The 60,333-nt window shown below is 47.1% G+C and overlaps 2 protein-coding genes and 2 pseudogenes across 7 annotated transcripts; 1 reads left to right on the forward strand and 3 right to left on the reverse strand.

Moving 5' to 3' along the window:
* Window positions 1-5,870: 5,870 nt before the first annotated feature.
* On the reverse strand, window positions 5,871-42,359 carry Ggt5 (gamma-glutamyltransferase 5). 5 transcript variants are annotated; one of them, XM_076866729.1, is made up of 13 exons: window positions 41,939-42,147; window positions 41,557-41,720; window positions 14,721-14,851; window positions 14,377-14,472; window positions 13,692-13,887; window positions 12,926-13,083; window positions 12,316-12,462; window positions 10,954-11,090; window positions 10,451-10,641; window positions 9,913-10,052; window positions 9,691-9,809; window positions 9,460-9,570; window positions 5,871-7,132 (listed from the first exon to the last, which is right to left on the reverse strand). In XM_076866729.1, exons 3-13 carry the CDS (start codon window positions 14,821-14,823, stop codon window positions 6,986-6,988), a joined length of 1,545 nt encoding a protein of 514 aa, XP_076722844.1. In that variant the 5' UTR covers window positions 14,824-14,851; window positions 41,557-41,720; window positions 41,939-42,147; the 3' UTR covers window positions 5,871-6,985. The 5 variants fall into 5 exon arrangements, with proteins under 5 accessions (XP_076722844.1, XP_076722687.1, XP_076722622.1 ...); XM_076866572.1 differs by lacking the exon at window positions 41,557-41,720 and having other exon boundaries at window positions 41,939-42,359; XM_076866507.1 differs by having other exon boundaries at window positions 9,946-10,052; window positions 41,557-42,359.
* Window positions 18,486-18,817, reverse strand: LOC143408130 (small ubiquitin-related modifier 3 pseudogene; annotated as a pseudogene).
* LOC143412029 (heterogeneous nuclear ribonucleoprotein A1-like 2) lies at window positions 26,229-36,269 on the forward strand (annotated as a pseudogene).
* Window positions 42,360-45,541: 3,182 nt separating the features above from the next.
* On the reverse strand, window positions 45,542-57,170 carry Ggt1 (gamma-glutamyltransferase 1). 2 transcript variants are annotated; one of them, XM_076867502.1, is made up of 12 exons: window positions 57,010-57,170; window positions 56,105-56,235; window positions 55,864-55,950; window positions 51,999-52,191; window positions 51,438-51,595; window positions 50,334-50,483; window positions 49,709-49,845; window positions 46,797-46,984; window positions 46,435-46,562; window positions 46,221-46,333; window positions 46,031-46,144; window positions 45,542-45,688 (listed from the first exon to the last, which is right to left on the reverse strand). In XM_076867502.1, the coding sequence occupies exons 1-12, from the start codon at window positions 57,168-57,170 to the stop codon at window positions 45,542-45,544; spliced, it is 1,707 nt and encodes a 568-aa protein (XP_076723617.1). The 2 variants fall into 2 exon arrangements, with proteins under 2 accessions (XP_076723617.1, XP_076723626.1); XM_076867511.1 differs by lacking the exons at window positions 49,709-49,845; window positions 50,334-50,483; window positions 51,438-51,595; ... (2 more) ...; window positions 56,105-56,235; window positions 57,010-57,170 and having other exon boundaries at window positions 46,031-46,174; window positions 46,278-46,333; window positions 46,797-46,972.
* Between the last annotated feature and the right edge of the window lie 3,163 nt (window positions 57,171-60,333).

A 60,333-nucleotide genomic window follows, 5' to 3' on the forward strand; every position in this document is an offset into this window, starting at 1 on the left:
TGCAGTGGTGCACCCCTGTAATCCCAGCGGCATGGGAGGGATCAGGTTTTACTTGGAAGCTACATAGAAAAACCCAGCTAGGGTTATTCAGGGGTAGTTGTGGTGGCTGAGAGTCAAAACAGCTGCAGTTGTGTCAAGCTGTATCCATGCAATCATGACAATATTTGGAGACACTGCCGTTTTGGTGTTGACTTCCTTTGTGTGACAAAGGAAGAGCCAGCTGGAAGAGTCCCTGGAAGGGCTGGGAATGCACACTAGCCAGCACAGCTGGTGGTCCAAGTAGGCTGTGAGCAGACAGATGTTGGGCAAGTCTCTCAGGGCAGGCTGAGCAGGGAGGAAGAAAGCCGGCTTTCTCCAGGGGCCTCAGGAGCCAAGGAGGGCAGCACACTACCTCTGGTCAGGGTGAATGAGTCCAGTTTCTTTTTCTTTCTTCCTCTTTTATCCTTTTGCTTTTTTTTGGGGGGGGGGCGTACTGGGGATTGAACCCATGGGCATTTAACCACTGAGGCACATCCCAAGCCATTTTTATATTTTATTTAGAGACAGAGTCTCCCTGAGTTGCTTAGGGCCTTGCTAAATTGCTGAGGCTGGCTTTGAATCTGCGATCCTCCTGCCTCAGCCTCCCGAGCCACTGGGATTACAGGCATGCCTCAATGCACCCAGCCACTTTGTTTTTGTTTTTAGATTGGGTTTCTCTATGTTGCCCAATCTCATCTAGAACTCCAGAGAATCAGGGATTAAGTGCCCAGGGGTACTTAACCACCAAGTTACATCCCCAGCTTTTTTTTTGGGTTTTTCTTAAGCAATCCTCCTCCTCAGCCTTCCAAGTAGCTGGGACAAGGGCACACCACTGTACCCATCCATTAGTCTATTTTCTGTTGCCAATAATACAATACCACGGACTGGGTGAGTTATAAAGGAAAGATATTATTTGCCTTACAGTTCTGGAGGTTCAAGATGATTGACCTTTTTGCTGGCAGAGTTCCAGGGTGACACAGGGCATCACATGATGAGAGTCAGGGGGCATGAGTGTCTCTGTGTATCTGTACTCTCTCCCCCACGCCTCTTTTTTTTTCTCTCTCTCTTTCTTCTGTGCTGCAGGTTGAATTTTAGGCCTTGCACATGCTAGGCAAGTTAGTCTACCACTGAGCTATACCCCAGCGGTCCAATCTCCCTCTTCTTATAAAAGAAGCAGGATTCAATTATGGAGGCTCCATCCTAATAAATTTATCTTATGCTATGATCACATCCTAAAGGTCTCACCTCTAAATATAGCCAGATTGTTTCCACCTCTTAATATTTCACAAAGGGGATTAATGTCATTACAGGAAGAACTGGCAAACAGGGGTCAGGAGATGGAGCCAGGGCCAAGCCACACGGATAGAAAGGAGAAGAAAGACTCATTGAGAAAATGGAGGAGGACGGAGAGGGGGCCACGAGAGAGCTTCCAGCTGCCCCAGGGATGACTTCTGGTCTGGCGTGTTGAGTCAGAGGGCTCTGTGGGTCCCAGATGCTCTGGAAATAGGCGGGTGCTCCGTTGGATGTAGTTTCAGTGCTTCAGAAAACTGGGCCAGATCTGGGGCAGGAATCCATCAGCTCGTAAATAGTGACTGAGCTGCTTCTGCCTGGGTGACAATCCTAGGGGATGGCCAAGGGTCCAGGGAGTGTACCCTCCACTGCCCTGTAGGTGAGTTAGGAAAGGCACCAGGGACTTGGGTTGCACACTAAAGGACTCCCCTCTCCACTCTCGACATGCAGGGGTAAGTTACCATGTTCTGTGGGCACCACTGGGAAGCACTGATTAGAGGGACTTGCAAGGCCTTCCAAGGCCAGTTCTGGCAGCCTCCTTGGACTCTGGGGCCAGGTGCAGATCTGGGAGTGCAAAGCCAAGCTCCTACCATGCAATGGCTGAGGGTTGTGCCCAGCAGCCTCCCTGGTTTTCTTGGGCCTGCTGGATCTGGAACAGATGGATGCTACCAGCAGTTCTCAAGGGACACCACCTAGACCTAAGCCAATGGCTACTTCCCATCCCTGCCCCTCCCCTGACTGTAAAGATTGTCCAGGAAGGGGACCCTGTTTAGGCTGATGAGAATTGGCCCCGAGACTTTTATTAAACCATGTGAAAATCATCAGAACCCAAACAGAGTTACTTCTGTCAAACCCTAACAATAAATACAGTAGGGTGGTGACCAGGGAGGGGATTTTACACATGCATGCCTGATAAGAAGAACTGTCACAAAAGTCTCTGCCACAACCACAGCCTTGCACAAAGGCCACCACAACCTTACACAGAAATATTTCTGCCCAACAACCGTCAACCCCAACTTGGGCTGACACCACCCTCATTTTTGGTCCTTGTAGCCAAGGATGATTATTTCAAAACAAGTTACGCAACCCTCCTAATTTGCCTTTCAAAACTCCCCCACACCTCTACCTCCTTGAATATACCAAAGCAGGTTCCCTTCACTGTTCTCTGCTTCTCCCCAAATAAACTCATTATCTTGGAAGACTCTCTGGGTTTGTTATTTTAGGACAATGGCTTTCCTGAACCATCAAGGGAATGGTTATGTGTTATGGTTTGGGTCTTAAATGTCTCCCAAAGGATGTGTGCTGAAGACTTGGGGGCTGGCCTATGGCACTACTGGGAGGAGGCGGAAACTTTAGTAGGCAGATCTTAGTGGAAAGAAGTTTAGTCATTGAGAGGTGTGCCCTTGAAAGTGATATTAGGACCTTGGCTCCTTCCTCTCTCTCTTGCTTCCTGGGTGCCATGAAGTACGCAGCTTTGCTCTACCACATGCTGCCATAATGATGTTCTACCTCACCAAAGGCCCAAAGGCAACAGAGCCAGGTGACCAGGAAACCTCTGAAACCATCAGCTGAAATTAACCTTTCATCCTTATCAATTGAATGTCTCAGGAATTTTGTCACAGTGCTGGAGAGCTGACTAACCCATCTACTTATGTGCTAAAGCCCCTGAGACAGTGGCTGGGGAGCCCATCCATAGTGAGGCCACCACATGAGAGTCTTGAGGGTCTGGGGTCAGACTCAGATCCTGCCACTTCTGAGGCACTTAAGGGACTTTCCTCTTCTATCTAAACTTTGGACCCCTGAACTAGACCTGCCTTTTCCAAAGGCCACCTACCCACTCTTCCCAAAGCAAGACTGACAGCAGATACCATTCCCCCAACAGTCATAGTGACAGTGGCAGAACTGCCCCCATGGTCATCTCAAACTAAGACGTTCTTTGCCCCCAGACCTTTCCCCTAATCTGTAAGTCACCCCTACCTCTAGCCACCCCGTCAAGCCCAGATGAGGAGTCTGTCCCATCTAGGTCTCTCTCACATATGTAGCCCTCCGATAAGGCCATGTTCTGAGCCTCAAAACCCATGAATGATATTTATTTGTTTGTTTATTTATTTATTGCAGTACTGGGAATTGAACCTGGGGCTCTACCTCTAAGAGAAATCCTCAACTCTTTAATTTTTTTTTTTTTGAGTGGGGATACTGGGGTTTTAACCCAGGGGAGCTTTCCCACTGAGCTGCATCCCCAGCCCTTTTTATGTTCTAATTTTGAAACAGAGTCTCATGAAGTTGCTTAGGGTCTCACTCAAACTGCCGAGGCTGGCCTCAAACTTGTGATCCTTCTGTCTCAGCCTCCTAAATTGCTGGGATTATAGGCATGTGCCACTGTATCCCACTTCTTTGAAAATTTTGTTTTGAGACAGGGGTTTTGCTAAGTTGTTCAGCCTGGCCTCTAACTTGCAATCCTCCTGCCTCTGCCTTCTGTGTTACTGGGATTATAGAAATATGCCACCATACCTGGCCCATGAATGATATCTTTTATAAAAATTATTTTGTAGATGTGATTAAATTAAGGATTTTGGAATAGGAAGATTATAAGAATAGGCCCTTTATTCCCACCAGAGTCCTTACTAGCTTTCTGAGGCTCATTCTCCACCCAGACCCTCCCTCATCAGAGAGAGATTTGACATAGATATACAGAGAAGGCCAAGTGGCCACAGAAGAAGAGACTGCAATGATATGGTCTCTAGGGAAAGGCAAAAAAAATGGCAAGAAACAGATTCTTCCCCAGAGCCTCTAGAGAGAGTGCAACCTGCCCACACCTTGATTTTAAGTCCAATGATACTGATTTTGGACTCCTGGCCTGTAAGAGAATAAATTGTATCATATGTATGTTTGTATTGCAGTACTGTGAACGAACTTTGACATGTTCTACTGCCGAGCCACATTCCCAACCCATTTTTTTTTTTTTAAAGAAAGAGTGAGAGAGAGAGGGAGAGAGAGAGAGAATTTTTTAACATTTATTTTTTTTTTTTTTTAGTACTTGGCGGACACAACATCTTTGTTTGTACGTGGTGCTGAGGATCGAACCCGGGCCGCACGCATGCCAGGCAAGCACGCTACCGCTTGAGCCAATCCCCAGCCCCATCCAACCCATTTTTTTTAACATTTATTTTTTAGGTGTAGATGGAGACGACACAATACCTTTATTTTTTATGTGGTGCTGAAGATCGAACTCGGGTCCCGCCCATGCTAGGCGAGCGCTCTACTGCTGAGCCACAATCCTAGCCCTCCCAACCCATTTTTTAAATTTATCGTTTTTATTTATTTTTATCTATCCATTGATTGATTGATTGATTGATACAGGGTCTAGCTAAGTTGCCCAGGCTGGTCTTGAACTTATGATCTTCCTGCCTCTGCCTCTCAAAGTTGCTGGAATTACAGGCAGGTCATGCCACACCTGACTACTTAGTTTTATTGTTTTAAGCCAGGAATTTGTGGTATTTTTTTATAGCCACTGTGAGAAACTAAAAGACTACCTTTTTCCTGCTTGACTGACTGTAGTGGGGAATGGGAGGTTCTACCATGTGGTATAGCATGTTCCTTGGCTCTGACAAGTAGAGGTACACCCCTTCAATGGTCTGAATGTTTATGTCCTCCCCAAAATTAGTATGTTTAAACTTAATCACCAGTGTGATGATATTAGAAGATACCTTGAGAAGTGATTGATTATGTCATGAGGATGGAACCTCATAAATGGGATTATGGTCATCCCTCTGTGCCCAGTGGATTTTGCATCTGCAGATTCAACCAACTATGGACTCAATTAACCACAGATCAAAAATATTCACAAAGGGGCATGGGCACGTATCTCAGTAGTAGATGGTTTGCCTAATGCAGACAAAATCCCTGTTTTTGAGTTTCAGCATTGAAAATAAATTTTTTAAAAACTGCACATGTAGACTTTTTTCCTTTCCTTTTTTTTACATTATTTCCTAAACAACACAGTATATCAACTACTTACATAGCATTGACACTGCATGGGTTGATTGTTGTTGTTTTGAGGTACTGGGATTAAACCCAGGCCCTCACACATGCTAAGAATGCACTCTACCACTGAACTACACCCAAGCACCCCCCGAACCCCACCCTGGTCTCACTAAATTGTCTAGACAGGCCTTGAATTTGTGATCCTCCTGTCTCAGCCTCCTAAGTAGTAGGATTATAGGTGCTGCACACAATTTGTTATTAGGTATTATAAGTAATCTGGAGATGATTTATAGTGTTTGGGTGGATGTGCATAGGTTATGCGCAAAGACTATGCTATTTTATAAAAGGAACTTGAGCACTCATGGATTTTGGTATCCTTGGAAGGGCTTGGAACCAATTCTCCACAGATAATGAGGGATGACTCCAGTGCCTTATAAAAGAGAGCTATCTATCCTCTTCTACCATGTGAGGAAACAACCAGAAGGTACCATCTATGAAGGGGTGGACCTTCACCAGACACCAAACCTGCCGGCACCTTCATCTCAGATTTCCCAGCCTCCAGAAACATGAGTGATAAGTTCTGTAAAACACCAGAAGCTACTTACTTTATTGTATTTTTTCATAGCAACCTGAATGGATTAAAACCAACCACAGCAGCACTTTTGGAGTGACAAACACCCACCAATGTTTCCAGGAACCAGTGTGGTGGGAGACACCCAGGTCCATCTAAGGTGGCCCCCGGGGCAGGCAGCCCACCCTGGCAGCTGGCAAAGCCACTCACAGCAGTTGGGGATTCACTGGTTTGCACAGGCAGTTCTCAACCGGGGTGACGTGGCACTGTTTCAAGTTTGAGTTGTCATCTCTTGGTGTATGTGGTGGTGGGTGTTAGTGTATTAGGCAGGCAGAGGCTAGGAATGCTGCTCCCCCTAACACAAAGAATCATTCTATCCCACATGTCAGTGTTGCCAAGGATGAGAAAACCTGGTGTCAAGAATATGGGTATTGGGGCTGCTGGGGGTCTCAGGTCTTGCTTTGCACATCCTTTTCTTGACATGGAGGACAAGATCCAGAGAAGGGCCAAGGCTGTTTAGGAGTTGGCTGGAGCAAGGGCTTCAGGCCATGTCCTTGTCTTCCCACCAATAGGTAGAACCGGGACTAGCCGAACATCTGAGTGCCCAAAAATGCTGTGACTGGAGCAGAGTAGGGGTGCCTCTGTCCAGGGGTGGCCTGGGTGAGGCCCAGCCCACCACTCTGTGGTGGTGCATTATGGAGGACCACAGAAGCTTGCTGTGTGCATGCACCCCACTGGGTGTTATCTGAGGGTCCCCTCCCCTGCTCAGAACCACTGAACTGGGTTACCATCTGGTTCCTCTTTAATCTTGGACTGGTGGATACACAGATTGGGAAGGTGGGCAAGAGGCCAGGGGAGTGCTAGAGAAGCCAAGGCATGGCCACCAGGGGCTGTGGGGGAAGGGTTAGAACAAGGCTCAGCCCCCACAGTCATCCATCTGCCAGGAATCAGTGTGGTGCAAGACACCCAGGTCCATCTAGGGCAGGCAGCCCACCCTGGCAGCTTTGCCTCTTTCAGTTCCAGTTTGACCTTTCCGTCAGGGGTCTAGATCCTGCCAAAATGCTTTGTCCCATGGACTTGTCCAGCCGAGGCAGAAGTCTGGCTCTGAGCTAAGCTGTCTCCTCAGTAGCCTGCAGCCTCTCCACTTTTCCTCTGGTCCGATACAGCATACACACAGGTCCCCTCCTGAGACACAGCCTGGACCACATTCAGGAAAAACAGCCTCTGGGTCTTGTTCTGGCCACGGTCTTGTAGCCCTTTCTGCACCTCCTGGAGAAGAAAGAAGATAGGTTCACAGGGAGGTTGGCTGAATCCACCTCCAGAGGGGAGAGGCTGGACAGGAAATAGGAAAACAGACCAAGAAGGAGGGACAGGAAAAGGGGAAAGCAGTGGAGGGGGTGGGTGCTGGTCACAGGCCATAGAGCCTGTGGCTTTACTCAATAGCCTGAAGAGATCAGAAGGACTTAGAGGGGCAGGTCTGCCTCTGGGGACTGTGCAATGGGGAAATTACTCAGGCCCAATGGACCCTGAGATGCATTTTGGTCCTGGGCTTGAGGATACCAGGGCCTCAGAATGCAAATCTGAGGAGTTCTGGAGGCTCCTGATGGAGGAGGTGGCGCCCCAGGTAGAAGCATGAGTGATCTAGTAGTGGGAGATACTCAGGGCCTGGGCCCCAAGAACTCACCCTCAGGACCCTGAATCTGTGGACTTTCAGGCTGTTAGAGACCAAGACAGGCCCTTAACCCTGAGGTACTGTTTTCCAAGATACTAAGTACTATACCCTAGAGTAGCACCTACCCATATTTATCAGTTCATAAATCCTAAACTTGAGCCTCTGTGGCCTCATGTTTCCAGGCACCATTTTGGACTAAGAACCTTGCCCATCAGGGCCCATGATTCCAGAGACATCCAGGTACAAAGATGTCTGCAGTTCTCAGAATGAGGACTTCCAATGCTGCGCTACCTGAGCCACTGGCATGGAAGAGTCTTTGGAGTCCTGGACTCTTAGTTCTAAGTTTCTCTGTGCCTGACCTATGAATTGCCAATGTCCTTTGACTTATAGGCCAAGACCCTCACTGCTAGATTTTCAGTCCTTAGAGGCCCCATTTCTCAGAATCTAGTGGCCAAACTTCAAGACCCTTTTTGCCTTTGTCTTTGGACTTTGGCCATGAAAGTCCTTGGCCACTCACAGTCTCCACCCCAGGGTTTAATCTGCATGTCTGGCACTCTGACTTCCCAAGGGAGCTGAGGATCTTGGCTTCATGGGCCACTGAATTCCATTAATCCCAGTTCCCAGTCTCTGACATTTGCAGAGTGCCTAAAAAATGATGGTCACAGAGTAAGGGCCTTTAGTCAAGATCAAGGAGGAAGAAATTAAGAGGATATGCCCTGGTTACTGGATCTTCCAGACTTAAGTTTTCTAGACCCTGATGCTCCAAGAGAGTACTCAAGGTCATTGGAGGACCCTACACAGGGAAGGGAAGCCTCAAACTCCAAGAGTTTCAGCCCAATAGGCTGAGGTCCTTAATCTCATGGTCTGAACACCGAAGTTCTCTGCCACTATAGGTGCTTCTCCACAAGTTAGGGTTATATCTATTGCAAGTTGAAAATATCCCAAGTGGGAAATGTATCTTATACACCTAACCTTCCAACCATCATACCTTATCCTAGCCATACTTAACATGCTCAGAACACTTACTTCAGCCTACAGTTGGGCTAAATCATCTAGCACAAAGCTTATTTCCTCATAAAGTGTTGACTCTCTCATATAATTTATTGAATACTACATTGAAAATGAAAAATAGAAAAGTTGTATGGGAACTTACCACTAATGTACAATTAGGGAACCTTGAAGTTCGATTTCTACTGAATGCATATGACATTTGAACAATTAGAAAGTTGAACAATCCTTAACCCAAGCCATCATGAGTCGGGGATCTTTTGTATATACCCACCTTGAACTAATGGCCCCAGTATACAATCCTCATAATTCTAAGGGTCTTGCAAGGCAGCCTTGAGACAGAGAGGCTGCTTTGAGAACCTCAAATGCCAGCCAGTTGAACTGACCCTATACCTAAATTTTGCAGGTTCAAAAAGCTGCTACCCTTTTAAACGGTTCCCAGCAGCCCTGAGATGCTCCAAGGAAGCTAACTGTCCATCTGGGGAGGGAAGGGCTAGCCAGCCTAGAGAATTCAGCCCCTGGACCTGTACCATGTTCTTTGCTGGAGTAATCAAAAAAAATGTTTGTAAGAACTAACACCAACACAACCCCCAGTGTTCTAGAAAAAAAAATCACTCTGTAGAGTGTGAAAGGTCATAGCCAGGAAAACTAGCTTCCAAAAATGGTATAAAAGACCAGGAACCAAGAGGTTGAGGCTGTCAGCTTGGGAGAAACATAGGCAACACCCTGCTCTCTGTCTTGGAGGTCACAAGATAGGACAAGTACCTTACCCACTGAGGTTCTCAACTCAGTAGCCAAAGGCCCCCAAAGGTGAACAATGTCTGGCCTGAGACACACAGAAGCTGAGTTCCTCCCAGAGGTCACTGAGCAGCATGGACTTGGGTGGTTGGGGTGCTGGCTCAGAACTCAGCCTCACCTGGCTAAATTTGGGCTCATACTCCACATGGCCGTTGTTGTTGACGTGCAGGATGGGGGCCGCAATGGCTTTTGTCAGGTCAAAGCCAAGCCACAGCTTGTTCATGATTGTCTAGGAGAGAACAGAAGGATGGAGGGAGGAGAAGTCACCAGCCACCCCATACCAACCCTCTTACCCCAACTCTAGAGAGTCAGACAACAGGCTACACTAGCCAGCAACCCCCAGACTCACCTGGACCACAGCAGAGATGATGAGTTCCCCACCAGCTCCACCAATCACTAGCTTTGACCCTTGGTTTTTGTTGACCAAGATGGAGGGTACCATGGATGATGGAGGCCGCTCACCTGGAACTGGGGATAGGCATCACCCACACACTCCAGCTCAGCGAGAGGGGTGACCCATCCAAGGATTGGCACGTAGCTGCCCACCTTCCCTCCTCTCCCCAGTGGGTACCTGTGGAAGTTGGACTGGAGGCTTGGCTCTCACCTGGTGGTGGGGTGACATTGGAACCTGGTGAATATCTCCAGCATAAGTCCAGTAGCTCATTGTTGAGGAGGATGCCTGTGCTCGGCGAGTACACCATCGCTCCAAAGCTGCAGGCAGGGGAGACGGAGCCTAGGCTTGGGCTCCCATCAACACAGGGCACCAACCTCTCAGTATCCCTTATGATATGGCTCTCCACCAGCATTCTGGAGCCTGGAGTCACCCAGGACCCCAAATATTCCCTTGTTCCTTGTCCCATCAGGATACCCTTCTGAATAAGGCCCATTCCAGGCACGTCCTGGCTCAGAGTCACCCAGCAGTAACCTTTTCAACCACAGATGTCCTGGGTATGACTCCTTTTGAGACACAGGAGGAAGGGAAGAGCAAAAGCCAAGGGATTGCCCCATGGGGACTAGCAAGGGGAGGTTGGCAGGTAAAGATCAGGAGGGAGTTTAGGTCTTAGAAGCAAAGGAGAGAGGCCTGCCCACCTGCCCCCAGCCTCACGCACGGTGTGTTGATGGTGCTGGTGGCAGACACAGCACTCCCATCTTCTCCCAGCACAGACACATGAGAGGTGCCCATCCTGTGGTCCCAGATCCCGACCAGGTTGTAGTGGCTGAGCTGGTGGTCACCACGTTCATCAATCTGCTGGCGTATGTGCTGGGCCAGAGCCTCCCCTAGCAGGTCCTGAGAGGCATTCTGGGGCAAGTAAGCAAGTGCCAGGGTCAGTAAGGGGCCAGGTAGCATCCTCAGAGCATAGGGTAGAACAAGCTCAGCTCCTTTGGTTGATCCTTTACCTGAAGGACAGACTATACCCAGAACCTGCTCCCCACACTTGGATCCCTTCCAGTGCCTAGGACCACTACACTCTTCTTTCCCTGAGCCCTCCCAGGCTATCCTGGCCTAGACCCACTGTAATCCTTCTAGCCTCCCCAGCCAGGCTTGACCCTCCTTTCATGATGAGTCCTGAGGCAAGGAAGAGGACTCACCATGAATCCCAGGCCACCTCACCTTGACCTCTGGGTGGCTGAGAGGGTCCCACAGCCGCCACCTTTGTCCTCTGGCAAACTTGAGTGTTTCCACAAGGTGATGATACATGCTCACTCTCCCTTCAGGTCTAGCCACTGACTCCGCAGAGAAGTTGAACCCTGGGAGGGGGCAGGTGCGGGTGGGGGTTACTCTGCACAGTGAATTGAATGCTGGTCTCCTAAAAAGACTCAACAGAACACTAATACAGTCAACTTCAGGCAGGCTCAGACCTGGGCACTGCCAAGACCCTGCCCGCTGCAGGTTGTAATATCCTGGGTTGTACCTCAACCTGAGTGCATATCTCTGATGAGAAGCTCACTCACTACCTGCAGAGTTACTGTGGGACTGCGTCACCTACTAGGGAAAAGATGTCAATCCCTTTAGCAAAACCTCAAATATGGGCCAATCCCCTAGAGAAGGACCAACTCTAAAACACACCTTCCTGCCCAGTGTCTATAGCCCTGTCTTGGACATTATGCATCTGCTAACATAGTTTATGGAGGAGAGAGCTGGGCAGAAAAGGGCAATGGCTACCTGCTATGGTTGGAATATAATTTGGGTGCATTCTATTCAAGGGCCTATTGTGATTGGAAGCTTAGTTCCCAGGGTAGTGGTATTGGGAGGTGGTAGAACCTTTAAAAGGTGAGGCCTAGTGGGAGATCCTTAGGACACTGGTGTGCTGTTGGAGGGTGGTTTGTGTGCAACCTCTCGGTAGTTCTCACAAGAGGGTTGTTATGAAAGGAGCAAGCCTGGCCCCACCCACCTCTCCCTGCTTCCTGGTTTGAGATGTAGCTGCTTGCCCTACCATTGCTGTCTGACATCCATCACCCACCATGAAGCCAGTGCAGGCACCATGTCCTTGAACCTCTGAAACTGTGAACTAAGTAAACCTTTTCTTTCTCTTTCCTTTTTGTGGTACTGGAGATTGAACTGCAGGGGCACTTTGCCACTGAGCTGTATCTCTGCCATTCTTATTTTTTATTTGAGATAGTCTTGGTACGTTGCCCATGATGGCTTTGAACCTGTCTCAACCTTCCAGGTACCTGGGATTACAGATAGGTACCACCAAGCTCATCTTCTTTTTTTATCCTCTCTAATATTTTATTTCATTTTACTTACTATATTTTATTTTGCAGTGGAAGGGATTAGCCTAAGACATCATGCATGAGAAGCAAGTATTCTACCACTGAGCTAGATCCCTCCACCCCTGAAATTCCTTTTCTTTACAATTTTCATTTCATTGCCATGATGAAAACCTAACTGATACACCACCCAACACCATGACTGGGCTAGGAGCTCGGGTTCCCATCAGGGCTCCGGTCAAGAGGCCCAGCGAGGTCTTACCTCTCAGCACATTGAGGATGAAGCTGAGAATGGCACCCCCCGCAGGTGGTGGCGGTGAGTACAGGGTGTAGTTTCCGAGGGGCATCTCCAGGGCATCCACCACCTCAGGCTGGAAGGTAACCAGGTCCTGCATACCCAGCTGGCTCCCTGGGATGAGGTGGAGAGGACTCCAGGTACAGATGGGAAAGTGAGGCAAAGGATTGCTAAGGGCACCAGGATACTCACGGGGGTCCCCTTGCACCCTAGCCATGTCAACGTGAAAGGGTGATGGTGGGTGTATGTGCAGTGGTGTGGGGTGGGTAGACAGAGACCAGAGGAAGGCGGGTGTGGGGAGAGGAAGAGGAAGAGGAGAGGGGAATTGGGAGGGTGGGTCCACCCAACTGCCCAGGCCTGCTGTGGAGGTCTGTAATCCCCTCCATCAGCCCTAATTCACAAGGGCTCTGCTCCTTGAATTCCTTTACCACAGAGGCCTCTGAGGCCAGCAGTGGCTAGGCTGGGTGCCTTGACTCTCTGAGACCTGGGAGCAGCCAGCACTCTAGCAGGGCCTGCCTCAACCCCCTTGACTCTTTCTCTGGCAGGGATGAGGCGTTGGAATGTCAGTGCAGCTAACCTTCCTTGGCAATATCCTCCACCAGCATCCGGCCCAGCCTCCCTGTGTAGAAGACCTCTGCGCCCTCCGTGGCCACAGTCTCCAAGGTGGTGGCCAGCGCAGGCCATGGAAATGGGTCCTGAGGCCTCAGGGGTTCTGTCCCATTGAAGAAGAGCTGCCTAGGGGGTGGGGGGCAACCTCAGGGTGAGGCTAGGTCCCAGAGGGCAGTCACACTCCTGCCAGGGTTCCAGTGTGATCCTAGGGACTGTATGGGGAAGACAGTTCTGTCCAGGGGTCCTGAGACACTGGGGTAGATAATGGGGGGACAGATTCTTTAGAAGCAGGTGGGGCTGAATACCAACCTCCTCACTTATGGCCCTGGCCCAGAGAGGGCACCTTCCCCAGTGAATCTAAGCTCACCATGGCCCGCCCTTCCCATGACCCTGGGAAAACCTGTCAGTGGGATAGCAGGTGGGGCAGGGAACAGCCAAAGCCCTCCTACCACCTCAAAGAGAGTGAAAAAGGAAACCTAGGGCCTGAAGGCAGATGGCAGAGCCCAAATCTACACCCTCGGATTCCCATGAATCAGGCATCAAATTCTTCCTGGCTTAGCTTCTCTGAGCCAGGTTCTGACCCAGAAAGAGAAGTACTAGCCATCCTGGCCTTAAGACCCCTGGCACTATGTTAGGGTCAACCCTCCAGTGTGAGGAGGGACCAAGGCAGAGCTGGGGTTTGGCTGGGGTCAGTAGGGGCTGGCCTTAAGCCCAGGGCCACTGTGTGTGCTCACCTCAGGGTTGATGCCTGTAAGGAAGGCTGCAGGAACCTGCTGTTCAGGAACTGGCTCAGGACAGAGGGCATGCGGTATCCCCCTCGGAGAAGCTCAATAGTGGGCTGGAACAGCTGTGCCCAGGGCAGACGGCCATGGCGGTGGTGGGCCTCTGCGTAGCCACGGAGCTCCCCAGGCACCCCAATCCACTGGGCTCCTGTGTGACATATCCTTGCCCTCAGCCCTGTGTTTTCCAGGCCCACCAGGGCTTCCTTCTTCCTCCCACACTCAGCTCCCACCCCCACCCCAGCTACAGCAGCCAGGGTGAGCTTCTGGAGTCCATTTCTGACCATATTCCTCCCTGCACATACCCCCATGGCTCCCCATTGCCTTCTGTGCACGTCCACCTTTAGGTTCATAAAGTCCTACACAGACTGGCTCCAGAAGCCCTGTCCCTCTATCCCATCCCCACCAGCCTGGTTCTAACCTTAAATCACCCCTCCCCATCCAGAGAACCCCTCTTCCAGGAAGATTCCCCCAATCCCAGCAGATTAGGGACTCTGCATGGGCTCCTCCTACCCCAGCTCTCATGCTCCACCTAGGGTGTCACCTGTCCATGAGGGTCACTGTTCCTTCAGGGTGCATTCTGGTCAGCCCCAGCAGCTTAGTGGGGTGGAAGTGGGGGATTCCTCCTAGGACCCCTCACCTGTGCCCAGTGGCAGAGCCTTTTCACATTGGTCCAGCAGGTTGTGGTCATAGTTGGCCGGCACCGTCTCCCGGGCATTGATGACCTCCACCTTTCCTGGAGTTGGGGAAGGCAGGGTAGGTGAATGGTTATAGCCCCCCAGATGGCCCCAGCCTATTCTAGGCTTCAGTTTCCCTCTTGGTGCTAACACTTGGAATAGAACCTGCCCACAAAGGCTTTCCAGTGGAAACGAAGAAGGCAGAGCAGGGGAGCCTGGGACCACCCAGAAAGGGGCATGGGAATTGGTTACCCTGTGATTGTGGATAAGTCTGTTCTCCCCATGGGAGGGTCACATGGGGGCCCACCTGTTGTTGCATTGTAGATGGTAAAGATGACGCCTCCACCCAGGCCCATGCTCTGAGGGTTGACAACGCCGGAACAGATCAGGGCTGCAATGGTGGCATCCATAGGTGAACCCTGCTGCTGGAGGATGGCTCTGGGGGACACGGCCACAGAATCAGTTGCCTGGTTTGCCACCCCCAGACTTCCCATTTCCTGCTGGACTTGCTCAGTTGACACTTACCGGGGAACAGTAACAGATTAGGGGCCCATCTCCAGCCACCAAACCCCAGGTTAGGTCAGAAAACACACAGAGTTGTCCACTCAAATCCAGCAGCTAGCTTATCCACGGCACTTGACAGATTGCAAAGTATGATGTCATTTGCATTTCCCTTTGTCCTATACAAGGCACTTCTCAGTTTGCAAAGTGCTTCTGCTTCCTTGGTTCCCTAGCTGCTCCCCGTAGCACTGGCTCATTGCATCAGGCAGAAGCAGGCCTGGGCCACCCCTAAAGCCTACTTTAGGACTCTACTCCCCATCTCACTGTGGACACCCTGGCCCCAATCCTTTCAAGGCTGGACTCTGGTAGGAGAGCCCAGGATCCTGACATGCCACCAGAACCCTGTAGGGCTGACGGGCCTCTGAGCTTCTCCTGGGGCCCAAAGTGTGTGAGAATGTTCTCTGGCCTCAGCATCCCCAATTGTCCAGGAACGAGCCCTTTACCTTCAAAGTGTGATTGGAGTAGCCTGAGTTGTGATGATCCCTGTCCCTGAGGCACAGCCCTGAACATTTTACCAAGGCTGCTTCTTCCCCCCCATACTCAGGAACCTCCCAGTACCTCGAAAGCCAGAAATTAAACCCCAGTTCCCAACAAGGAAATCAAGACTCAGAGGGAATAGAATTGGGTCCTTTTTCCCACCTCTTAGGACCTCTGACCCCAGTACTTTCCCTTGGATCTGTTACCTATAGCTTGACCAGCAAAGTCTATCCTGGCCTCCAACCCTCCCCAGCTCCTGAGCCAAGTGTCCCTGCCGCAGGCCCAAATGTTCACACATGGATGCCACATGGATACACATAGTCCCGAAATGGGAAAGAGGGAAGGAAGCCAAAAGCATCAAAGAAACAAGTCTGCTACATGTAAGCGTGATTACAAATTTTTAACAAGAATAAAGACCATCAACAAAATCAAATGATAAATTGAGGATGGGGAACACTAAATTCCCACCACAAATCCCCTGTCTCTTATCTCTTCACTAAAGGGAGCAGCCTTCATTTTCCCTACCCAATCTGTTTCAAGCTTGCCAGTCTGTCAATTGTCCCTCCCTCTGGATTTTTTTTTTTTTTTAACCTAAGAACACTTTGCCACTGAGCTATATCAGCCACTTTTTTTTTTTTTTTTTTTTTTTTTTTAGGACCTTGCTAAGTTGCTAATGCAGATCTCAGACCTTGAACTTGAATCCTCCTGCCTCGGCCTCCAGAATCACTGAGATTACAGGTATGGACCACCATGCACAGCCCTGGAAGCCCTTTCTGCACTTAGCTTCCAGGGCCCTCTGCCATCCACCCTATTTCAGGTTTTTCTTCCACCTCTCTGACCCCCTGATGTTGGGGGCCCCAGGCTCAGTTTGTCTGTGGATGAACTCATCCAGACTCTTGATATAAAATGCAAATTCTCTGCTGACGACTTCTAACTTTTATTTTTAGTCCATCCCTCTCACTAAACTCTAGACACATATGCCCAGCCATCCATGAGATACCTCCCCTGGGCATTGATGAAGCATTGCATGCTTACCATGACCTAAATTGCACTTTTTCCCCCTCCCATGCCTGCCTCCAACATAGTTCCTATCCTTGTCTTCAAAATCTGACAAAATGACATAACCATTCACCCTTATATTCATTCTATAAATCCTAGAGGGTTTTTTTTTTTTTTTTTTGTGATGCTGGAGATTAAAATGAGGGCCTTGTACATGCAAGGTAAGCACTCAATCAACTGAGCTATATCCCCAGCCCCTGGAATCATTCTTGATGGTCATTTTCTTCCATCCCCATATTCAATTTGCCAGTGATTCCTATAGGATATACCTCCATCACCACCATACTGGTCCAAGCCACCAACCTCTGTCATCTGGGTTATTATAATGGTTTCCTACCTAGTCCCCCACATCTGCCATTTTTTTTTTTTTTTTTTTTTTTGGTACTGGGGATTGAACTCAGGGGCACTTAACCACTGAGCCATATTCCAGTCCTATTTTGTATTTTATTTAGGACAGGATCTCACTGAATTACTTAGCACCTCACTTTTGCTGAGGCTGGCTTTAAACTTCTGCCTCGGCCTCCTGAGTTGCTGGAATTACAGGCATGTACCACCCTCTCCTGGCTCATATATATATATATATATATATATATATATATATATATATATATATTTTTTTTTTTTTTTTTTAAAGAAAGAGTGAGAGAGAGGAGAGAGAGGGAGAGAGAATTTTAATATTTATTTTTTAGTATTTGGCGGACACAACATCTTTGTTTGTATATGGTGCTGAGGATCGAACCCGGGCCGCACGCATGCCAGGCGAGCGCGCTACCGCTTGAGCCACATCCCAGCCCCCTATTTTTTTTTTTAACCAAACTATCTTTACTGTTTACAGTAGCAAAGGGTAACATAATGTACAAATTGGTGAACAAACAACAGAGCCAACAACATCCCACCAGAGCCCATACAGCAAAACAGGAAATGAGGACATTTCTGCAAGATCTCAAGCAAGCGAGGTGATGGGTCACTGTCAGGTGACTATAAAAGGCAGAGAATGGCCATCAAGCAGCAATAGATACTTACAGGATGATAGGCAGAACTATGAACATTTTAATTGGTATAGATTCCCAAATATCTCACAGAACTGGAGTCACTGTTCTAATGCATAATTTCGATACTTATTTGGACAGTGGCAAAGTAAAAATCCATAAGAACACTAAGTCACCTTTCTGTGGGTTTCTTTTGCAACCACACTTTGAAGCAGCTCTTTTATACAACATAACTGCAAATTCAGTGATATTTCATCTTACTTTATATAAAGACCATAATTATCTGTTAGAAGTAAATCTGAGGCCACAATACAATTACCAAATGAGAAACATGGTAATTATTTCCTGGTTTTGAAAAGATAAAAGCTGGTTTTGGTTGTGCCAATCATTGTCCACATACCCACACCCAGGCACTGAGTTCAGAGGTGACATCCTGGGCCTCAGACTCAGAAGGGACACACTCAGGAGCAGAAAGCACTTGGGCCTTATTACTGAAGGACTTATTTTGATTTTTACCTTTGAAGAAGTATTCCAGTATTTTGCCTTCAACTATACCATATGCTTAATGAGGTCTGTCATTTGCAGCTTTTAGAATTTTAATAATGTGCCTGGTGGAATTCCACCCCCCACACTCTCCCACAGATGCACAGTGTGAACATGAGCTCTCCACGTGATTCGGACAAGTAGCTCCAGTAGTGACCACTTCTCCAGGGGTGAGAGCCTGGCCACAGACTGAAAGCCAACATTTGGCCACAAGTTTGAAGGAAAACATGTTTTGGAGAGGGGCAATGAACAAAACCGAGAACAAAAACAAACCCAAAACCTTAAAACTCATTTCACAAAGAGAACAATGTGATTGGCCCAATGGAAGCTGTAGACTCATCCCTGCAGAGTTTTAAGCTGCACTTGAAGTGCTTTGAGGATCGTTTAGGTGCCTGTCCTTGTCTTTCTCCGACTCCTCTGTGATCAGTGTGGTCGCTCACCATTCAATAACAAATGCAAGGACGATGGCAGGGGGTGGGGTGGTCCCTCTGGGGGCCATGCCTCCCATCTGCTGCTGGAACACGTGGATGGTGTCCTCATCCTCCATCTCCAGCTGGGCTGGAGTGTCTGTTGCATTAATTGGTTACCCATCAAACCTGAATCTAATCTGTCTCATTGACAATCCCTGCCTCTCGCAGTAGGCCTTCATCAGTTTGCTCAGTGGGGTGTGCCTCTTGATCTTGAACTGCACCACCCAGCCATCCTGCCCCGCCACCTTCAGGTTGATGTGGTCATTCTCCGTCTTCACACCCTCCTTGAGCTTCTCCTCGGACATGGCTGCACGGCGACAGCAGTGAGACATGGAGGCGGAAGAGGCAGCGCCTAGCAGGCGAGTCACGCTGTGGGCCCCGCCGCTCTCCCGCCTGGCTCCCTTATATTTTAACAAAATAATTTGTTAAGTGAAAATCAGATATCCCTGTTTTGGGAGACTAAGTAATTCAGGCCAAACTTTCCACAGAGAACTAGAAAAGCAAGGCAAATAGAAAACATCTGCTGGGCTGGGCTAGTAGATTAGTTGTAGGGTGCTTGCCTGGCTCCTATGAGGCACTGGGTTCCATCCTCAGCACCACAGAAATAATTAATTGATTAATTAATTAAAGGTATTGTGTCCACCTACAAGTAAAAATATTTAAAAAGAAAACATCTGCTAAAAAGATATCAGAAGCAGGGAAGGAGTTCAGGGCTAGAGAATAAGGCAAGTCTGGCATTTGGGGCTACTTTCCCCTCAAGACAATTGCCAGTCCTGGAAGAGATGGCTGAGAAGCAAAGCAGTGCTTTTGACCTCCTCGAGTGGCTGGGGGAAGAGATGCTGCAAACTCCTCACACTTGGGGATGGGTCTTTATTCTAGGTTTACCAGTCACCCAGAATGAGATTAGCCCTCAGAGCAAATAATCTCAGTCACTTGAATTGAATGAAGAAGATCCAGGAATTTTGGAATCCTCGGCTTCAAATTATTTCCAAAATTTATTTTTAATATTTAATATTTATTTATTTATTTTTGGTACTAGGGATTGAATCCAGGGGCTCTGAACCAATGAGCTACATCCCTAACCCTTTTTATTTTTTTATTTTTTTATTTTGAGACAAGGTCTCACTAAATTGGGTAGGGCCTTACTGGATTGCTCAATCTGGCTTTGAACTTGAGTTCCTCCAACCTCAGCTTCCCAAGCCACTGGAATTATAGGCATGTGCCACTGGGCCCAGTTATTTTTAAATTTATTTATTTATTTTTTTTAGTAATGACCTTTATTAATCATGGTCCTATGGGCAGATGCTCACTTTCCAAGGCTAACTAACTTTGCCAAGAGATTCAATGTTGGTATCAGCCCAAATAACTATGTTACAACTCACATTAAAATTTGTCAAGTAGACACAAAACACTGCAGGCCAAGAGCAAGGCTGTGGTGTGCTACTGTCTACAAGCAGGCCAGAGTAAACTTTGTATAAATCTGAAGATTATGTACACACTGCTTTCCACAAATACAAAATGCAAGACAGCTCTTGAATGGTTTTATAGATAAACAGTTTTAAAACCAGAATGCAAACTAGTGGAATGTGGATCTAGTGGTAAGAAGAGAGGTGGTAGGAAACTGAGAGGAAGAGATCTCTAAGTTATGGCACTTGTTAACTTGCAAACATCTGGGGATAAGGCAAAGCCTGAGATATCTGGTCCACCCTGGCATGATAAGCCCTCCCTCTTCCGGACAACTGGAACAACACCCACCACCTGGCTGAACTACTCAATCCATCTCCACATATAGTGGTATATACCCTGAACACTATGGTCCTATTTTAATCATATATGCTTAGCCTTCTGGAATATCCTGCCTTTATGAGAAATCTAGTCATTCCATCATGATCCCATCTGTGAAACCTAACAGCTATTCCAGAAAGGAGGCTGGACCCCCAAATCTAGACCTTGAATCTGCCATCATTAAATGAAGAGGGGAAGTTCATGTCCTACTTCTCAGTTGCTCCATATAGAAGAATGATCCCTGGAGAAACAGTTGTGACATCTGTCTGTGCCTCCTTCTCATTCCTCAGAGGAGAAACAATGGTTTAATTAATTAGAGAAGCTGAGGAGAACCACAGAGCAGATCTGCCTCAGACCCCTTCACAGTTCCACTTGAATCTGCTGCCTGCAAGATCATGCTTTCCTGGGGCTGGGGATGTGGCTCAAGTGGTAGCGCGCCCGCCTGGCATTCGTGCGGCCCGGGTTCGATCCTCAGCACCATGTACAAACAAAGATGTTGTGTCCGCCAAGTACTAAAAAATAAATATTAAAAAATTCAAAAAAAAAAAAAAATCATGCTTTCCTCTGATTCTTCAAACTCCAAACTGATATGGTCCCCAGCTATTTTGAACAATTTTTATATATGCCCCCAATCCCTAATTAAAATAGCTGAGCAAACAAGGGAATGTGACAGAAGGAACAAAGTTCAAGGGAGAGCAGACAATCTTTTCAAAAGACTCATAGGATACCCAGATCATGAAACTGTCAGACCACAGACTTTTTTTTTTCTTTTTAATATGGTGATTGAACCCAGGGATGCTTAACCACTGAGCCACATCCCCAGCCCTTTTTATGTATTCATTCATTATGAGGCAGGGTCTTGCTAAGTTGCTTAGGACCTTGCTAAATTGCTGAGGCTGAACTTGAACTTGCAATCCTCCTGCCTCAGCCTCCTGAGCCACTGGGATTAAAGGCATGTGCCACCTCACTCAGCCAAACCATGGACTTTCAAATAACTATATTTCAAGATGTAAAAGACAAAATTTCGAATTTTATTCGAGAGATGGCAACTATTAAAAAAATGGAATTAGGATCTCTTTCTTTTTTCTTTCTTTCTTTTTGGTACTAGGGGTTGAATCCAGAGGTAATTTATCCCTGACCTACATCCCCAGCTCTTTTTATTTTTTATTTTGAGACAAATTATCACTATGTTGCTTAGGGCCTCACTAAATTGTTGAGGCTAGCCTCAAACTTGTGATCCTCCTGCCTTAGCCTCCTGAGTCACTGGGATTATAGGCATGCACCACTGTACCTAGCCCTGCTTTCCTGTTTTTTGTTTGTTTGACAGGGTCTTGCTATGTTGCTCAGGCTGTCTTTGAACTCCTGGGCTTGAGTGATCCTCTTGCCTCAATCTCCCAAGTAACTGGAACTGCAGGTATGTACTGCTACTGCCTGGATTTCTCTATATTTCAGTTTAGATATTTTGTAGCAGAAGTAGTACCTATCTGTAGTTCCAGCTACTTGGGAGACTGAGGCAGGAGGATAGCTTGAGTGTAGGAATTCAAGGCCAGCCTGAGCAACATAGCAAGACCCTGTCCAAAAATAAATAAATAAAAATAGAAAAGAAAAGAAGAAAGAGAAAGAGAAGGGGAGGGAGGAAGGGAGGCGGGGAGAGAGAGAGAGAGAGACAGAACAGAATCAGCAGAACACAGACTAAGAGACCATCAGGGATACATTAAGAAAGTTTAGGCCATCTACAGGATGATCATGAGTTCAAAGCCAGCCTCAGCAATGATGAGGCACTAAGCAACTCAGTGAGACCCTGTCTCTAAATAAAATGCAAAATAGGACTGGGGATGTGGCTCAGTGGTTGAGGGCCCCTGAGTTCAATCTCCAATACCCCTGCCCCCAGAAAACAAACAAACAAACAAAAAAACAAAAAAATCCAAGAAAGTTTAGGTCATCTGAAATTGGAGTTTCATAAGGAAAAGAGTGAATGGGGAAGAAGCAAACAAATAAAGCCGAGAAACTGCTAAAACTGATTTTAAAAAATTCAAGTCATAGATTGAAGGATTGAAGCCAAAGATTGAAGAACCACCTAAAAGCCTCAATGTAAAACTGTTCATAGGGGGCTGGCTCAAGCTCGCCTGGCATGCATGCGGCCCGGGTTCCATCCTCAGCACCACATACAGAGTTGTTGTGTCCGCCGAAAACTAAAAAATAAATATTAAGATTCTCTCTCTCTCTTTAAAAAGAAAAAAAAAAAAAACTGCTCATAGCCAAAGACAAAACTTTTAGAAGCAGCCAGAGGAAAAAAAAGACTGATTTACTTTAAAGCTTGAAACTAGACTGAGCTTTGGCTTCTCAATAGGAAAACCAGAGGCAAGAGTATAATGTTTTCAAAGTGAGGAAAGAAAAAATATCTGCCAGGGCTGGGGATGTGGCTCAAGCAGTAGCGCGCTCGCCTGGCATGCGTGCGGCCCAGGTTCGATCCTCAGCACCACATACAAAGATGTTGTGTACGCCGAGACTAAAAAATAAATATTTAAAAAAATTCTCTCTCTCTCTCTCTCTCTTTAAAAAAAAAAAAAGAAAAAAAGAAAAAATATCTGCCAACCTAGAATTCCCTGTGAACAATATCCTCCACAAATGAAAGTGGAATAAGACATTTTCAGACAAATGGAAACTGAAGCTACGTTGGCAATGGATCTATGCTGAAAAGAATATTTTTTTAAATGCTTATTTTTTAGGCATAGACAGACACAACACAATGCCTTTATTTTTATGTGGTGCTGAGGACTGAACCTGGGTCCCACCTGTGCAAGGCGAGCGCTCTACCACTGAGCCACAATCCCAGCCTGCAAGTTAGAGAGTATTCTTCAGTGTTGTTGTTCAGACAGAACAAGATTCCAGATGGAACCTCAAGGTGCTGGGAAGAATGAAGAGCAGCAGAAGAGATAAATAAGTGTGTAAATCTAAAGAAATGTTATTTGTTCAAAGTTATAATAGTATAGAAAATTATGAGATTTAAAAGTAATAAGGAATAATGAAATATTTAAGGGTCAAATCACATCTGGGATTTATATTGAAACAACACAAGGAGAATATACCTGAAATCAGCTTGCCCATAAAATTGGGGTTGAAGTTGGATGAAGGATGTGCGGGGCTTCATTATCCAATTCTCTTTACGTTTATATAGCTCTATGTTATTAACATAAGTAAATCGAAAAACACCAAAAACACACAGATATATTTGTATATATACCACTCACACACTTAAAATACACAGAAATAAGGCCAGGCAAGGTGATGCATGCCTATTAATCCCAGCAACTTGAAGAGGACGAGGCAGAAAGATAGCTAGGGTGCATTTATAAAAAGGACTGCATGCCAGGCAGGATGGCACATGCCTGTAATCCCAGCAGGTCAGGAGGCTGAAGCTGGAGGATTGCAAGTTTGAGTCTAGCCTTAGCAATTTAGCGAGGCCCTAAGCAATATAATGAGACCCTATCTCAAAATAAGAAATAACAAGGACTGGGGATGTGACCTAGTAGTTAAGCACTCCTAATTACTTAATTCCTGGTACAAAAAATATAGCATATAGTCATGAAGGAGTAAATTTAGTTATTGTTTCAAGGTTCTTGCATTAACCAGAAAGAGGACAAAAGTACTAGACTTTTATAAGGGAATAAAGCATATTGTCATCTCCAAAATAATTGCTTTTGGAGTGAAGTAGATCCAAAGACCCCTTTGTTAAAGGCTTGTTTTCCAGAGTGGAGCTCTTGGGAGATGATAGAAACTTTAAGAGGTGGGACCTAGCAGGAGGTTCTAGGTCCCAGGGGCATGCCTTCAAAGGGGATTGTGGAGCCCTGTCTCCACCTTCTCGTTTCGTTTTCTGCATTCCTACATGAGGTGAGTGTCTTTGCCCCACCACACACTCCCCACCATGTGTTGCCTCACCACAGGCCCAAAAGCAATGGAGCCAATGAATCATGGATTGGATCTCCGAGACTGAGAACCAAGGTAAGCCTTTTCTCTTTATAAGTTGATTATCTCAGGATTTGTTACAGTAACAAAAGTTGACTGACACAATAATATACTGTGATCTTTTAGAAAAAAAAAAAAAAAACTTTGAAGACTGCACACTTACCAAACTAATGGAGGGAGGAGATTGAATAATAAAAAAAAAAAGGTAATAAAATAAGTACCAAACAAGGTGTGACAGGAGATAAGAAAAAAGAGAACAGTTATGGAAAATAGAAAACCAATGGTTAGATAGTAGATTTAAACCCAGACGAAGGGGGAAGCAGGAGGGAAAGAAAGGGGAAGTACTGGGAACTGAATCAGAGCAAATTAAATTCCATGCTTGTATAATTATGTCAAAATGAACCCCCAATATTATGTGTAACAATAAAGCACTAATACGTTTTTTATATTTATTTTTCAGTTTTAGGTGGACACAATATCTTTATTTTATTTTTACGTGGTGCTGAGAATCCAACCCAGTGCCTCACGCATGCTAGGCGAGCATGCTACTACTTGAGCCACATCCCCAGCTCCACTAAGAAAATTTAAAAAAATAAAATAAACCCAAATGAGGGGGCTGGGGATATAGCTCAGTTGGTAGAGTGCTTGCCTTGCATGCACAAGGCCCTGGGTTCTAATCCCCAGCACCTCACACACACATACACACACACACAAAAAAAAAAACCCAAATGAATCATCAATTACATTACATACAAAAAGATAGTAGATAAAAAGTTAAATCCAACTAATGCCTTCTATAGAAGGGTTCAGAAAGATGAAAAGTAAAATAATTTAAAAATATGTCATGCAAATACTAACAAGAAAGCTGTATAATAAGATTAATTTCAGGGCAAGGGTTCTAGTATGTGCAAGGCCTTTGGTTTGATCCCCAGCACAATAATAATAATATTAAAATAACAACCACCACTTGAATTCCAAATAAAGGAGACTTACAGTATTATTCGCAATAATAATAATACTTAAAGATACATCATAGGAGGAAGTAGAAGTTTCTGGCAAATCACTCATAGTACAAAACTGTATCTGATTTATTTTAAGAAGCCAAACTAATAGGATATACATAGACAGAGAGATTTATTTTAACAAAATTTGCTGGGAGCCATCAGCCAAGTAGGTATGACAAATTCCTTGCCAGCTTACTCCCATGCTGTCTAGTGGAAGGACTTCTGAAAGGTGACCTTGCTCAAGGACCAGGGAGGATCCGTGTTTAGGGTGTTCCCCCTTTAGAATAGGGCGGTTTAGCATAATAGGAGATTAGGGTGTTCCCCCTTTAGAATAGGGCGTATCCTGCTGCTGAGTCTCTCTTGAGTTCTTAGGGTCAGACAGTATATTTGGGAGGCAGAAGCCCATGCGGAGTGGATTTGGGCAGAGTGTTGGATTTGGGCAGAGTAGTGGATTTTGGCAGAGAGTGGATTTGGGCAGAGAACGTGGATTCCCCCAGAACGTGTTTGTAGACGGCCGGTGTGAGTTCGGGAATAAAGAATTGCTGTTTGAATCTACAAGCTGTGTGGAGGCTCGTGATTTGTGCCCAGCCAGAGACTGCGGCAAAAATTGGTTCACACAATCATGGGAGCTGGCAAGCTTTTAGCATCCGGAAGATAAATTACTATAAATTCAGGTAAGAGGTAATGTTGTAGTCTTACGTTCAAAATTTGTAGGTCAGGCCAGCAGCCCAGAAACTGAGGCAAGATTTCTATGTTACAGTCTTGAGGAAGAATTCTTTTCTTGCCAGGAAATCTCAGATATAGCTCTTCATGCCTTCAACTGATTGGACGAGGCCCACATACACCATTGATGGTCATCTGTTCTACTCAAAGTCACTGATTAAAGTGTTAATCACCCCTTTCTGCCCGTGGACACCGCCGCCGAGAAAGCATCATTAAAGTCTCTCTTCCTGCTGCCATCATGTCTAAATCAGAGTCCCCTAAAGAGCCCAAACAGCTGCAGAAGCTATTCATTGGAGGGCTAAGCTTTGTAACAACTGATGAGAGTCTGAGAAGCCATTTTGAGCAATGGGGAACACTCACGGACTGTGTGGTAATGAGAGACCCAAACACCAAGCGCTCCAGAGGCTTTGGGTTTGTCACTTATGCCACTGAGGAGGAAGTGGATGCAGCCATGAGTACAAGACCCACCCAAGGTGGAGGGAAGAGTTGTGGAACCAAAGAGAACTGTCTCAAGAGAAGATTCTCAAAGACCAGGGGCCACTTAACTGTGAAAAAGATCTCTGTTGGTGGCCTTAAAGAAGACACTGAGGAACATCACCTACGAGATTATTTTGAACAGTATGGGAAAACTGAAGTTATTGAAATCATGACTGACCGAGGCAGTGGAAAGAAAAGGGACTTTGCTTTTGTAACTCTTGATGACCTTGACTCCGTGGAGAAGATTGTCATTCAGAAATACCCTGCTGTGAATGGCCATAACTGTGAAGTGGGGAAAGCCCTGTCCAAGCAAGAAATGGATAGTGCCTCATCTAGCCAAAGAGGTCGAAGTAGTTCTGGAAACTTAGGTGGTGGTCGTGGAGGTGGTTTTGGTGGAAATGCCAATTTCGGTGGTGGCTTTGGTGGCCGCCATAGTGGTGGTGGATATGGTGGCAGCAGGGATGGCTACAATGGATTTGGTAATGATGGAAGCAATTCTGGAGGTGGTGGAAGCTACAATGATTTGGGCAGTTACAACAATCAGTCTTCAAATTTTGGACCATTGAAGGATGGAATCTTTGGAGGCAGAAGCTCTGGACCTTACGATGGTGGAGGCCAATATTTTGCCAAACCACGAAACCAAGGTGGCTATGGCGGTTCCAGCAGCAGCAGTAGCTCTGGCACTTGCAGAAGGTTTGCATACTTCCAGGGAACAAAGCTTAGCAGGAAAGAAGGCCAGAGACATGTCAGGGGAGCTTCAGGTTACAACAGATTGGTGAACTCAGCCAAGCACCGCGGTGGCAGGGCTTCGCTGCTACAAAGAAGACACTGTGTAGACAATACTCATGTGTATGGGCAAAAAAACTCGAGGACTGTATTTGTGACTAATTGTATAACAGGTTATTTTAGTTTCTGTTCTGTGGAAAGTGTAAAGCATTCCAACAAAGGGTTTTAATATAGACTTTTTTTTTTTTTGCACCCATGCTGTTGATTGCTAAATGTAATAGTCTGATCATGATGCTGAATAAATGTGTTTTTTTTTCTAAAATGTAGGGTGTTAAGTTAGTCTACTCTGAAGCCATCTTGGTAAAACTTCCCCAACAGTGTGAAGTTAGAATTCATTCAGGATGATGCCAGGCTCAGAAACCTGGGTGTAGTTGTTGTGACCTTCTGAAGTTCACCATTGAAAGGGTCACCCAAGCAGTCATGGAATTATTTGGTTATAAAAATGATTGTTGGCATATCCTATGCAATATCTAAATTGAATATTGGTACCAGAAAAATAATAGACGGGAATGAAGCTTGTGTATCATCTATTATCACGAGTAATCAATAAACGACTTAACTCTCTTGAAAGAAAAAAGTGTTAATCACATCTGTGGGATAGCTTCACAGCAATATCTAGACTAGTACAGGTGGTCCCCAACTTACAATGGCAGAACTTATAATTTTTTTACTTTATGTGTATAAAAGCCACACACATTCAGTAGAAACTGTAATTCAAATTTTGAATTTGGAATGTGCTTCAGGGCTAACAGTATTGGTATGATGCCCTCTTATGACACTGGGCACTTACAGCTCCCAGTCAGTCACCCTGTCATGAGTGGAAAATAACCAATGCCCAGCAGTGCAATGTGCTAGGTCGTTTGGTAGGTTAATGCTTTTTTTTTTTTTTTGGTACCAGGGATTGAACCCAGAGATGCTTAACTACTGAGCCCCATTCTCAGCCCTTTTTATTTTTTATTTTGAGACACTATCTACCTAAGTTGCCCAGGTTGGCTTTGAAATTTTGATCCTCCTACCTCAACCTCCCAAGTCACTGGGATTACAGTGTGTGCCACCTTGTCCAGCTAAATGCATTTTTTTGTGTTGGGGAGGATACTAGGGATTGAACTCAAATTGGGCACTCAACCACCCAGCCACATCCCCAGCCCTTTTTTGTATTTTTTTTAGAGACAGGGTCTCACTGAGTTGCTTAGCGTCTCACTGAGTTGCTTAGCGCCTCACTGTTGCTGAGGCTGGCTTTGAACTTGAGATCCTCCTGCCTCAGCCTTCCCAGCTGCTGGGATTACAGGCCTGAGCTACTACACCCAGCCTAAATGCATGTTTAATTAAAGATATTTTTGGCTAATTATGGGTTTATCAGTGTGTAACCACATCATAAATTGAGGAAAATCTACATTTGATCAAGCAACTAGGCACCATAGCCACACCACGTTGGTCATAAAGTTAACCACCAAAGAGCTGAGAGTGAACACCCCAAAAAAGAAAGAACTAAGGGCACTCTATTTTATAGCTCTAATATTATAATTCTATGTAGTATGTAACATCTATAACATAAATTCAAGGTGTATTTCAGTGGTAAAGCACTTTCCCAGCATGCATAAGACCCTGGGTTTGATCCCAACACTGAAAAAAATTTTAATTTAAAAATATATATTATAGGGCTGGGATTGTGGCTCAGTGGTAGAGTGCTCACCTCGAATGGGTTCAGTCCTCAGCACCACATAAAAATAAATAAATAAAATAAAGGTATTGTGTCCAATTACAACTAAAAAATAAATATTTAAAATATATATTATATATACAATACAGTAGAACATATGTAACATAATATGTATGTATGTATATATGTATGTATGTATATAATCATATATATATATCTTTTTAGTACTGGGAATTGAACCTCGGGGGTGCACCTGGTCATTGATCCACACTTCCAGCTCTCTTTTCTATTTTATTTTGAGACAGGATTTCACTAAGTTGCTTAGAGCCTTGCTAAATTGCTGAGGTTGACTTTGAACTTGTGATCCTCCCGCCTCTGCCTCCCAAGTTACTGGGATTACAAACATGCAACACTGCACCTGATTTACATCATATTCTTTACAACAAAAAATATAAACCTTCCTAGAAATCAAAATCTATACCAAAAAGAGAAAGTAAGTGATATATTTGCAAAAAGTAACAGAAATAATAGCTAAGAAAGAGACTACAAATCAAAAAAAAAAAAAAAAGAAAAAAGAAAGGAAGAAATAGAAATACAAATTTTAAAAAGAAAGAAGCTGGGCACATTGTGGGGAGGCTGAGGCAGGAGGATCACTAGTTCAAAGCCAGCCTCAGCAATGACAAGGCCCTAAGCAACTCAGTGAGACCCTGTCTCTAAATAAAATACAAAATAGGGTTGGGGATGTGACTCAGTGGTTGAGTGCCCCTGAATTCAATCCCTGGTACAAGAAAGAAAGGAGGGAGGGAGGGAGGAAGGAAGGAAGGAAGGAAGGAAGGAAGGAAGGAAGGAAGGAAGGAAGGAAGGAGGGAGGGAGGGAGGGGGAGCCAGGTGCGGTGGGTGGAGCACACCTGTAATCTCAGCAATTCAGGAGACTAAGGTAAGAGGATCATAAGTTCAAGACCAGAGTGGGCAATTTAGCAAGATCCTATCTCAAAATAACAAAAAAGGGCTGGGCGTTCTCTGTTTCCTGGCCATGAGCTGGGCATCTTCCTCCACCACCTCCTTCTACCATAATGATATTCTGCCTCACCTCAGGCCCAGAGCAAGGGAGTCGGCTGGGCGTGGACCGAACTTCTGAAACTGTTGAAGTGTTTGTAACAATGCCCTTGCTGGTAATTTTGATCAGATTATGGTCTCTGTAAATACCCTGTTGAAAGCCACTCATACCACTTCTTTGCCAATTGTAATAATCCAAGACAAATCTCTCATCTATCTTCTCCAGCCAGGAAAGCACAGATTGCACCTAGATACTGGGGAGGAAGGCAGATGGTGTGGCCTTATTCCCGCTGGACAGCAGTGCAATCAGCCCAAAGTGGAACCTTACAAATAATATGTTCTAGTCGGTATTTCTTTCTTTTTTATTTTTGGTGGTACTGTGGATTGAACTCAGGGCCTCATGCATGTTAGTCAAATCCATTGGGAAGTACTGTACCTCTTTTTCTTTTCTTTCTTTCTTCCTCTCTCCTCTCTTTCTTTCGTACCTAGGAATTGAATCCAGTTTCACTTAATCACTGAGCCACATCTCCAGCCCTTTAATATTTTTTATTTTATATTTTGAAACAGTGTTCACTAAGTTGCTTGGAGCCTCACTAAATTGCTGAAGCTGGCGTTGAACTTGCTATCTTCCTGCCTCAGCCTCCTGCCCCAGTCTCCCTAGTCGTTGGCATTACAGGCATGTGCCACCATGGCCATCAATAGATCTCAATTTTACAGTGAAGGAAAAAAATATGTGTTATGAAAATAAATAAGCTTTATTACATTCAGCTGGAAAGCCAATATAAATCATTGCATTATAAAATTCAGTACTGGTTGTTTTACTTAGTTAATCTTTCCATTTATCTTATTAAATTTCATGCAATTTTGAAGCAGAAAAAAACCACCATTGAGATCTCTCTGGGTGTCCAGCACATTCTTAGATTTCTGACAATGAAACTACTTCTGAGTATCTTTTGCAGGGGGCGGCAACAGGGACTAAACCCGGGATGCTTAATTAGTGAGCCACATCTCCAGCACTTTTTATTTTTTATTTTGAGACAGAGTCTCACTACATTGCTGATAGCCTCATTATGTTTACTGAGGCTGGCTTTGAACCTGCAATCCTCCTGTCTCAGTCTTCCAAACCTCTGGGATTACTAGGGATGTGCCACCATGCCTGGACCTCTGAGTATCTTCTAATATTGAATTTCTCTCTATGGTACGTATTACATTTTACCTGCAAAAAGAAATTCCTCCTCCAGATTGGTGTGTTAGAACTACACCATTTCACTCTGGTTTTATTACTGACTTTGACATTGTCTTTTAAGAGTAAATCCTTAGATTTGAAAACAAGTAATTATATAAAGTTGTGGGTAAAAGATTAAAGATCATTGGTGACATCCTGCTTACATGTTAACCTGCAAATTTGAAGGTAATTTTGTTAAGCTCAAGTAGGGTCATCATCATTACAACAAAGACTCCCCCCAACCAAAAAAAAAAAAAACATAAAAATTGAATAGTTTTTTGACATGCCTAAGTCTGAAACCAAATATGTGGTTCATATACCAATGTTTATTTATATAATCAGAAAATGAGTATATCTAAGGAGATCTATGAATATTGTGTACAGAGGAACCAAGGCCTGAAGTCTGTGTTTTTCTCCCAGTCTGTCCTTCACCTATATTCCCTGAACCCCTCTCCTTAGCTTTAAGATGGAAGGGTGTCATTTACTTGTATCTGCACTTTCTTCCCAAACTCCAATTATAAATGTTCACGCTTAGCAGTGATAAAGCAGATAATACACAGTTACTAACTTAGCCAGCCTAAGCAACCTAGTGCATCAAAATATATTCATGTTTCTTTTATAGTGAGACTCTCCTTCTATTTCTTTTTACCTTTTCCTTGTCATACAAACCACAGTTTAAGGAGAGCCTGCCCAATGTGTTCTATGTACACACAAAACTCACGTCACTGTGAGGAAAGTGACCAACTGTTTTCTTCTTGGTGCTACAACAGTATGAGGCTGATTGCAGAAACAGAATGAAGGGGATCAACTGGACTAGCATACAATTCTGAGCAGGTAATCATTATAAACAATTTTAAATTATTTTATGCAAATACATGTGAAACTAAAATCCAAATGACAAAAAAAAAAAAAAATACTTAGAAATCAAAAAACAGGGGAAGAAGGGTGGGGATATAGCTCAGCTATAGAGTGCCCCTGGGTTCAATCTCTAGACTGAAAAAAGAAGAAATAAACAGAAAGTAACATGGATGGATGGCATCAATCAGAAACAAATGTAAATGATTCCTTCTAAGCGGGTACATAAGAACAGGGTAAATGTTATATGAATGGGAATAAGACTCTTGAGTGTATAATTTATTTTATTTTATTTTACTGTTACTAGGGATGAGATCCAGGAGTATTGTACCACTGAGCTACACCCCTAGCCCTTTTTTTGTTTTGTTTTTATTTTCTATTTTGAGACAGAGTCTTGCTAAGTTGCTTAGGGCCTCGATAAGTTGCTGAGGCTAGCCTCGGACTTGCAATCCTCCTGTCTCAGCCTCCCAAATTGCTGAGATTACAGGCATGCACCATCATGCCCAGCTTGAGCATACTTTTAAATATACTTTTTCCCCCCACATGTTTTTTTATTGGTGCATTATAGTTGTATGTACTGACAGGATTTATTGTTAAATACTCTTACACACAATACACAATATAACTATATTAATATACTCTTGACTTTGTTAAAAGAATAAATAAGACCCTAAAATTGAATGTACACTGAAAAAAACTAAGCTAATAGCAGAAAAAATAATTTATTTAACTATACATTTTTGTGGGAAACATGCTAAGAAAAAAAAAATCCCACAAAGACATGAATTTTACTTAGTGGATTTGTTGTTTGCAGCAGCATTATTAAAGTAATTATGAAACTATTTTGTGAGTGTTTTGGTATAGATCAAGAAAGTAAAAGGGCTAGGGATATAGTTCAGTTGGTAGAGTGCTTGCCTTGCATGCACAAGGCCCTTAGTTCAATTCCCAGCACCACACACACACACACACACACACACACACACACAAAAAGAAAGTAAATATACTGACATCATAGGCAATATATTGACTGTCTCTATGGTAAGAAAGATAAACAAATATGGGATGGAGAAAGATGAGGAAGAACCCTGTTGTGGTGGGTTTGACCTGGAGCTATCAGAATGGAACCATGATATTTTCTAGATGTTTCTTTCTGGCTCTATGCATAGAAACAACCTGGAACCAATGGCACCCCATAGGTAACAATCATTCCTAGCTTACAAATCTTAGTTTCTAAAGTACCATTCTTTACTAATTCCTGATTTCAGGTCTGGTTGAGGAAATATACTACTTGATCCTGGAAGCGAGGTGCAGTGGAACATACTTATAATCTCAGGGACTCTTGAGGTTGAGGTAGGAGGATCTCAAATTTGAAGTAGCCTGGGCAACTTAGCAAGAGCCTGTATCAAAGTGAAAATAAAAAGTACTGGGGATGCAGCTCAGTGGTTCAGCACCCCTGAGTTCAACCCCTGGTATTAAAAGCGGCGGGGGGATGGGGGGGCACGCTGGGGCTGTAGTTCAGTGACAGAACACTTGCCTAGCATGTGTGAGGCACTGGGTTCAATCCTTAGCACCACATAAAAAACTAAACAAATAAAGGTATGCTGTCCTTTAAAAAAAAATAAGTCTGAGGAAAGAATATTCACATGATCTCAAACTATCAAACTATATGTTACTAATTTAATAAGGAAAATAATACCTCTTGCAATAGGGAGATCTGGAAAATACCATCTTTACTAAATACTCCATTAACATCAGCAATGACGGAATCCCCTAGATGTCTTTCCTTCTTATATAAGATGAAAAGCAAAATATCACCCACATTATATTCATGCTTAATCTGAATTCAGTAATAAACAATCAGATAAACCAAGACAGTGAAGGAAGATTGTAATACAACCTGCCTAGCTTCCTTAAAAAGGCTAACGTCAAAAATAAAGTTAGTGTCATAGAAGATTTATTGTTGTTGTGTTTTTGCTTTTGTTTGCAGTATATTGGCTTGAACCAGGATGATGTGCATATTAGGCAAGTGTTCTACAGCAGAACTACAGCCTGAGTCCCCACCCCCAAAAAAAAAATTAAGACAGAGGATTGTCTAGACTAAAACATGACATACATTGATACTGAATCTGAATAGACAAAAGAAAGAGACTAGATGGATGGATGGGTGGATGGATAAACAGATGATAGAATAGAATAATTGGATCATTTGGGAAAATTTGGATCATCCATAAAAATTAATTTGGAGAACAGGTATTAGACAATATTATTATATAAAGGCTAAATTTATTGAGTGTGACAATGGTAGTAAGATTATGCCAAAGAATGTTGTTATTCTTAGTAAAACATGCTTAAGTATTTAGGGATAAAGTGTTATAGCAAATGCAACTTTCTCTTCAAAAATGTGGGTTGATAGATATACAAAGGGAAAGATAATAAGACAAAATATTAACAAGTGATGAATCTAAGTGAAGGGTATACAGGTATTCTTTCCATTTTTCTGTATGTTTTAAACTATTTCAAAACAAAAATATAAACATTTAGAGCTAGGGGTGTACTCAGTGGTAGAGCACTTGCTAGTTTCAATTCACAACACCACAAAAGTTAAATATATAAATTTTTGAAAAAATTAAGGGGAAACAATAACATCAACAAAAAATTATGGAATGCAACTAATACCAACATTAAGGATATTTATAGCTTTAAATGCACATATTAGAATATAGTTTAAAGATCAATAATCTATGTAATCACCTTATAATTTGTGTTTCTTAAGATATACCTTCAGGTTTCTTTAAAAAAAAAAAAGAAACCTTAAATCAAAGGAAATAGGAGAAAAGAATCATGAAGAAAGCCAAAAGTAATGAAAGAAAAAATAAATGTGCAATAAATAAAATTAATAAAGTCAAAAGTTGATTCTTCAAAAAGATACTGAATTTTTTAAAAAAAAATCCTAATAAGATTGGTAAAGAGCAATGAGAAAAGACACTAAATATAATTCATTATAGACCCTATAGATGAAATATATTAAAGGGATTTTATAAATAACATTATGCTGATAAGTTTGACAATTTGCATAAACTAGACAAATTAATTGGAAAGAATTTGGAAAGCTGACATAAGAAGAAATAGAAATGTGGTAGTCTTATACCTATTAAAGAAATAGAACTCATTATTTAAAAGCTTCACACACACACAAACCCCAACACAACTCAGGCTTAGAAAGTGTGTTAGCTTTCCATTACTATTAAAACCAACCAAGATAACCAACTTATAAAGAGAAAGGCTTATTTTGGCTCACCATTTTTGAGGTTGTAGTTCATAATCAGTTGGCCCCATTGTCTTGGGCCTGAGATGACACAAGGTAGGAGCACAGGGCACAGCAAAACAGCTTGGCCAAGACGGGAAAAAGAGAGAGAGGAGAAGAGACCAGGTTCTAGCAACTCTCTTTGAGGGCATGCCCCCAGTGACTGGAAGACCTTCCACTAGGCCCCACCTCTTAGAGTTTCCATCACCTCCCAATAACACCAAATCAGGAACTAAGCCTGTAACACATGGGACATTTAAGATCTAAAGTATGGCATAAGGCTTAATCAGCAAATTCTTCCAAATAGTCAAAGATGAAATGCCACCAATCTTAAAAAAAAAAAAAAAAAAATGCCTCTCCTCTTTGAGACATTCCAAAGAGAAAATACTTTCAGGTTCTTTTTTTTTTTTTTTTTTTTTTTTTGAACTTAGGGGTACTCAACCACTAAGCCACATCTCCAGCCCTATTTGTATTTTATTTTATTTAGAGACAGGGTCTCACTGAGTTGCTTAGCCCTTCACTTTTGCCGAGGCTGGCTTTGAACTCATAATCCTCCTGCCTCAACCTCCCAAACCACTGAGATTTCAGGCGTGCACCACCATGCCTGGCTTACTTTCCTGTTCTTTATGAAGTCAGTATAACTTTGTTACTAACACTTGACAAGGATATTGTTATGGTTTGGATCTGAAATGTCGCCCAAAGTCTCATGTATTGGCATCAGATCAATATTGGCATTAGATCCACCAATTTAGGTCAGGAGCCATTATCTAGGGACTTAGAAGCCATTTGATCCAGAGATCCCGAGGCAACACTGCTTAGTCTCCCATAAGAACATGTGCCTGCTGAAGGGTCGACCCCACCCCAGCCCCTGACATAACCCCTAAGTGTGCTTTAAAATTTTTCTTGCAGGCTGTAAAGCTGCTCTGTAAGTGTCCACATGCTACTGCTCTCCTCGCAGGGACAGCCTTGTCAGTTTACTCCATGCTCTGTCAATAAATCTCTCGGCTGGGATTCTGGTGTGTGGTGTGTTCCTTGGACTTTTGGTGTCCTTCATCATGTGTTTTGGAAAAGTGTCTGGATCATGATAGCTCTGAAGATTAATCAATGGATGAAGCCATTGATGGCTGCATGGACTATTGGGAAGAGGAAGTTAGTTAGAGAGAGCAGGTCACTGGGAGCACACCTTAGAAGGGTTTGTCTTTTCTCTTTACCCATCTCACCCCTATCTCCATTTCTTGGCTTCCATGAACTGAGCAGCTGCCTTGGTCACACTCTCCCGCCACCATGATGTTCTGCTTCACCTCAGGCCCAAAACAATGAGACAGTCAACCATGGGCTGAAACCTCGGTAACTGTGAGCATAAATACGTCTTTCCTCCTCGACTTTGTCTTTCTCAGGTATGTGTCATAACAAAAGGCTGACTGATAATATATTATAAGAAAGGAAAATTACAGACCAATACCCCTCATGAACATAGAGACAACACTCCTAAAAAAATTAGCAAATCACATTTTATACCTTGTGTTACATAAAAATGATATTAAATCACTAAGTAGAGTTTGCTTTAATAATGAAAGTGTGATTTAATATACTTAGCATTTTTTGTGTTGTGAATTGAACCCAGGGGTACCTAACTACTATGCCATATCCCCAGTTCACCCACCCTTTTTTTTTTTTTTTTAGATATTGATGGACCTTATTTCATTTATTTATTTATGTGTGGTGCTGAGAATTGAATCCAGTGCTTCACACATGCCTGGCAAGTACTCTACCACTGAGCCTCAACTCCAGTCCCCTAGCCCTTGTTTAAACTCAGGGGCACTTGATCACTGGGCCACATCCCCAAACCTATTTTACATTTTTTATTTAGAGACAGGATCTCACTGAGTTGCTTAGCACCTCGCCATTACTGAGGCTGGCTTTGAACTTGCCATCCTCCTGTCTTAGGCTCCTGAGCTGCTGGGATTACAGGCGTGTGCCATGGCACACTGCATTTTTTAAAAGAGAGAAAAACAGATAATGCAGAAAATACATTTGATGTACAAACTGGTAAAAAAAAAAAATGGACAAAAGATTATGACAAAAACTTCAAGGAAGAGGACCTCCAGATGACCAATGATCATTTCCAATCCCCTGACATTGGTTATGGATTGGTGTATTGCGTGTCTTCCAAACCATGAAGCCAGGGACTTTGTACATTTTGGTTACTACTGCATTCCTAAGCCATGACTGGCAGAAAGTAGGTATTCCTCACATACTTGATAGAGGAAAAAAGAGGATATTACATATTGCAAGTGGAGAGGGATGCACACACCCACATGTGTCCACAGCACCAAAGCACCACAACAAACACACTTGCAGGCTCAGGGTGCCCAGGGGGCTGCTGTTCCTAATTCATCAGCTACATGAGCCTGGATAGGTAACTCATTCTCTTAGCCAAGGTTTCCTCAGCTGTGAAATGTGGGCAGTTCTGGCCAATAGAAGAATTACATGTTTCTAACATGTTTCTACAGAGCCAGGAGTCCACTGTCATCATAGCTGCTATGATACATCCATTCAGATGCGTGTGTTCTCACTCACACATTTGCACACATGTGCATAGTCCTTGGGCATAAAGGGTATTTCCTGCAGAGTCCCACAGCGGAGGAAATTCAGTAATTTCCTGGTGAGCTGGCCCAGGGTACAGAGAACCATGAGGGTCACAGGCCCAGGTTGGAGCTGGGAAGAGGGGAAGGGGTAGGGTAAAAGGCCATGGTCCTGAGGGAAAGGGAGTAGAGGCCACACCCTAATCCCCCCTCAGGTTCTGAGAAGTTGACCCATGTCCAGGTCAAGCCATGGTGAAGATTATTAGAGTGGTGGCCATGGAGGGGACACTTCCAATGTGTGGATGAGCCCCAGGCCTCATTCTCTGTGGGCTTAGACCACCCCATGGAGGAGGCACCAACCTAAGCCCCATTTTACAGATGAGAAAAGAGAGGCTCACAAGGTTCAGCAGCTTGTCCAATGTCCCTGCTCTCCCCTGTACCAAGGGTGACACACAGACACCATATAACAGTTGACAAACACCAGCCCTTGGGCTCAGTCACGCCCCACCCCCTCACCCCAGGGCCAGCCCAGATTCCAAACTCCCAGAAGCTGGCTCTTCAGTGTCCTAAGGGCAAGTGCCCTGGGGTGCTATGAGTAGCCTCTAATTGCTCACTTGAATATGGTACAGCTCTGGCCTCAATGAGTCAAGTCTAGGGGAGTCCAAGGGACTCTAGGAAGTGGGGAGTGGGGGACTCTAGGAAGACCTCACCCCTCCCACAGCCCTGGAAAGTTTCTACCCCTGCAGGAGCAGCAGTGGCAATAACAGAGAAAACAATATATGCTCACTATGGTGCCAGGCAGGTTCTTTCTCCTGGACAGGCCTAATTTTCTCCTAAGTCAAATAGAAAAGCTAGTCCTCCCACTGAGGATCCCACAGGAGTGCAAGAATTTCTGAGAAGCTACCTCACAAAACCTGAAAGATATCCCTAGCCCTAAAATTCAGGAAGTCTCCTTAGAAGACAAACTCTTGGGCTGGGGCTAGGACTGGGGCGCATCGGTAGAGTGCTCGCCTAGCATGTGCGAGGCTCTGGGTTCGATCCTTGGCATCACATAAAAATAAATAAAAGTGTTGTGTCCAACTACAACTACACAAAATAAAATAAAATTTTAAAAATAAATAAAAAGAAGACAAACATTCTGATCATCACAACACTCAGTCTGCAATCTTAACACACTGGGATGAAACACTGGGAGACTACAGACTAGAGGGGAAGGGATCTCACTGTCACCATGCTCCTATTGTTGTTTATTGGGCTTGAGGCCAGCTCCTCACATAAACCTTAAGAACCTTCACTCAGGAGCTCAAGTTCCTGCAGATGGTGGGGAGAAATGGGAACAAGAAGGAAGTAACATGGGCTAAGGGTAGTCACTAGAAGATGCTATGGCAGTGACCAGGTGCCCCATGGGAAGAGATCTTGGGCAGGTACCTACCTTTCCAAGGCCCCCAGCTTTACCATACTCAAGTGAGCAACTAGAGGACACTCACAAGGCCCCAAGCACTTGCCTCAGCCAGGGGTCCTGAGAAACTAACCTAGGGCTCCAGCCTAGCCGGGTCACCGGATCCCTGTTCTGAAGCACAAGCTAAAACCAGCCCCAGGCTCCCTCCCACTCCTAACTTCTTAAAACAAGAACAGGAAGCAGAGAGAGTTGGTTAACAAAACAATGGGGAGAAACCACATCCGCCCTTTCCACCAAGGGGAAGCCTGAGAGAGATGGGACTGCAAGGAAGCAGGCTCAGAGAAGAGACCCCAAAGTGTGCAGTGTGGAGGCAGAGGCTGGGAGATACAAAGTGAAAGACGATCAAGGCTTGCTGTCGTCGGAGAAAATGCCCGTTTATTGAGGCAGCTCTGCGTATTTATAGAGCCAGGGATGGTCTGCCGGTTGAAACAGCTTAACAGTTTAAGGGTTTTGGCAGCTGGCATGGGGTGCTTTCTGATTGGTGGGTAAGGATCATGTGAGTCAGCAGGACTCACCATTGGACGGCTCTTCTTGGGGATGGGGAGGTTAGTCTTTGGAGCTGGGGCGACTCCCAACACAAAGGGCCCAGAATCCACTCTGAGATATGTGACAGCAGCCCCCCCACTCCAGGAACATGCCCACATGGTCATCTCTGGGGTCTGAGGTCCAGTAGTCTCATTAATATCTTTGTGACTTTGGGTTTAAGCAGGTACCACATCTCTTCTTGTCCTGATGTGACAGGGGCATTGTTAGAGGTGACAAGTGGCCTCATCCCTTGTATCTCATGGGAACATCCTGGGGAGACAAAGTGGCTGCCTGTCCTGACTTGTCCTTGAACTGCCACTCTCAGCCACTGCTGTCCTAGGAGCAGATGTGGGAGGAAGCAGACCCAGAGGACCCAGTCAGGAGCCCGTAGGGACCGGTAAGGTAAGGCGGTCAGAGCTAGGAAGGATGGATAGATGGACAGATGAAGAGAAGATGGACTGAATGATAATAGAAGAAAGCACGGCAGAGGAGAAGCCAGGAACCAGGGGACTGGGCCAGGGCCCTGTCACCGGCCCCTGTGCAGCAGGACTGGCCCACAGGTTGGCAAAGCACTTTGAATCCTCACAATGGCCTGTGAGGCAGATATTCTGGGAAGCAGACACGTTGGCTGGCGGGAAAGGAATGCTTGCCCAGGCTTCTAGGGGCTCAGTGGGAGGCAGGGGGCCGGGAGGAGTTTCCTGCCATGTCCCGCCCCAGTGACGGTGGTGTGGCAGGCAGCAGAAGCTTCCCGTGGGCTGGGTTTCCTGGAAGAAGATCAGGAAGAGCCAGCTGTGGCCCCTCTCCACCGCCACCCTGGTCCTGGCCTGCCAAATATCAGTCACTCCGCCCACCTAGCCAGGCTCAGACACGCCGAGGGATGCCATGAGGGACGTGGCACTTGCAGGGGACGTTTTCTAAGTCTGAGAGACTTGGAGATGAAGCCTGAGCCACTGGGGAGACTAGCCCTGGGCAGTACCCACATCGGAGACTCTGTACTCTCTCGCCTTTATTCCTGGTAAAATCCCCCAGCCCTTGGGCAACTGGCACAGCTTTGCTAAAGGAGCCAATACAGACCATCAGAGATCAGAGTCAGGCTGGGCCATACCAGGGGTGAGGCAGGAAAACCTTGTTAGGGTCTCTATTTCTTTCTTTCTTTTTTTTTTTTTTTTTTTTTTTTTTTAGTTGTAGATGGACACAATACCTATATTTTATTTATTTATTTTTTTGTGAATGTGGTGCTGAGGCTTGAACCCAGTGCCTCACACATGCTAGGCAAGTGCTCTACCACTGAGCCACAAACCCCAGCCCCTAGTCTCTATTTCTAACCTGTGCATTATTATAGATGGACCTCTTGAGCCCTAGAACCAGGAATGGACTCACACATGACCTCTGCCCCAACTGGCACTGCCCTGTGGGTCACCATCTACCATGGGGGCATATCTGCCACCTATTCTGTGCAAGGGTCCTGGGGCTACCTCCTTGCACCCAGGCCTGGTCAGTGCTAGAACCCAAAACCACACAGCTCTTACTCCACCAGCCAGCATACACGTGCGTTCTCCACACCTTTACCACCAAAGTCTCCAGGAAGGATCAGATGCCCAAGGCCACCCAGTTCCTACCCACCTCTCACTCACCGTCCAATGTCTGAGCAGACCTTAGAATCAGCAGCAACAGCAGCATGGGCAAAGGCCTTGGGGCCACAATGGGCATGGCGGCGAGAGAGGACCACAGCTAGAACGATGATTGCCAGTGCCAGCCCTAGTCCCAGCAGGACCAAGCCGACCGTGGCCCTGTGGCCCTGGGCCATGTTTCAGTGGTCCAGGGAGACAGGGGAGACAGATGGTAGATAAGCCAATGGTCAGACAAAAAAGGACAGGTGGATAAAAAGTAGACTCACAGATGATTGGACAGAGAGAAAAATTGTGGGGCTTGATACAGACAGATGGATTGACATACAGGTTAGATAGCTCGACAGAGAGGATGGTCAGACAGACATTTGGAAAGAGATGGACTTACAGATAGGCAGAGAAACAGGTTTACAGATGAACAGTGGTCAGCCAAGCAGACAGATGGGTTTATGAAGACCTGGACAGACGGCGGTGGCAGGACTGCTACCCTCTTCAAGCGCTCTCTACAGAGGCAGATCTGGCCACAAGGGTGAACTTCCAGTTTTCGGCTCAGTGCTCGGTGCTGGCAGGAGGCCAGACATCTAGGGGGAGTTTTTCCTTGCAGAGAAGAGCCAGCTGTTGTGGTTAACTCCTTCACTGCCAGTTGGTCTCATGGCCCCTCCTGCCAACCCCGACAGTCCCTGGGGTTTTCTCATCTCAATGTGCTTGAGGACTTGATGCCTGCTGCACCTGGGGGAGCCAGGGTATAAGGTTCCTATGTCATTTCCCAAGTCTCAGCAATGCAGGGAAATCAGAGTATGGACCGTCCAGCTCCCTTGCCCGAATCAGACTCAGAGAGATCAGGTCTTCCCATCACAGTGGCGCTCCACTCCCCAATCCCGCCCCCTCTGCCGGCCCCACCTATACAGCAGCATCCACTTGGCACAGGAGTGGGGCTGAAGAGGGAAAGGGGACCCAAAACAGTGTCACTCTGTATAGCTCAGCCACAGCTTGGCCCAGGGCCCTGGGTGTCACCCACAGGGCAGGCCATGTGTCCAACTATAGCACCCAGTGCCACTAGATCACCTGTCCCTGGGAACAGCTGTCCTAGAAATGCAGCCTTGGGCCTCCAGGGAGTGAGCTGCCCTCCCTGGACCCCTGCACTTCCTCTGCAGCTCAGCCCCTCTGTGGTCGCATGTCTGCCTCCCTGTGTCTATGGGTGCTCAAGTCTATTCCTATACTGACAGTTCTTCTTCCTTGGGGACACTGGCCTGGCTCCTGTTCTCCCCAGACGCCAGGGTGTCCAACTGGGAAGCAATCGGGGGGAGTGAGCACTCACTGAGGTCCATATTTGACCAGGCTTAACAGGAGTTCAGGGCACAAAGGTCATGAGCTGGACTTCCACCCAACAGTCCCCATGGCTCCCTTCTCCTTTTCCCTCTGACTACATGGAGTCAGAGCCCACCTTCCAGTATAGCCAAGAAATGAGGCCCAGAGGACAATGTCAGCACAGGTCACAGCCTATCAACCCCACTGTGTCCAGAGCCCCTGGTCAGCCTGGGCCAGAGTGGCTGTTTCCTGTAGGTCTGTTCCCACAGTTGCCTCAAGGAGGGGTGGGCTGTGGGAGCCTCTTCCGACCCCCAGATGACCTCCACTCTGCAGTGACATTGCTCAACTGGGAACCAAAGTACATTCCTGGATGGGAGCCAGCCCACCCACCCGCCACAGTCCCCAGAGCTCACAGGCCAGCATAGGGAACAACAAGGACAGCAGGGTCAAGGGGCGAGGCATCCCCGCTTCTCTCCCCAGCTATCCTGGTTAGGCAGAGGCCAGAGTGCAGAGACAGCCAGAGAAGAGACCTAGGGAAAGGGTCTCTTGTCATGCTGGGCCTGGCCAGGGACTCAGCTGGGGAGGCTCAGCTGGAATGGTCCCTGAATGTTCTTATCCAGGAAATGACAGGGGATGGGATGGTAGGGAAGAGAGGTGAATCAGACCCAAAGTAGCCCTGGGATAAGCCCATAGCCTTGGAGAACCTGGATATGCCTCCAGCATGTTATGGCTCAGGGAGTTTCATGACAGCCTCCTGCTCCCTCTTGGCTGTGCAACCGTGAGCAAGGCCCACCCCTCAGGCCTCAATCTTTTCCTCTGAAAATGAGGTCATGGCCTTTCCTCTCAGACTAAAATAAGGATTGAGGAATGACTGCCACACCTAATTACCCACCTCCGTCTCTTTCCCAGGGAACCCCAGAGATAGAAACCTCTAAGGCTCAGTCAGACCTAGAATGTAGCCTGCAAGCACAAAACCCCTTTCCAGTGGGCACTTTGGAAGCACTAAGTTTTCCAGCCCTAAAGAAGAGCCCAGATGTAGCTTACTTACCCTGGTCCCTCTTCTAGCCCCTGTGCTCCTGCCCTCAGGGCCCCCCCTACTTGCAGGCTGTGACTCCCTTCCCAGCCCATCTCCAGGAGCCTTCATCAGCTCCTCACCTACAACTGTATGAAGGACAAATCCAAAGACCTTGAGGGAGGGCTAGAGGGGCTGGACCCTGGGGAGGGAAGCTGTGCCCAGCAGTGGCCATTCACACCCACCTTCTCTGGGCCACATTCCCTTCAGAGACCTGTGGGTCTCCTCCAGCTTGCCATTCCTAGAGAACTGAGTCTTTTTCTGGAGCTGATCACAAGCTTGGATTTGACTCTGGGTTGTCCTTGAAAAGTGACCCTGGGCATGGCTCTGAACAAGATGTTTTGTTTCAGTTTCTTGCCCAGTCCCTGTTCCTCAGGTCAGAGTTTCACCTCCCGGTGTCCTGGGCAGGGTGAGCCCAGACACGTTAGAGTTGGAAGAGAAAGAACCCACACTCCTGTCTGCTGCCGGGGCCCTCTGCCCAAGTTGATGTCAGAACCAGGGCGCCCCACTGTGGTCAACACCAGGAAGTGTTGCTCCCCACTGCCCCGCCCCAAGGAAGGGGACGAATGGCCTCTAATCCTGGGGACCCAAGATGGGAAAAGACCATGTTTGATAAGGGACTGCCTCTTGCTCTTCCACTTACCCACCCATCAGGTTCTCCTCCTACTAAAAAACAGGCTGAGGGCTGGGGCTGGGGCTTAGTGGTAGAGTGCTTGCCTAGCATGTATGAGGCATTGGGTTCAAACCTTAGCACCACATAAAAACAAATTAATGAATTAAAGGCTTTGTGTCCATTAAAAAAAAAAAAAAAAAAAAACAGGCTACTAGGCACAGTGGCCCAGCTATAATCCCAGCTACTCAGAGGCTGAGGCTGAGGCAGGAGGATCCACAGCAATGTGGAAGTGATTCGGTTTGGCAGTGCCGGGTATTCAACCCTGCAGCCACCGCCTGCAGAGAAGAGGGGAAAGGGAGACCTCATCAGGGTCCCAGATGTAATCTGAACCACTCCTGTGTGGTCATGGGCCTCACAGGGCCAGATGGTGCCATTTCCAGCCAAGTGACCAGGGAAGAGCCAGTTGTGGGGATACCTCAGCCCATGAGGTCATGTTAGAACGGGTGGCTCAGCTCCCTGGCCAGCCTGGGCAAATTATACCCTATCTCAAAACAAAACTAAAAACAGACTGGGGATATAACATATAATGGCAGAGTGCCACTTTGTGTTCAATTCCCAGTACTTCAAAAAAATTAATTTTAAAAGGCTGAGATGGTAGCTCAGCAGTAGAACAGCCCGAGTCCAATTCCCAGCACTGAAGAAAAACAAACAAAAAACGGCTGAGGTTCATTCCACAACCCGCAGCGCGAAGACCTCCAGATCCTGTCTGTTCATTCTCCTCCAGCTAGATGGCTCCATTTTCACACAAAAAGACACTGAGACCCAGGCAGTGGGGAGCCCGGCCAGCAAGGCTGCCTGCCCACAGCCTGGCACAGAGCCCCCATTTATTACATTGCTCTGTCACTCCTAGGGAGAGTACGTCCCCCCACAGTCCCACTCTTGGCTCTGGTGAATATCTTGTTCCTGGGTTGCTGGTCAGTCTTGCCCATCTCAAGCACTCAGTAGCCGGCTGGCTCCCCGCCTTTTCTGGAGTCTGAAGCAGCTGCCCAGCCACTGGTTGTGCGGACAATGGCCTGGATCACCGCGATGAAGGTGGAAGCGACTTCGGTTTGGTGGTGCCGGGTTTTCAACCCTGCAGCCACCGCCTGCAGAGAAGAGGGGAAAGGGAGACCTCATCAGGGTCCCAGATGTAATCTGAACCACTCCTGTGTGGTCATGGGCCTCTCAGGGCCAGATGGTGCCATTTCCAGCCAAGTGACCAAGAAGAGAAAGTTGGGGGGGGGATACCTCAGTCCATGAGGACTTGTTAGAACGGGTGGCTTAGCTCTCATTACATAAGGGCTCAGGACGACCCAGGTAGCAGGTGTGAGGACCATCTGCCCTGGGCAGAGAACACCCACCACTGTCCACTCAGAAGATGCAGGCCTCCAGCCCAGAATGCCCTGTGATTCCACACAGTGACTCAGTTTCCCCAACCCCCAGCCCACCTGATCAAAGTCTTTCTCCAGCGTTGTGGTGTTAGGCAGAAGCTGATTGTGCAATCGGGGCTCCTCCACGGCCCGCTTCACATCATAGCCAAACCAGAGGCTCTGGATGATGGCCTGGGGGTGAGGGAATTGGTAAAGTGTGAGCTTGGCCCAGGCACAGGCTTAGGGAGGGTGAGTAGGTAGCACATACCAATGCAGTGGACGTGGTAATCTGTGTGCCCCCAGAGGCTCCCACCACCATCTGGACCTTGCCATCCTGACCCACAATGATTGACGGACACATAGATGAGAGTGGCTGCTTCCCTGTGGCCCACAGGAGGGGACAGATATAGTGGTCAGCTGGTGTCCAGGATACCAACTGTCTCCCAACCTAAATCCCCTGCCTCAGGACCTCCTCGCTGTACCTGGCTTGATGAAGTTGGCTGGTGAGGGAGGCACCCCAAACTGGTTGATGAAGTTGGGGGAACTGAAGTCATCCATCTCATTGTTGAACAGGATGCCGCTAACTGGAGAAAGGACCTTGGAGCCAAAGCTGCCAATGGACCAGGTCAGAGAGCTATGCCCAGCCTGGCCAGGCCCTGCCAGCTTCCTGCCCACCCACCCCAGCCCAGGCTTGCTTCCTATGAGGCCCAGCTAGGGCATGCCACCAGGTGGGGTCTCTATTTCCCAATATAAAAGTGGGAGCCCCAGTTATGGGATATACGGGCAGCCCCTGGCTCAATCCCCACCCCAGCTCTGCCCCTCCTTATAGCCCCACAGCCCCTACTAGAGGTTGATGGTGCTAGTGGCAGACACAGCACTGCCGTCCTCTGAAACCACAGACAGGTGAGCAGTGCCTCCATCATCAGGAGCGTAGAATTCAGGTTCATAGTAGGAGACTGGATGAGTGGTGTCATCAGAGATACGGGCTCGGAGCTGGTTAGCGAAGAACTCAGAGGTCATGTTGTGGATCACCTGTCAGAGACCCAGAGCTGACCTGAGAGAGTGGGAAGGGAGGGCAGGGTGCAGGACATAGGGTTGTCCTAGCAGATCTTAGGAAGCCCAAGCACAGGTCTAACCTAAGTAATCTGCACCCTAAAACCTCTGGGGCTTCCCAGGGCCCAGGCAATAGGCCCAGCATCCCATGTGACCCATCTCATTGACTCTCTAGCCTGTCTTTGTTGCATAACAACAATTCTGGATGTCTGACTGCCTGTCCATCCCCCAAGACTCCAGATTTTTGCCACATTCAATCATTAATGCAAGTATTTATGGAGTGTACTATATGCCCAGAGCTGAGGAATCAGCAAGGAACAGACAACAAAGGTCCCTGCAGTTCAAAAACAATAGCAGGCATGGAAGTGCTAGAAATGAGAGGCCAGATAAGAGGGATAGATAAGAGTAAGGTATGGAAAGAGTGGTCAGAGAGGGGTTCTTAAAGGGAGTGACATCTGAACAGAGCCCAGAATGAGGCAAAGTCCCTGAGGCAAGTGACAGGCAGAGAGTAATTGGCAGAGGGGTGAAGAGGTTAAGATACAGGCTGAGGCCCATTCCACAGGGCCTCATAGGTTCAAAAAGAATGGACTGGCTTTTTGGTCTGAGTCACTCAGGACTGGGGCAGAGGAGTGAGCTTGCTGGGAGGCATTTTCACAGGGTCCCTCTGCTGTCCATGTGGGAGATAAGGAGAGGCTGTAAATAATTAGGAGAGAGATATGGTGACTCACTCCCCACCCCACCATGAGAAAGAAGAGAGGATGACCTTGAGGTCTTTGGCCCAGAGTGGCCATTAACTGGGGAGATAAACACTGCAGAAGGGACAGGTCTGGGACAATCAGGGCTTGAGTTTGGACACATGTCCATCAAAACACTGAAGAGCATGACTCAGGTGGGTGGACCCATGAGCATGGGTATGTAGAGTTCATGGGCAAGGTCAGACTGAGAGATAAACATAATGTTGGCACCAGGAAGCTGTTCAAAGCCATGAAAGCCTGGCCAGTGTCCCCAAAGCAGGATTAAAGATAGACAGAGAAGAGGAAATTGAGGGGGAAGCAGAGAGGAAGGGCCCCTGGAAGCAGAGCAAGAAAAATGCCTCAAGAGAGTTTGGGCAACCCTTGTGCATTAATCGACCAATGCAAGGGAAGCATGTTCAGCCCAAGTCTACTCCCGTGGAAACAGACAAATTTGGGATGTGGGATACTTTGAGATAATTGCCCTAGGTTTCATGAACAAACCAGTCGAGGGGATCTCTTGTAGGTTGAGAGACTGGAGAGACATCATGGCCAAATTGCACATGAATTGATGGAATTTGGACCATCAATTCATGTGCAATTGAGACCCTCAGGGAAGTTCTGACATGGGCTGCTAATAGGTTACGTGGCTTCCATGTTAGGTTTCTGGCTGCCACAGTATGTATAAATCCTCACTCTTAGGAGATAATCTAAAGTATGACAAAACATGGATATGGAGAGTGGGGAGGCAGGGAATGAGAGAAGACAGAAAGAGAGCAGAATATCTACATCTGGGGGATCAAGGGAAAGAAAACAGGTGTACAGTCACATCTGGGGTTTTTTCGTTTGTTGTTTTGTTTTTGTGGTGGTGCTGGGGATTGAACCCAGAGCCTCACACATGTTACCACTGACTCCCAGTTCTGTTTTTTTTTTTTTTTTTCTTTTTCTTTTTCACTGTATAGGTGTGAATTTGAAAAGTAAAAGAAAGGGGTGAACTATGTGAGATGCTGCCATGAAAAGCCAAAGAAGAAAATGAGGCGAAATCTGGAGACCTAGGAGTGTAGGAGTGGAACAGGGAAGGACAGGGCCTAAAGGGAGAGAGACAGACTGGGGATATGGCTCCATGGTGTGTGTCCATTGCACAGTGCTTGCCTACCACATGCAAGGCCCTGGGTTCAATCCCCAGAATCATAAAGTAAACATATAAAAAATAAATTAAAATGAAGGAGGAGAAGATGGGCCTGACAGAAGGGCCAGCGGGAGAGAAGGCAGAGGGAGGAAGAATAGGGTGACTTCTGTCCTCTCAGAGAGATAAGATGCCAGGTCAAGGCTGTGGTGGCAGTGGCAATTGCAGGGCGGGTAGTACAGAATGTTCACTGGTAAAGAGAAGACACCAGAGAAAACAGTCCCCTCCTGTCAGTGTGAGGGGATCTGCAAGGCCAGCCCAAATGCAGGGGTAAGGAGGAACGTGAGGGCCTTTGGCAGGAAGGGTCATGACAGGGATTCCAGGAGAGGCCCAGCGTGGAACGGAAGCATCTGGCAAATGAGGGGGCCAGGTGAGGTCAGGCCTGGCATGGAGATCAGAAAAGCATTACATTAGTTCCTGACCTCTCTTGCACATCCTTCTTATTCCTGAGGGCTACAACATCCCCTTATGTTCCTTACCTCAACATTGACCACTCCAGAATCTTCTAAGCCGAGGGCACAGCATGTGCAAAAGCCCTTGAGTTAGAGTTTAGCTAGAGAGAGGCTGCTAACTTGTCAAGTCTATTTCCCAGCCCTCCCCAAACGATGCACTCCATGGAGCAGAAATTGCGGGGCTTGGCATAACCAATCCCAGGACACAACAGGCCCACAATCAAAGTCTGTGGGAGGAGTGGATTCAGAAAACATGCACAAGGCTGGGCTGCCCCAGAGAGATCACCTGATTCCTCTATGGCAAGACCCTGCCCATTATAGGCCAGCCCCTTACCTTAGTCATATCAACAAACTTGGGGTCTCCAAGCAGGGTCCTCTTGGCATAGGCAAACCGGAAGGCCTCCACAATGCGGTGGTATGTCAGGCTCTTCTGTTCGGGGGTCTCCACACTTGCCCGAGAGAAGTTATACCCTAGTTGGTCAGAGCCAGGTGCATGTTGGTAGGCCCCAGGGGCATGGAGATGTTCAAAAGATTAATGTCTCCCTAAGCCACGTTTCCCAACTCTACTAAGGGAACACTAAATAGTCAACATCAGTGGCCACTTCAGAAAGCTGTTATAAGGCAAGCTCCCCGCCCCACTGCCCAGCCTGGGCCTCACACATCCAGCCAGAGGCTCAAGATCTACAAAGTCACAGATGATCACTTGGATTTACCAGCTAAACCCTCTGGGCGAGGCTCCCCTTCCCCGAATTCCTTTCTTCCCTCCTCCTCCAGCCCTTGAGCTTTGCCCATCATGGATAGCCCTGGTCACCCCACACTGCCTCCTGCAGGAGAGGGTGAGCCATGCACTTAGCAGCAGGCTGGGGAGGCCTTGGCAGAGGATGCAGCAGGGATGGAGTTCAGGGAGGGAGAGGCAGTGTTGTGGAACCCTTCAGCGAAGCTGTGGTGGGACTGCTTACCTTTGAGGATGTTGAGGATGAGAACCAGCACAGGCCCACTGAGCGGGGCACTAGGCGCATACAATATTGAGTTCCCAAGGCTGATGTTCAGCGGATACTCAATCAGTTCCGCCTGGTAGTTGTTCAAGTCCTCAACTGTCATAATGCCCCCTGCAAAGGGGTAGACACAGGGATGGAGCTGCACCGTAGTGGGGATGGGGGAGCAGGGCTGCATATGGGGGTGTTGGGTGGCACCACTGGGCAGGATAGAGCTGTACCATGGTGGAGGGAGGAGCCACAGGACCATCAAGCTAGGAGTCCTGTCCATTCTTTAAGGGCCCAGGTCCTCTATTCTTCATAATGGTACTCACCACCCACCCACATCCAGTCTAGACCCATTGCCCTCAATCTGCATGACTCACTGGCCTCCTGGCCCACCCACCTTCACCCATTTCTACAAAGGGTCTTTTCCAAATGGAGAATGTCTGTTCCCAACGTTCCCCATGTTGGACCTCTCCTCCCTTGATGAATGAGTAGATGGAGGCTCCTAATTCTACAGGGAACTGGCTCCAAAGAGAGTATTTACAGCCTAATTTCTGGCATTAGTAGTAAAGGTCAACATGTTAATCAATCTCCTCCACGAAACAGACAAAAGTAACATGAAAAAGGCCATAACTGAGCACTCACAGCCTGTCCCACAAAATCCCTCCAACACTTTTCTCATAAGCCTACCCTTAGCCCTTATGACCTTTCCTGGTGAATCAAAATTGCCTCTCTCTAGGACTTAGCACATACTATGCCCTTTGCAGGAATCCCTTCCTCTTTCTGCCTGAAAAGCCATCTGCAGGTCAGCTGCCACCTCTTACAAGAAGTCCTCCTGGATCCTCTTGTGTATCCCCAGCTCCTGCCTACACCTGCATCAAGCCCATGAAGGGCTTTCTCTTCTGTCTGCATGGTCTCTCTGACCAAACAAAGAACTGTGGACCTACATGGACTGTTGCTGACCCTACCCTGCCAAGGACTCCCTGAGAATCTGGTGCCTTGAGGAAGCCTCAGGATGTGGGACTCAGGTCAAGGTTCCTACTGTGGGGTTCTCCACTCAGGCCTCCAAGGTTGCCTACTTACCAACCGCCCGGATGTCCTTCACGATCTGGGCTGTGAGGCTCCCATTATAGAAAGCTTGGGCACCTTCTCGGGCCAGCGTCTGGTACGTGTCGGCCAACTGTGGCATGGTCACTTTCTCTCCCTCCCGAAGTACTTTCCCATCCCGGCAGAAAATCTTGCTAGAGCAGGGGGAGCTCAAGTGAGGCAGCCAGTGTGGCAGATTCAGCTAGACCCACTCCTCCACCTGCCTGATTCTCTTTGTTCTCAGGGAAAGGAGAACAAAGAATGAGCAGCACCTGTCCACAGGTGGGCAGCTGGCCCTGGTGCTCAGAGCTCCTAGTATCCCACACCATTCAGGTCATATGGTCAACCATAGTTTTCACTAGGGGTCCTCAAACCAAGATTGGAATGTGTCCCCACACCCAGTGGGAAGGGTTTGCATCTTCTCAGCCCTCGTGCCCCCCTCCTAGTCACAAGTCCTTAGAGCAGAGCACAGCTCCATCAGCCCCTCCCAGTCTGCAGGGTCCTTGGGCCCTGCCTGCCCTGCCTCTGCCCCAGGTAGGCCCAAACCTGCAGACATACCACAGAGCAGGAGTCTGCTCAATAATATCCCGTTTACTCTCCAGGGCTGCTGCCAAGCCCTTGCCCACAGGGAAGCCATAGCGGGCCAGCTGGATGCTGGGCTCAAAGAGGCGATCCCAGGGCAGCCGACCATGCCGTTGGTGTGCCAGCTCATAGCCCCTGATCTCACCAGGAACTGCCACTGACAGCCCTCCTGAGAGAGAGAGAGAGCCATGGTTAGTGACCCCCAAGGAGAGGACACTGGGATCTCTGAAAGGCAGCATCCCAAGTACCTTCCCGACCCATTTTACAGATAGAGCTAGCGAGATTTAGAAGGAAAGGTGGTGTGTGTGTGTGTGTGTGTGTGTGTGTGTGTGTGTTGCTAGGTATCAAATATCAAACCCAGAGCCTCACACATGCTAGGCAAGTGCTCTAGCACTGAGTTATACCCCCAGCCCAAGGAAAGGGATATTTAGGATCATATCTGGGATCTACAAAGAAGAGTACAGATCAAATAGGGATGGAGTCCTGCCCATGGAGTCCTGCAGGGCACAGGATAGGGAGCTGGTAGCACATGTGGTGTGTTTTGCTGTCCCAACGTTAGATGTCTGTCTCCACAGTGTCTCCATGTCTAAAATCCTGTGCTAAGCTTATAGTTGCTCAGTGAAACTGGGGAGAAGCCAGACCCCTTCCTATCTCTCAATCCAAACTACCCCCAGCCACAAGACTTCTTGTTCCTTAAGACTCCTGGGATCCTCTAGAACGTGCCAAAGTAAAATCAGGTATTACTTGCACTCAGCTCAAGCCCAGGTAACCCTCAAGGCTGATTTAGTCCCAAGAAAAGGGCTTTCTTTCCTTTTTTCTACTCTCCTGAGACCTAATCTCTGCCTAGTCCCTTCTCTGGGCCTCAGTTTCCCCATATAAGGGGAAACTATAAGGGTCCTTGCCTTCCAGTTATGACCTTCAAGGAACCCACGAGTCAATTAGAAACAGACTCCTGAACTTCATTCCCCACAAGCCCAATGCCTACCTACGTGTTATGCCCAAATCCAGTCACTGACAGCTTTGCCCAGAAAGGCACAGCTATGGCCTCCTGCTCACTTCCAGGCATCCTCCAAATTTTACCACTGAGGTGATGGAAGTCCTTTTGGTTATGCCCAGGCTTGGCCGCTGCAGCTCTAGAGCTGCCTCTCTTGCCCCAAAGTCTCTGAGAGCCAGGTTGCTATGATCTAGAAATGACACGTCTCAGAAGATCTGACACCCAGCATACACTTCTTCCCACCTTTAAAAAGAAAGTCTCCTCTTGACCTCAGGCCAATCAGGGTTTTTATGTCACCCTGCTTGCCAAGCTCACAGGTGGCCCTCATGCTGCCAGACCCGGCATATCACTCTTACTTAGGATCATCACTCTTTCCTCCCCAGCCACCCCTGTATCAGACCTTCCTGGCTCCCCTGGTCCCCTTGTCTGTTGCCCTGTCTCCTGCCACCTCTCCTCTCTCTCTTGATGATGTCCTCCCAGCTCTGGGCTTCAGGTTCCACTTGTTTTGACAACTCCCAAATTTACCCTCCTCTGGCTTGTACTGCTCCCCTGATTGTCAGTCCCAAGTATCCACCTGCCCATTCAAAATTGGTATCTCAAATTTAACACATGGAGCTGCTGAGCATCTACTCAAATCTACTCCCCAACAGCCCTGCTTGTTTCTGTTAGGGCCACCCTGTCCATCCAGGTGCAGACCAAATACACTGGGGTCATCCAGGACTCCCTGCATGTACATTCCACTCAAACTGTCAGCAAATCACAGACCCTCATCTTCCAGGAGTATTTAGCACCACCCGTGACCAACCATCCTCCAGCCTCCCTGGATTATTGAGATGAATTCCTGACAGGTCCCTGCTGGCTTCCGTCTCCTTATACAGCAGTCAAGCAGTCCCATTAACCATTAGCCAGATCTGTTCTCCTGCACGCAGATACTCAAGGGCCTCCCCCGCTTACTTAGACAAAAGAGAGGGGCTTTACAGTGACCTGTGAAGTCCCACACAACCTAGGCCATTCTCTTGGATCCCTGTCCTCCTCCTCCTCCTCCTCCTCCTGGGTCTCTTGGCAGCCTCCCTGGCTCCCTACAGGGCTCTACGCCTTCTCCTTCCACCTGGATCACTCAGTCTTCCCAGGCTATAGTGCATTTTTTTGTCTTTGCATTTTACCCCAGCTTTGGGACACTGCCTGACACTGTAAGAGGGGCTCAAGGAACCCCTGTTAAGTAAGTGAATTTTAAGTATCTGCAAGATACTAAATCTATAAGATTCAAGCATTCCCATATGCCGAGTAATGTCATTTCTACACATTCTGAGTTTCTTATAGTGAAATAAAAATATAGTGAAAATTTAAAAAATCAAAGACTACCCGTGTCATAGAGAAATCCAAAGAGGCTGCTCAAAGAATATCATATAGGACTCCCCTGAGGCATCAGACCTTGCTGTGGTCAGGGTGCCTCACTCCTCCACCCTTCCAACTTCTTCTTCTTTTTTTTTTAATCCGTTATTTTTAGTTATACATGACAGTAGAGTCCATTTTATATAATTATACAAGCATGGAATATATTTTATTCTAATTAGGGCCTCGGTCTTATGGATGTATACATTTGTGGGATTCACTGTGGTATATTCACATATGGACATTGGAAAATTATGTCAGATTCTTTCCACTGTCTTTCCCATTCCTCTCCCATCTCCCTTCCTTTCATTTCTCTTTGTCTAATGCTCTGAACCTCTATTTTTCCCCTCCCCACCCACCTTATTGTGGGTTAGCTTCCACATATCAGAGAAAACATTTACCCTTTGTGTTTTTTTTTGGATTGGCTTTTTAAATCCAATTTCTTATGTCACAATCCATTCTACCGTCTTTGAATGGTGCCCCTGGGGATGGGCACGGGCTTCCCCTTACTACCTGTGGAGTTTGGGAGTTTCCTCTCCACTTATGGCCAAGTTAGAAAAGAGAGATTCTGCCCCATATCCCCACAAATTAATAAATGAATGCATGAAATGAATGGAATGCCTATTAAAAACACAGGATTAGACAGCCTGGGTTAAATCTCCCAGCTGTGTGATCTCAGTAGTTTATATGACCTCTCTGGGTCTCAGCATTCCTACCTATAAAACAATAATTGATCCAGCATCCTCACCCCATTCCCAATTATATAGGGATGAGACAAGGGGCTCATCAGTGAAAATCATTGAGCAGGGTACTGGCCTAAGTGAACCCTGAATATGTGAGCTGTTACAATAATGAAATCGCCTCTTGGTATCCATGGGGGATTAGTTCTAGGACCCCCCCACACCAAGGATACCAAAATCCATGAATGCTCAAGTTCCTTATATAAAATGATGTTGTATTTGCATATAATCTACGTATATCTTCCTGTATAATTTAAATAATCTCTTGATTATAGTACTTAATGAAATGTAAATGCTATGTAAATAGTTGTTATACTGTATTGTTTAGGGAATAATGACAAGGAGAAAAGGTCAAAACATGTTCAGTACAGACCCAATTCTTTTTTTCAAATATTTTCCATCATCCACAGTTGTTTGAATCCCTGGATGTGGAACCCACCAATAGAGCACAAATTGTGATGATTTTTTCCACATATAACCACGACCTGGCCCTATAGGGCCTGAGCAGAAATAACAGAAGAACCTGTCCTTCCCCCAAGTCATGATGATCATTTAACCAGTCATTATGAGAGGGTGTCATGGGGCCAGGAAAGGATGGGAGAGGTGCCAGAGCTGTCCCCAGGCCCTGAACAAGGGCATGCTCATGTAGGTGAGGCAACTTCCCAGCGGCCCATCCTGGCTCTATCCCACACCCTAAGCCCACGAGACAGCTTACCTTCCTCAGACTGCTTGGAGTTGTTGAACATGCTGGCATAGGCCAGCCTCGGGGCCACCTCACGAGCATTGATGATCTCAGCTTTTCCTGAAAAGAGAAGCTGGTAGGCAGGCCAGACCAACCCCAATCCCTTTCCAAGAGGGAACCCAGGGAACACTCAGGTATGCAACTCCCATCCCAAGTCCACCCCGAGATAGACAACTCCTACCACTCACTTTCCCCCCCAATCCCAGGTACTCACGTGTAGTGCTGTTATAGATGGTGAAGAACAGGCCACCCCCGATGCCCATACTATGAGCATTCATGAGCCCCACACACAGCAGACTCGCAATGGCTGCATCCACTGCTGAGCCTCCTTCCTGTAGAACATCCCTGCCAGCAGTATGTAGGAGAATGAGATACCCAGGGCTCCCTAGCCCCTGTGCTTACTCTGCCACCCTCCTGCCCATCTTCACCTGGTCACCCTATCCAAAGAAAAATGGAAGAGGAGTTCATAGGAGTTTTTTATTTGCTTTTTGGTTTGGTTCAGGGATTGAACCCAAGTCACTGAACTACAGTCCCAATCCTTTTTTATTTTGAGATAGGGTGTCCCTAAATTGCCAAGGCTGGCAATCCTCCTGCTTCAGCATCCTGAGTAGCTGGGATTACATTCTATGCCACCACATGCATAGAAATTTTAAAGACTTATAATTTCCTCCTTTCCAAGCAAACAAATGTGCATAACTTACTTGAAAAGAAAAGAAAACCGTTATTTTTTATTAATAACATTTTTTTTTAGTTCAAGTCTTTAAACTGGAATTTATCTTTGTATATAATGTGAGCTAGGAATCTAAAATAGAATAGAATGGCAGGGTTTATCCATAAAGATAGATCCTCTTAGAACTGAGAAAAGGGGCCCACTCCAAGAGGGAACCCAGGGAGACCAACACCCTGCTTTCAAGGTCACTGTCTCCTTCTCCCCTGACCAGAGGCTACTGAGAGGATCCAAAAAAGGACAGGCAGCTCCTCATTCAGGCAGCCTGATTATAGATGGGGAAACTGAGTCTTGGAGGGACAAGGGTCTCTCCCAGGTTCACCTGTATGGGTGTCTTCTGTGTGTGCCCACACCACCCCATGCCATGCTCCAGGTCAGATGGTCCTGCTCACCTCCCAATCTCTGAGCAGCGCTTAGCATCCGTCGCCACAGCTGCCCTGGAGTACACATGTTCGGGCTGCCTGGAACTGGAGGGCAGCCAGAGGCAGACACCAATGATGACAAGTACCAGAACCACGACAAACAGGCCCAGCACCACGAACCGCTTCTTCATGGCTCTGCCATACAGGGTAGGTAGGGGGAAGAGCAGGGTCAGGCCCAGCCCTGGACACTTCCAGACTCCTCCCCCACAGGGCACAGTCTAAAGTCAAGCTTCAGAAACAACCTTGTGTCTCCTTCCAGCCTCCAAGAATATGGGCAGGCTGTCCAGCCCCCAGACCTTTGACCAGGCCATTCCCTCTGCCAGGAGCTCTGGATGCCATCTCTGTCCTCTCAAGTCCTGCCTGATCATCTTCAGGGCTCATTCAAGTGAAGACCTCATCTCCAACATGGACGCCTTCAGACCTCACATGCTCTGTCTACCTCCTTACAGCTGCTGAATCTCCACTGCCTAAGGGGGAGTTCCAAGAAAGATGGGCCTGGCTTCATTTCCTCTATGTCCCCCATCCTAACTCAGACCTGATACTATCCATGGGTCCCCCAAATGGCTAACCACAGAACACAGGGCTCAGTATCCACTGTGCCTTCCAAGAGGACATCCCAGTTTCCTCCTGAAATCAGCAGACCAACCACCACAGGGTCAGGACTTACCGTCCAACAGAGGGTGGGAGCCCCAAGCCTTGCCTGGGGAGGTGGCCTCCAAAGATGAGAGGGTTTGACTGAAAACAGCTGGAGAAATAACTGGGGTGTCACTCCCGCTCTACAGGAGCCTACGGTCACAGAATCTTCTCTAGAGACTCCTCAACCAGGCAGTCTCCTCCAGCTCCTGAAAATCACTAGGGCGGACCTGAAACAGGCCCTGCCCTTTCCGGGCGGGGCTCCACTCAGGCTAGTTCTCTGACTCCACCTGAGGTCTGCATGAATTCTCCCAGGCGCAGCCCAGAGAGTTTGCAGGGTAAGAAGGGAACAGGGCCCAAGCCTAGTATTAGGTGGTAAGAATGTAGCGTGACAAATGGGGCCAAGGGACAAATGGCACTGTCCCCCTCTGTGTTTGGACTGGCCACTCACCTGCTGCAGGGATTGGGCAAGTCATTTCTTTGTCCAATGCTGGCCTTACTTGCCAGGGGTGGTGTTGTGAATTAAGTGGATTAGAATGTATGAAGTGCTAAGTAATTGCTGACTATAATTATTATCATGGTGGCACTGAGGGATGTCCCCAAGAGGAGTAGATGGCACAGGGGACATTGGTGGGCCTCTTGCTGGCTACACACTTCCCCTATGGATTTCCTTCTAGGCTATACTGGGAAGGACAGCAACAGCCTGAGAGTCCCTGTGACTTTGGCAGCAAGTGAGGTGTGTGATGCCAACAAGAAGGAAGTGGTGCGGTGACAGAGGCAGAGGGTTCCCCTCTTTCAGACTTTCCCTCCAGAGGGCGGCATCTACCAGGGAGCCCCTCTAGGGAGCCCCAGGCTGACTCCCTGTCCTGCTTCCCCCTGCCTCTATTCAGAGTATCTGCACTCAAAGCCAGACAGAGTGTCTAGAGATGACCTAAGGTTGGAGTTCCTGTTCCCTCCTCACACCTGAGGGAAGCATTCTGACACTAGAATGAAAGGGGTCTCCCTTCCCAGGCTTGGCAGGAAGGGCAATGGAGGCATAATAAATAGCATGTGCCCCCACATCTGGTATGGGAAAGAGCCTATAAGTCCTCAATGCAGAGGGGGAACTGAGCCCCTGATCAGGGGGCCCAGTAGGCAGTCAGGCAGATTCCTACCCCATGTACCCTTAGGAGTCACAGTAGCCTTTCTCTCCACATTGCACAGCATGGCCTGAACCCAGGCACAGCTCTTCCTGACCTGTACTCCACCCAGCCTCCTCCCTATGCCTCCTACCAACTCATCCTGCAAAAAGCATCCAGAGAGTTCAGTCTGTCCAAAGTGCCAACCAACAAAGCCTCACAGTCCAAGAGACAGGCTAACCATTCACCAGGACTGATGGCCTGCTAGGCACACAGGTACCCTAGACCCTAGTCAGGAACCTGATGAAAAAGTCATGCTGGGAGTTCCAAGGGGCTTTGGGAGTAGGGTTAGCAATAGAATATCACCTATCACAGATAAAGAACATTCCCATCTGGGGGGGGGGGGGGCAGGGGCTGAACCTGGTCAGCAGCAGCCCCATCCCTGAGCCCACACAGCCTTGGTTCTCTCTGAGCATCTTGGGCTTTATTTCTTCTGGGCTTGAGGCTGTGAGCTGAGACTGCCCTCAGGATCCTGGGGTAGACCAGCTGTGATCCCCTGACATACATGTTCCAGCCTTCCCTGTCCATCTGTCTGGGCACCCAATAGCCAAGTTAGGGCACTCAGCAAGTCTCAGGGAGCCTGGAGAGGGGAATAGGTGGTACTGAGCCCTCTTCCTTCTTCCAGGACAGTGTGACCAGGAGGGCTGGCCCAACCCCCTACAGGCAGATGTCCCCAGCTCAGCGGAAGACACCCTGCTGGGGAGCCAGGCTTCCATTTCCCACCCCTCCACCCCCAAGTTTTCTCAAAGACTCTCTGAAAGAATGTTCAAGCCCAGAATCTTGGCTCTCACCCAAATCAGTCTCAGGAGGGGAAACCGAGGCTAGCGAGTGGGTCAGATACAGCACTGGGCCTCAAACCCAGACCCCCCCTCCTTATAACCCTGGTAGGTTTACCTGAGACCCAGGGCAGCAGCAAGGGCCCAGGAGAGAGCCCCCCTCTTCCTCAGAAGATAGTTTTGGACATGGGTGCGCGCGCAGGGAGGAAAAAGCCAATTTGTCTGCCTGGGAAAGTTCTGGCGACAGAATGGCTGCCCCCAAGCAGTGGGGCCACGCCTTCAACCCCTGCAGAGCTCCTCAGGGGGCCTCTGGATGGGGATTAGGATCTGGGGGTGGGCATCTCCAAGACACAGAGGCAGGAAAGAGGGAGTAGGGACTGAGGATCCATGTCCTTACCTCATCCCAGAGGGGGCAAGAGATCAGCTGGGGGCAACTAGCATCCCAGTGGAGGCAGTTGGAGACATCTGAATAGGGTCTAGAACAGGCAATCCTCTGCTAGAGGTCCAGCCAGGCCGGAAGGATGGTGGGATGGCAGCAAGAAGACACAGTGACTCGACTTGTCACCAGGTGACTAAAGTTCATGCAGCCCTGGGAGGGCCCTGGGCAGGAGGTGGGAGGTGCTCTGAACCTGGAAAAGGGGCTCCCTGCTCTTAGATTCAATTTCCTCCAGAGGGTAGTGTCCATTGGCTTGCCCTGTCCCTGTTCC

Source organism: Callospermophilus lateralis, chromosome 1 (assembly GCF_048772815.1).
Source record: "Callospermophilus lateralis isolate mCalLat2 chromosome 1, mCalLat2.hap1, whole genome shotgun sequence".
Classification (NCBI taxonomy): domain Eukaryota; kingdom Metazoa; phylum Chordata; class Mammalia; order Rodentia; family Sciuridae; genus Callospermophilus; species Callospermophilus lateralis.

Bases quoted from the DNA above. Each gene is read 5' to 3' on its own strand.
- Ggt5 (XM_076866445.1), bottom strand. From the start codon at position 41,729: ATGGCCCAGGGCCACAGGGCCACGGTCGGCTTGGTCCTGCTGGGACTA. The intron at 13,888-14,376 runs GTGAGGGGTCCT...TATGTCACACAG, and splicing joins GGCTCTGCCACTGGGCACAG to GAGCCCAGTGGATTGGGGTG. The intron at 12,463-12,925 runs GTTAGCTGCACT...ACCTCATCCCAG, and splicing joins GGAGGATATTGCCAAGGAAG to GGAGCCAGCTGGGTATGCAG.
- Ggt1 (XM_076867502.1), bottom strand. From the start codon at position 57,170: ATGAAGAAGCGGTTCGTGGTGCTGGGCCTGTTTGTCGTGGTTCTGGTA. The intron at 51,596-51,998 runs GTATGTCTGCAG...CCCCTGCTCTAG, and splicing joins GAGCAGACTCCTGCTCTGTG to CAAGATTTTCTGCCGGGATG. The intron at 45,689-46,030 runs GTGGGCTGGGGG...TCTTCTCTGCAG, and splicing joins TGGAGAAAGACTTTGATCAG to GCGGTGGCTGCAGGGTTGAA.